The following is a 72,089-nucleotide window of genomic DNA, read 5'->3' as shown; positions in this document are numbered from 1 at the left end:
TAGGAATCAAATCGAACTACAATACGTATAGCAGGCTTCAGATCTGAAAGTACTGCACTTACCCCTTCGGATTTGTGCTCCCTTCATGGCCACCGCCGACGCCGCAACCACCGTCGACCTCCATCCACAGCGGTTGGCCTCCGAATCACAACACAGCTCACATAAAGAGTCAGGTCCACCGAATCTCCATCGTGCCCGCCATTGATCTGGAGTTTTCTATGGTGGGGATCGAAGCCGCTAGGGTTCGAGTGAGGGGGCGATTTGGGGGAGAGAGCTAGGGTTAGGGTCGAGGTTGAAGAAGAGCAGAGAGAGAGAGAGAGTGAAGCGAATAGGTAAGAGAGGGCCCACATGTAAGAAAGAGGGGCAAATATGTCAAACTGACGGCAAGTTAGCGGTCAAACAGCCTTGACTGGACGGAAACGGAGCGGAGGGGCATTTCTATAAGTGGCACTGACGGCAGAGGGGCAAAACTGAGCATACCCGAAAACTAGGGGCAAAACTGAGTAGTGGGTTCGAGTTAGGGGCACAGATGTAAATGTCCCTTTATTCTACCGTTCTCTCTGCTTGGAGCCTTGGATGGCAGCCCAACTGAAGGAAGAATTTAATCAGTTTGTACTAATAATTACTAGTAACGTGTACGTGCAACGCACGTCTAGATTAACATAAAATTATTCAAGGATGACGGTCATCTAAATATTGCATGTCGTGAATAACAAAAATCGTCTAAATTATTGCATGTCGTGAAATAACAAAAATCATTGTTGATTCAAATTGTAAGTCATGTACACGACATGTACATATGAACTAATGTAAACTTAGTTAAATCTATAACAAGCACAAACGATCGGATTGTGGCATGTCACGGAACAACAAAGTTTTTAATTGTAATACCACAAACTTTGTAATTTACTTTATACTAATAAGTACTATAAATACCCTTTCCCAGACAAGATGCATTACCAGCTACATATATGAAGGTGTGCGTATTCAAACTATTTTTGCCTCAGTAAAGGATAGACTGAGTGCTAAGTTTCCACACCAGGACCTCTTGAGACAAGTGGGGAGTATTTCACCCACTCGAATACATTCCCGAAAAGGTATCAAGCTGCTCACTCAAAAAACCTAAATTCATTCACAAAAGGCATCCGTAAGCACTTGGATACATGTAGTGCGGAAACAAGGTAGATAACAAAGTTAGTAGATCTTGGACTTCTTTGCACTTCATTTGCACATTGATATGATTACAGTAGTAACAAAGGGGAGAATATAGATATCAAGTAGATCTTGTTGCAGTTGATAGTACAATACTATTTATTCCCAGCAATTAAATCTCATTGTACATCAATTGCTCACCCATGGTAAAAAGGAAGCATCACTGATTTATGATCACTACAAAGTAGTCTAATTTAATTAGAAACCACATGCATTTAGCCAAAGTATCTCTGGTTAAATATTCAAACAATGAAATAAATCACTTGCAAGAAATAAATATGTGCTCTTAGAGATTCTAGAACTGTGTTCCTGGAGCTCTTTGAGGTAATCAGTCTTTTTGTAATCTAAAACATGAACATGTGGATGGTAAAAAAACTTTGCATTAAATATGTGCATGATCATAAATACAAGTGTTTCCGGTTGTAACCTGAAGGCATCCAGCTCAATTGTAAATGTTAATCCTGAAACCGAATCTAGTCGTTTGCCCTTGATAACCTGCACATTCTCTTGTTAAGTTGTTAGCACTAAAGATGACATGAACCTGAACATATATGAGCTGCTAAAAGACATATTCACATGGCCATCGACCAACAGTAATGCAGTATACATGGTGCATGTATAGGGTATTACTATCCTTCCTCTACCATGTGGCATCTGCGGACCAGGAGGCGACTTTGACACCACCAGATGCTCAGCACTGTGATTCGATGGAAGAGTGTCGATTGGATGCCCACCGTCCCGTTTCTCACCATGGTAATGCATGGCCCCAGCCACAACCTCTTCCCCCATGTCCTCGGCCTCTCCATTGCATCATTCCAGCTTTGTCATAGAAACCATCCTCACCCTATATAAGAGACACACCATTAGATAGATACCTACCGCATCTTCTTCTTCATATTCTTCAAGATCAACTTCATCCGCAACCTCCTCATCTCCACCTTTTCTTCCTTGACCAATCCCATGTTTCTAGTGGCCAGTAACAAATTAAATGTGAAAAAAAGGATCCCCTACAATGAAGCATGCGATATAATGGTGATATTAAAAAAGTCTTGTGGGAACAGTCTGTCCTCTAAATGTAATCTTCACTAAGCACTTAAGCAGGCTTGTACTCGTCAATAAAAAATGACAAATAGATGTAGCCAAAATAGTAAGATGGAGAAGGAATACATAGGAGAATTTTGTGTGCATTATGCTCAGAATCAATCTATGATTACTTCAAATTTTGCATAAAACATGGCATGACCAATAAAAAAAGATATTGAATTGGCCAGGATTCATTAAGGTGCCAGGAGCGAACAAACTCTCCATGTCACTGATCACGTGTTGATCGATCCAAAATTTCAGAAAATTCAATACAAGAGGTAATTGAGCATACACAGAAGGTCCATTTACATATTTCATCAAATGGTATGTACTTATATCTTTACTGATTCGTAATTGAGCATACACAGAGGGTGTCACCGGCAAGCTCATGTGACCTCGATTTAGATCCTCTACTCAAACATACTGAACAGAGAGGTTAGAAAGACAGATTGGGTGCAGAGGGTGCAGTTGGTCCTGCCGCCGCCCACGCCCTTATGCCGGCACCGCCGCAACGCCTTGCTGCAGCTTGAGAGGGACAGGAGAGTAGAGAGGGAAGAAGGAACATAGAGAGGGAGAGGGAGAGAAGTACCCTCGTCTGAAGAGCCTTCTCGTCACTACGCTCGTCGGCGTCAAACGGCCCCACCCCGTCATCGTTCTTCCACGTCTCCACCGCAGAACCCTTGCGCACGCAGCAACACCGCGTGGGCATCAAGCGTCTGGTGGAGCAAGCGGCGGAGGCTGCGGGGAGGGAGCGCGGCGACCCGTGCAAGATGGAGCGGCTGCGGCGGCGGCATGCGGGAGGCTAGGAGGGCCAACGCGAAGGGCGCCCGTGAGGCTGTCCCGGGGGCAGTTCGGGAGAAGATTGGCTGTTACGTGATTGTAGGGATTTGTTTCCTTTTTTAAAGTTTTGTTTCCTTTCTTTTTGGATATTTGGAATCGCTAGAGATGGTGGCAGAGTTTTCGTCCGACGCCTAAAATTGCTAAACGCACACTCAAGGAGGATAAGTTGTTAATCCTGACGGTTAGATTTAGATTGATATGAGTGGGCCTGATCTAAGGCTCTAATTGTTTCGGTTTGTTTTGTGCGCATTAGATGGGGTGCACTTAGCGATGAATATGTTTGCTTGTTTAATAGTAGTATAGAAGAGATGGTACTACGATTCAATTTTAACTAATAAGTAGTAAGTGTCAAATCAACTATTACCACGACACAATATTTTTCTTCCTATACAGCGATCAACACGGCTCGGTACATATTATTTCTATAGAATCGAAAAGGTGTAATAATTTTCAAGGATGTCATTTGTTACTCCCTCTGTCTCTTAAGGACGAAGGGAGTATTTATAGCACTGGTTTGATTTTCTTTACACCTAACACGAATTGTCAAGAAAATCAAATTGTATTTCTTCCTCCCTTTTCTTCGAGGTAATGCATGATGATGGTTGACCAAGTCAAAATGGATATTTAAATTCTCCTGGCCGAAGAGAAGAGTTGACAAGTCTGGCCATATTTTCTTTTGAGAGAGTGATGACCCACAAATATAGGGGGTCTGTCGTAGTCCTTTCGATAAGTAAGAGCGTCGAACCCAACAAGGAGCAGAAGGAAATGATAAGCGGTTTTCAGCAAGGTATTCTCTGCAAGCACTAAAATTATAGGTAACAGATAGTTTTGTGATAAAATAATTGGTAACGAGCAACAAGTAACAAAAGTAAATAAAGTGCAGCAAGCTGGCCCAATCCTTTTTGTAGCGAAGGACAATCCTGAAAAACTCGTATATGATGTAAAGCGCTCCCGAGGACACATGGGAATATCGTCAAGCTAGTTTTCATCACGTTCATATGATTCGCGTTCGGTACTTTGATAATTTAGTATGTAGGTGGACCGGTGCTTGGGTGCTGTCCTTACTTGGACAAGCATTCCACTTATGATTAACCTATATTACAAACATCCGCAACTACAACAAAAGTATTAAGGTAAACCTAACCATAACATGAAAAATATAGATCCAAATCAGCCCCTTTCGAAGCAACGCATAAAATAGGGTTTAAGCTTCTGTCACTCTAGCAACTCATCATCTACTTATTATTTTCCAATGCCTTCCTCTAGGCCCAAATAATGGTGAAGTGTCATGTAGTCGACGTTCACATAACATCACTAGAGGAGAGACAACATACATCTCATCAAAATATCGAACGAATACCAAATTCACATGACTACTAATAGCAAGACTTCTCTCATGTCCTCAGGAACAAACGTAACTACTCACAAAGCATATTCATGTTCATAATCAGAGGGATATTAATATGCATATAGGATCTGAACATATGATCTTTCACCAAATAAACCAACTAGCATCAACTACAAGGAGTAATTAACACTATTAGCAACCCACAGGTACCAATCCCAGACTTGGAGACAAGAATTGAATACAAGAGATGAACTAGGGTTTTGAGATGAGATGGTGCTGGTGAAGATGTTGATGGAGATTGACCCCCTCCCGATGAGAGCATCGTTGGTGATGACGATGGCGATGATTTCCCCTTCCCGGAGGGAAGTTTCTCCGGCAGAACAGCTCCGCCAGAGCCCTAGATTGGTTCCGCCAAGGTTCCGCCTCGTGGCGGTGGAGTCTCGTCCGGAAATATGGCTTATGATTTTTTCCTCATCGAAAGACTCCATATAGTAGAAGATGGTCATCGGAGGGCCACCAGGGGGCCCATGAGGTAAGGGGCGCGCTCAGGGGGTAGGGCGCGCCCCCACCCTCGTGGGCAGGGTGTGGCCCCCTGGTGAACTTCTTGCGCTCAGTATTTTTTATATATTCTGAAAATGACTTCCGTGAAGTTTCAGGACTTTTGGAGCTGTGCAGAATAGGTCTCTAATATTTGCTCCTTTTCCAGCCCAAATCCCAACTGTCGACATTCTCCCTCTTTATGTAAACCTTGTAAAATAAGAGAGAATAGGCATAAGTATTGTGACATAATGTGTAATAACAACCCATAATGCAATAAATATCGATATAAAAGCATGATGCAAAAATGGACGTATCAGGGAGACAAGCCCAACCATGTAAAAAAGCACAAGATAAAACAAAAATCTAACTTGAGATATTACTTTGGTAAGCTGAAATTACCTGGATTTGGTACTCAAAAGTAAAAGGTAACTATGTTTAACTTCTACATTGGTTTCAAAAGGAAAAATAAATGAAAACTAAACAAGAACCTCACTCCACCCTTAGGCTTTTTAAGGATGTATGTGTAGTTAGTGAGTAATTAAAATATTTATTTTTTAGTTATTTATAATGAGAATCGGGTTATAAAGAATAAAAAAATAAGCTAAAAACCGGAGTGGATTTTAGAATGTTATAATGCAAAGGCCGTGTGTTGCTCATGATGCTTTGTATCTACTTGATGATATATTTTAAGTTAAGTTAATAAAAGTGCCCTTTATCGGGAAAAAAAGAATGTCATTATATGCAAGAATTTTGTGGCTTGCTGTCAGGTTCCAAAACACATAAAGAGGATGACAGGTTTCAACATCAACAAAGTTTTAATGCTTTGGTCGAGTTTGAAGATGAGTTTCAATAACTTTCAGAAATTTATTAGTATTCCATGAGTCTTAAAAGGCGGAGGTAAAGACGGCCATCTTCCCGACAAGTTTCGGCATTTTGTATTTCAAACTTAATTGGCACAACTTTAAAAACAAGGCTAATCAATAGAACTTATTGGCAAATGAACAAAATTGTACAAGTTCCCAAGTTTCCTAAGCTCTCCCATCATTTTTTTTCATAGAAACTCTTTCTCAAACAACTCTAGCCTTCTTATCCATCTGTAGGCTCATGTCATCGCAACACCGGCAATAACACAAGATATGTAACATGCTATAGAGCAGGATTCAGAAAATGTCACAATAGAAAGATTTGTATGTTTTTCTCTGCAGAATCTGCCTACGTGATGATAAAAGATAATTACCCATAGTTGTGTCGGTGGCTGAACCATGCGAATATCTTGAAAGAACCATCGTTCAGTATAATTCTAGCATCATCATCAAAGAAGTACGGGATGCGTTTGTCGAGGCCATGATGCAAGTTATCGAGTAAATGCCCCAAAACCATGCTAGCAAATGATGATACATGGTGATTACATGATGCAATCACCTATAGTCTCCTAAATAGGATTTCAGGCCGCCTTCGTTCGAATTCTGGCTTGGGTCCCTTCAAGAAAGTCATCAACGATGATATCATGGAGTCGGTCCCGCCTGGCACGGCCGATGGTATGAGCGATCATAGTCATACACACATCATCTTCTCTTATGTGACATTCTGTGTGTGCCCAGTTAAACGGGATTGATCTTCACGACCATATACATGGCTTGGTTTCCCACCTAAATACGTCCATTTCTACAAAGAACAAAAAAAACAAGGAGATTAGCTATACTATGCATTTAATTAGTCATTAGTGGGCAAATCAAAGTGATAATCTCCAATATCTGAGAATATTCGGTCCAAACATAGGTAAAAATGAGAGAAAAATGCACTCATCAACTATACAAAACCAAATTGAGGTGGAGAGCTAGCAGCTAAACCGAGGATGCAAATAGTAACCCTTGCGAGCAAAGATAGAAAATATGCAATTGAAATAATGTCAATGTCTGGTGTGTATGTACCATACACAAATGTGGGGGCCTCACTGATCAAAGCACAGATGATAACGTTCTTAGGGCCACCCTAGTCCCCAAGACACCAAACAAGCTCAGTAAACATGTGTGTTTCTTTGATTTGAGATACATGCATTGAAAATGTAAATCATTGAATTTCAAGCATATTTAGACCCATTAAACACCCGAGGAAAGGAAAAGAACCCCTACCATCCTAGTCTACAGTTTCAATCATACGGGCGGCTAACTACAGAGCTTTGAGTTAACAGAAAAACAATGGGATATACCATTAAATGAGCGCTCTCCACGATGTAGTTCATGCCAAGGTTGTCCCATGGTATTTTCCGAGGCTCACCTGGATTGAAAATGACGTGTTATGTCTAAATATTTGAAATGATGGCTTGTACATGTAACTGGATTCAGTACCCAATTCTTTGAAAGACGGTAGTACTAACAATCTTTCAGTCCAAAAAACCATGTCTCATAATGCTCCTCGCTGCAGCAGATGCAGGAACTGAAAGAAAAAATGGACGAGCCATCGAGTGAATGGGGGCCCAACACCACTTTGACTGTCGAGGCCCACTGCTACCAGTACGACTACGAGTGAACTGAACCCGCTGCTACCACTACGAGTGTTTCCTCTGGCTGGCTGGCTGGCTAGGTTTCCTCGCCGCAGACTAGTCGGGGGCCAAGCAGCGAGAGAGTTTTTTTCCCCTAGGTCTCGCGACTAGGGTTTGCTTGTCCTCCGGGGGCGCCGCCACCGAGAGTAGCCATTGTCGTCGGGTGTAATCCGGCGAGTCCGTTCCTGCTAACCTGCTGCCTGCTTCCCCCTGTCCCTAGTTGGGTGCACGCAGTTAGGGCTTCAAGGTTGGAGAGTCCCAGCCATGGCGGAGATTGGTTCTGGGAGTGGATCGGGAGATCGTATCCCTGAAGAAGCGGCAACACTGTTGGAGAGATTGAACCTCCAGGATGAGGAGGTGGATGATCTAGTCTGGGAAGATGAAGCTGACGTTGAGGAAATTAAGCCAAAGTGGCTAGCCCTAGGGCGGCTGTTGACAACCAAAAGCTTCAGTCAGAGCGCGTTGATTGCGGACATGAAGGCGGCCTGGAACGCAGCGCATCAGGTGGTTTGGAGGAGAATCAATACAAATCTGTTTTCAATTCAATTCAACTGCCTGGGGACTGGAACAAAGAGATGCATCAAGGGCCATGGGATTTTAAGGGCTCGACCCTGCTTTTGACGGAGTATGATGGGTTTGATAATCTGAAGAAGGTGAAACTAGATAAGCTGGAGACGTGGTGTCAGATCCATAAACTGCCCGATGGTGTCCTGAGGAGCCCATCGGCGTTGAGAAGCTTGGCCAGCAGAATTGGTGAAGTTCAGGAGGTACAAGTGACACTGCCCAATGGATTCGTAGGTGAGTTTATTCGTGCCAGGGTGAAACTGGATGTTAACAAAAAGCTTACCAGGGCGGTAGGAATAACTAGAGCAGGGAAGACTGATAAATATCTTGTTAAGTTTGAAAAGCTTCCAACCTTCTGTCATGCATGTGGGTTCATGGGGCACTGGTATGAGGAATGTGGTACAGGAGAGCATGACATAACAAAATTTGAATGGGGCCCTTTTATTTTAGCCTCAAGGAGGGGAAGAGGAGGAGGCCGCGGAGGCCGAGGAGGCACATGTAGAAGAACGGATAGGGGTGATGATGAGACGGAGGAAGGAGGAAGAGGGTCCGGGAGAGGATTTGGCAGAGGCAGAGGCCGCAACATGGAGGTGGATCCGAATCCCACATACCAGGGGAGTTGGAGATTTAATGCAGTGGGCCATACGGCAATGAGGGGTGCAAGGGAGGAGGATGAGAATATGATAAACCTAAGCACCACCACCCTGAGTCAGGATGTGAGAGGGATGAAGGTTGGAGAAACAGATCAGTCGTTGGCAACACACCAGGCAAGTAATGCCAAAGGGATGGAACATGCTGAGAACATAGTAGGGGTGGGAATCTGTTTGGGAAAAAGAACAGCGGAGGATTCGACGGCGGCAGGGGCAGAAAATTTAGCCATGGTACCGGTGGGCAATACTACGAAATCGGTAGTATCAAACTTAGTACATCGCTATGAAGGAGAGGATAAAGAACCTTGTAACTCGGAGAATCAAGCAACTACCCCCCAGAAGAGTGCCAACAGGAAGAAGCTCAAAGGAGTGAATGGAGAAGTGATGAGTCACATAGAGGAGATGGAGCAGGAAACAGATAAGAGATCGGCGGCCCCTTTCGAAGGGGACCGCCGGGAGCAATGAAACTGTTAAGTTGGAACTGTTGGGGGCTTGGGAACGCCCCGACAGTTCGTGCTTTGCTGGACGTCCAGCGAAGTTGTAGCCCAGATGTGATGTTTTTGTCGGAGACACACCTAGAAAGCTATCCGGCTGAATGTTTGAGGAGAAGACTGAAAATGGATCATGAAATAGTTTGTCCAGGTGATAGTAGAAAGAGAGGCCTGTTGATGCTATGGAAAAAGGAAATAAAGATACTCCCACTAAAGTTAGACCCGATGTTCATTGACATACAAGTGGAAGATGAAAGTCATTCAGTGTGGAGGTGTACGGGGATGTACGGTGAATTCAGATGGGCGCACAAACATGAAACATGGGAGAGAATGCGCCGGCTGCACCAGGACAACAATTTGCCGTGGCTACTGATTGGGGACCTGAATGAAATACAGTTCTTGTCTGAAAAGGAAGGAGGAAAACCGAGACCGCCGCAATACATGCAGGCCTTCCAGTCGGCGATTGACGATTGTGAATTGCGGGACATGGGTTTTAAAGGCGATCGGTTCACGTGGCAGAGGGGAGGAATCAGAGATAGGTTGGACAGAGGGCTAATCAACGCCAGATGGGAAGCTTTGTACCCATCGGCGGCACTGCAAAACCTGCTATATAATCATTCAGACCACCGTCCAATTTTGGTTGATACAGAATACTATGCTCTTGCGTACGGTGGTGGAGAACGGACAAAGCGTTTTGAAGCAAGATGGTTAAGGGAAAGAGATTTTCCGGAGCTAGTACAAGAGGCATGGCATGCAGCAAATTTGAATCCGAACCTTACAACCATCCAGGAGAAACTAAACAATATGCATACCTCGTTTCATGATTGGGATCAAAGGGTGCTGAAGAAACCAAAGAAGAGACTCCGGAAAGTGCAAAGAGAGCTTGAGGAAGTCATGACTGGGCCAATGGATGCTGCTAGTGAGGAGAAAAGGAAGGAGATCTTAGAGCTCATTGAATTCTTGCTTGAGTTAGAAGAAATTCATTACATGCAATGATCAAGAGCGGGATGGCTGAAACATGGAGACCGCAACACGGGGTTTTTCCAAGCCTATGCAAGTGCTAGGCATAAAAAGAATATGATTAAGAAGCTCAAGGATGAAAATGGTAATATTCTGGAAGGTATGGACGTCCTGAAGCCACATATTAAAGGCTATTTTAACAACCTGTTTACATCCGAGGTTAATTTTGTAGACCCTGCTGTTATAAATAAAGTGCAAAATAAAGTGACAGATCAAATGAATGATATGTTAATGCCCCTTATACTGCTAACGATGTGCGAAAAGCTGTTTTCAGTATTGGGGATCTTAAAGCCCCCAGGCCGGATGGCCTCCATGCCATTTTCTTCAAAAATATTGGGGCATTCTGGGAGATGAGATAACCCAAGAAGTTCTGTTTGCTATTAACAGAAGGCAGATTCCAGAGGAATGGAATGATACGTCTATTGTGCTGATTCCCAAAGTTGATTCTCCTGAATTAATCACGCAATATAGACCTATAAGCTTATGCAATGTGCTTTATAAAATCATTTCCAAGATGTTGGCTGGTAGACTGAAGGGTATCCTACCTGAGATCATATCACCTTCTCAGAGTGCTTTTGTCCCTGGGAGACTTATCACGGATAATGTCTTGATTGCCTATGAATGTGTCCAGAAAATCAAGAATAAGAGGGCAGGGGCGGCTGGTCTGTGTGCAGTCAAATTAGATATGCATAAAGCCTATGATCGAGTGGAATAGATCTTCCTTAGGAGAATGATGGAGAAACTGGGGTTTAACACACAATGGATAGATATGATCATGGCGTGTGTCTCTTCGGTAAGATACAAGGTGAGGGTAAATTCTCAAGAAACTGAAATATTTATACCCTCAAGGGGGGTTAGACAAGGGGATCCCCTTTCTCCCTATTTGTTCCTTCTATGTGCAGAAGGATTATCCAGCATGTTGCAGTACGAAGAAGAAGTTGGTGGCATGGATGGGATTAGTGTGTGTAGAAATGCACCATCAGTATCACACCTATTATTTGCTGATGATTCACTAATTCTCATGAGAGCAGATGTGTTAAATGCAACTTCCTTTCAACAAGTTCTGGATGCCTATTGTGCAAGTTCCGGACAGATGGTGAGCCTGGCTAAATCAAGCATATATTTCAGCCCTAATACCAGTGAGGTAACAAAAGCAGAAATTGGTCAAATACTTCATATTGATACAGAAACTTTGTCAGACAAATACCTGGGACTTCCAGCTATTGTGGGGGCAGATAAGAGTGATTGCTTCAGGCATTTTGTTGAAAGGATAAAGAAAAGAATATTAGGGTAGATGGAAAAACAACTCTCTGTTGGGGGCAAAGAGATTTTACTGAAGGCTGTTGCACAAGCAATACCAGTATTTGCTATGTCAGTTTTCTGTATTCCAAAGGGGATTTGTAAAGAGATTACGGACATCATAGCTCAGTTTTGGTGGGGAGACGATGAGGATCACAAAAGGATGCATTGGATGGCATGGTGGAAACTTTGCATCCCGAAAAGTGAAGGTGGTATGGGATTTCGAGATCTATACTCATTTAACTTAGCAATGCTTGCAAAGCAATGCTGGAGGATTATGACAGAGCCGGAGTCCCTAATGGCCCGCATGCTGAAAGCTAAATACTTCCCTAATGGGAGTATCCTAGAAGCTACCCCGAAAAACAGGTATTCCTTCACATGGCAGAGTATACTGAAAGGGTTAGAAACTTTCAGAAGAGGATATATTTGGAGAATTGGTATGGGGGAACATGTGAATATCTGGAACGATCCATGGATCCCTACCAGCGCAGACAGGAAAGTGATCACCCCTCGTAACCAAACACTCCTTACAAGAGTTTGTGACTCGATGGATCCGGTGAATGGAACTTGGGATGAGGAATTACTAAGAGATATATTTTGGGCAGTGGATGTACGAAGGATTATGCAAACCCCATTATACCCACAAGCCTTCGAAGATTTCATTGCTTGGCAACCTAACCGAACAGGGATTTTCTCTGTCAAAACGGCTTACCATCTTTAGTGGAATCATACTTTCAGGGCGCATGCAAACAGGGTAGAGAGCCCAACTGGATCCGCACCCTTAGATACTTGGAATACACTATGGAAACTTCATGTGCCACGTAAAGTTCAAATCTTTGGTTGGAGAATATTGCGAGGGATCATCCCACTAAAATCAACCCTAATGAACCGGCATGTAGGCTCAGATGGGGCCTGCCCGATTTGCCATCAGGGTGCGGAGGATATTAAACACCTGTTGTTCTTATGCACTAATGCAAAGGAGCTGTGGAGACGACTGGGTATGATGGATGTTATCGAACACTCAGCTGTGGTTGATCGGTCGGGGTCTGTTATTGTTGAACATATTCTATCTCTACCGGAGAATCAACTATCCATACACCCTAATGTCGAGCTTAAGCAAGGTCTGATGGTGGGGGCATGGTATTTGTGGTGGATAAGGAGGCAGATTACTCATAATGAACAGGTTCCGCCAACATGGAGATGGCCGGTTTCAGTCCTTTCTATAATACGCAATTTTGCAACAATACATGCAGGTCCCTTGAGCATGCCTGAAGTGAAATGGACAAAACCAAGCCCAGGTTCCGTTAAAATGAATGTTGATGCGGCTTTCTTCCCAGATGAAGGGATGGGAGCTACCTCGGTAGTCCTACGAGATGTAAGGGGAACTTTTATTGTGGCCCAATGCAAGTTCCTCCCAGTGGCAGTAGATGCGATTACATCAGAAGCCATGGCCATGAGGGACGGATTGGCATTTGCTAATTCATTGGGATTTAGCTGTCTGGAGGCGGAATCTGACTCTTTACAAGTTATCAATTTCTGTTCGGGTCAAACAAGATGGTGGGATGAAGCAGCAGCGCTCTTTGCAGAATGTGTGGATTTAAGTACTTCGATCGGGAAGGTCATCTACAAGCACTGTTTACGTTCTTGTAACCGTGTAGCTCATGTGCTAGCAATTTTCAGTTATTGTAATAAGGTTTCTTCTGTTTGGTTGCATGAGCCTCCTGATTTTTTGATTAGGGAGCTAGTAAACGATGTAAACATTATCCATGATTAATAAAGCTAGCCATGATGGCCTTTCCTAAAAAAAAGGTTTCCTCGCCGCCGAAATGAACACGACGAGCGAGGACGCCACCCGCCGCCGCTGCTGCTCCCAAACCCACGCGAGTGACGAGGCCGATGGAGTGACCCGCCGCCGCAGCCCGCGCCTCCACCCCCAGGTTCACCCGAGCGAGGAAGCAGTCGGAGTGGCTCGCCGCCGCAGCACGCGCCCCCGTTCCCAGATCCGCGCGACTGGCGAGGGCGCCGGAGTGATCCGCCGCAGCTTCCTGGCTGCGCTGGCCTCGCCGATTGAAGACGAAGACCTCCCGAGGGAGATCCTCCTTCGTCTCCCGCCGCAGCCCTCCTCGCTCGTCCGGGCCTCCGCGGTCTGCAAGCAGTAGCGATGCGCCGCCATCGACCCCAAGTTTCTCCGCCGCTTCCGCCTCCACCACCGGAAGCCGCCCCTCCTCGGGCTCTTCCACCGACGCAAGGATGATATCGTCTTCACCCCCATCATGGACCGCCCCGACCGAATCCCTCCAAAGCGTTTTGACCTGCATCAGCATCTCGGCAGCCACGACATGGGGGCGGTCGAACTTCTCGATTGCCGCCATGGCCGCATCCTTCTCACAGACAAACGGCGGGATGAGCTCATCCTATGCGACCCTATCATCGGTGAGCAGCGCCTCATGGCTGTTCCGCCAGAGTTCGTAAGAAAATGCTTCAACGGGACTGTGCTATGCGCTGCCATCGACCATGACCACATGCATGAAAGCTGCCACTCGAGCCCCTTCAAGGTGGTGTTGACCTCCTATCTCGGATCAGATAATCAACTTATCGTGTCTGTTTACTCCTCTGAGACTGGCGTCTGGGGTGATATCATTTCAACAACCGCTTCATATCATCTTTTTGATTATGATACCCCTGGGTAGTTTGTTGATAATGCACTTTACTGGTCGCGGGATACTATAGGTGATGGCATGCTTAAGTTTGATTTGGATGAGCAGAGCCTAGCTGTGATCAAGGGGCCTCTTGTTACAAATGATTTTAACCATGGTAGTCGTTGCATCATCCAGGCAGAGGATGGCGCGCTTGGCTTCGCCATATTGTCTTACCCTCACTTACAAATGTGGCAGAGGAATATCATTTGCCATGGTGTTGCCACATGGGTGCTATGGAAGACCATTGACATGCGGACAATTCTTGGGCTCCCTAAACAGATTCAAGGAAAGAGGGCACTTATAAGACATATACTGGGATGCTTCAAGGATTGCGATGAAATACTTGTATCTGTGGATCGTGGTGCCTATATGGTTCAACTCAAGTTGATGAAGTCCAGGAAACTTTGTGAAAACAGTTATTTACATTAGTAGAAAACGGAGCTTTAAAACCGGTTCGTAAGGGCCTTTAGCGCCGGTTCCATAACCGGCACTAATTGGTGGGCACTAAAGGCCCCACCCCTTTAGTACCGGTTCGGCACGAACCGGTGCTAAAGTGCCACCACGTGGCGTGAGCTCGCGCCCTGGTATGGGGGACCTTTAGTACCGGTTGGTAACACCAACCGGTACTAAAGGTTTTTTTTTGAATTTTTTTTGAAAATTTTGGAATTTTTTTTGATTTTTAATTTTTTTTGAATTATTTGGTGATTTAGTCTCTAATCACCTCTCTTAACTGCTCAAGTGTGGATCACTCATTCCAAATCATCTAACTTCCCGACCGATCACCCATCCCTCTCACTATTCCAGCCCGAGCACGCTTAACTTTCGGGTTCTATTCTCCTTCATTTCCAAGTCTGCACTTGTTGTTTTCCTGACAGTAGTAAGATGCCAATCCTATTAACCCTCAGGAGTTTAGCTTGAGCATGAAGTCACACATTTCACTGTTTGAGTTTGAAACTATTATTCTAAAAAACAGTAATTATTTAGTAACACTAATATTTCTTGAATAAGTTTGACCATAGTTTGACCACAGTTTGACCATAGTTTGACCATAGTTTGACCAGATTTGACCAAACTTCAAAAAATTGAAATAATTATTTAGTAACAGTAATATTCTTGAATAATTATGTAGTAACATTAATACTTCTTGAATAAGTAGTTTGACCAGATTTAACAAATTTTTTTTTAAAAAAACTTAAATTTGACCATATCTTTTTTTCCTTTTGGAATTTGAGGATTCTAAAAAATTGCAAACAGGCCATAGGCGGTCTCCATCGGATGCGGATTTTCGTGCTGAATTTTTTGATATATTATACGTTTTTTCCGACATCATATGCAAAAGTTATAGCCATTTTACATTTTCCCTACACTTTTTGCAAAACATGTCCAAATTTAAGTTTTCAAATTTTCCTAACTAGTAGATGTAGTAATATAACTACCTCTCGAAGGATTTTATTTTTTGAAGTTTTTATCATTTTCTTTTGATTTTTTCAGAACTGAAATGGCGACACACGGGGGGGGGGGGGGGGGTAGAGTTTGAAAATTGCCCTATACTGCCGGTTTGTGTCACAAACCGGTACTATAGGTCAGACCCCTTTAGTACCGGTTCGTGGCACAAACCGGTACTAAAGGTTAGCCCTTTAGTACCGGTTTGTGACATGAACCGGTACTAAAGGTGATCGTGGGGCCCCGGCCTGACGCCAACCTGCCATCACCCCTTTAGTACCGGTTCGTGGCACAAACCGGTACTAAAGGTTCAACACGAACCGGCATTAATGCATAGCCGTTCGAACCGGCACTAATGGTACCATTAGTGCCGGCTCAAATTCGAACCGGCACTAATGTGCTTCACGTTTGACCCTTTTTCTACTAGCGTTAACTCGCTATCATTCTTTCAAGAGTTTCTATCCTCCAGGTGATTTTTCATCCTTAGTCCTCATATTGTAGGAGTAACTTAATACCTTCGTTGCGATTCTCAAGTGTAACAACTTAAACTTAGTTATTGTGCCTTTGCTAGATAGACAAACTTATAGCTATATTGCCTAATTTATGTTATCATTCAATATATTTGTCGTCATGCTTCACTATTAATTTCCTAGATAGACAAGCTTATGGCCGTCTTTTGTGTTATCATTAAATGTAGTTGTCTTCCTCCGTGCACTAGTAGAAAACATGGCTTTGGTCCAGGCCGGGTCAGCCCATTAGTCCCGGTTCAGTCCAGAACCGGGACCAATGTGGGCATTGGTCCCGGTTCGTGAGCCCAGGGGGCCGGCCGGGCCACGTGGGCCATTGGTCCCGGTTCATTTGGACCTTTTGGTCCCGGTTGGTGGGATGAACCGGGACCAATGGGCCTCGCTCCTGGCCCACCACCATTGGTCCCGGTTGGTGGCTTGAACCGGGACCAAAGGCTCCCCTTTAGTCCCGGCTCATGCCACCAACCGGGACCAATGAGGTGCCTATATATACCCCTCGCTCGCGAGCAGAGCACCCAGTGCTCTGTTTTTCTCTGGCCGAGGGGGAGAGGGCTTGGTGGTGCTCTAGCTCACCTCCTATGCACACAAGGTGTTCGATGGAATGCCCGAGCCACACTACTTAATTTTTCTCCTCTCCAAGCTCGACCTCCAAGCTCCATTTTCCATAATATTTGTCTAGGTTTAGCGGTCCATCACGCCCCGTCCCCGTCTTCACCGCCGTCGATAACCCGCGCCGAGCTCATCGCCGGCACCACCGTGGTGAGCCTCTTGTTCTTATCTTCTTTCTGAAAGGAAAAATATTCTTACTTGTATGTTTACATAGATACTTGTATTATTTTCCTACTTTTATTATTGCATCTTATATAGTGCGATGGTTTTGGTATCCGCCCCCGTCGGCCCTCGTCCTGTCTATGATTCGGATGTGGTATATATATTATCTTTATAACTATTGGTTCATTTATTGTTTATGAAAATTATGCCGACCAATGTGACATAGATTTTATTATGTAGGATGTATGTGAATCGGAAATGCCAACCGACCCTATTGTCGAGAGGTTAAATTTAGTTGAAGAAGAAAACAATTTGTTGAAGGAAAAAATAAAAAAATGAGGAGGAGAAGATGATATTGGAGTTGCATGTTGCGGATGTCGTCGATGATCACAAGATCAAGATGGATGCAATGCGCTTGAAGATTAGAAAGATTAGAAAACATGCCATTCATAACGAGGCTTGGTATCATTATGCCGTTGGATCAATTGTTACCTTGGTTGCGATTATGATCGCATTTGTTTTCGCATTGAAATGTTTTACATAGTTTCAATGTATGGTTTAATTAATTAGATGCTCTGGAGAGCTATATGTTGTTAGATGAGAACTATGTATGCACTTTGGTTTTAATGTGATGATGAACTTCTATTAATTTGGACACTTAATTATATATAATGCACGCAGATGAACCAGCAATGGATGTACGGTGACAGACACACCCGCGAGTACATTAAGGGCGTGCATGAGTTTCTCGATGCGGCTGAGGCAAACAAGCAGAATGGTTTTATGTGTTGTCCATGCACTGAATGTGGGAATACGAGGTCTTACTCTAACCGGAAAATCCTTCACTCCCACCTACTTTACAAGGGTTTCATGCCACACTATAATGTTTGGACGAGGCATGGAGAAATAGGGGTTATGATGGAAGATGGCGAAGAAGAAGAGTACGATGACAACTATGTGCCCCCTGAATACGGTGATGCTGCAACGGGGGAGCTGGTGAAGATCAAGAGGAACCAGACGATGTGCCCAATGATGCTGCAACGGGTGAAGCTGCTGAAGATCAAGAGGAACCAGATGATGTGCCCGATGATGATGATCTCTGCTGGGTCATTGTCGATGCAAGGACGCAATGCGAAAGTCAAAAGGAGAAGCTGAAGTTCGATCGCATGTTAGAGGATCACAAAAAAGGGTTATACCCCAATTGCGAAGATGGCAACACAAAGCTCGGTACCGTACTGGAATTGCTGCAGTGGAAGGCAGAGAATGCTGTGGCTGACAAAGGATTTGAGAAGCTACTGAAAATATTTAAGAAGAAGCTTCCAAAGGATAACGAATTGCCCGACAATACATACGCAGCAAAGAAGGTCGTATGCCCTCTAGGATTGGAGGTGGAGAAGATACATGCATGCCCTAATGACTGCATCCTCTACCGCAGTGCATACAAGGATCTGAACGCATGCCCGGTATGCGGTGCATTGCGGTATAAGATCAGACGAGATGACCCTGGTGATGTTGACGGCGAGCCCCCCAGGAAGAGGGTTCCTGCGAAGGTGATGTGGTATGCTCCTATAATACCACGGTTGAAACGTCTGTTCAGAAACGAAGAGCATGCCAAGTTGATGCGATGGCACAGTGAGAACCGAAAGAAAGATGGGAAGTTGAGAGCACCCGCTGACGGGTCGCAGTGGAGAAAAATCGAGAGAAAGTACTGGGATGAGTTTGCAAAGGACCCAAGGAATGTATGGTTTGCTTTAAGCGCGGATGGCATTAATCCTTTCGGGGAGCAGAGCAGCAATCACATCACCTGGCCCGTGACTATGTATGTATAACCTTCCTCCTTGGATGTGCATGAAGCGGAAGTTCATTATGATGCCAGTTCTCATCCAAGGCCCTAAGCAACCCGGCAACGAAAATGATGTGTACCTAAGGCCATTAGTTGAAGAACTTTTACAGCTGTGGAATGGAAACGGTGTACGTACGTGGGATGAGCACAGACAGGAGGAATTTAACCTTAAGGCGTTGCTGTTCGTGACCATCAACGATTGGCCCGCTCTCAGTAACCTTTCAGGACAGACAAACAAAGGATACCACGCATGCACGCACTGTTTAGATGACACTGAAAGTATATACCTGGACAAATGCAGGAAGAATGTGTACCTGGGCCATCGTCGATTTCTTCCGACCAACCATCAATGTCGAAAGAAAGGCAAGCATTTCAAAGGCGAGGCAGATCACCGGAAGAAGCCCGCCATGCGCACCGGTGATCACGTGCTTGCTATGGTCAATGATTTACACTACGTAATCTTTGGAAAGGGTCCCGGTGGACTAGCTGTTCCGAATGACGCTGAGGGACACGCACCCATGTGGAAGAAGAAATCTATATTTTGGGACCTACCCTACTGGAAAGACCTAGAGGTCCGCTCCTCAATCGACGTGATGCACGTGACGAAGAACCTTTGCGTGAACCTGCTAGGCTTCTTGGGCGTGTATGGGAAGACAAAAGATACACCCGAGGCACGGGAGGACCTGCAACGTTTGCACGAAAAAGACGGCATGCCTCCGAAGCAGTATAAAGGTCCTGCCAGCTACGCTCTTACGAAAGAAGAGAAAGAAATCTTCTATGAATGCCTGCTCAGTATGAAGGTCACGACTAGCTTCTCGTCGAATATAAAGGGAATAATAAATATGCCAGAGAAAAAGTTTCAGAACCTAAAGTCTCATGACTGCCACGTGATTATGACGCAACTGGTTCCGGTTGCATTGAGGGGGCTTCTACCGGAAAACGTCCGATTAGCCATTGTGAAGCTATGTGCATTCCTCAATGCAATCTCTCAGAAGGTGATCGATCCAGAAATCATACCAAGGCTAAGGAGTGATGTGGCGCAATGTCTTGTCAGTTTCGAGCTGGTGTTCCCACCATCCTTATTCAATATCATGACGCACGTCCTAGTTCATCTAGTCGACGAGATTGTCATCCTGGGGCCCGTATTTCTACACAATATGTTCCCCTTTGAGAGGTTCATGGGAGTCCTAAAGAAATATGTCCGTAACCGCGCTAGGCCAGAAGGAAGCATCTCCATGGGCCATCAAACAGAGGATATTATCGGGTTTTGTGTTGACTTCATTCCTGGCCTTAAGAAGATAGGTCTCCCTAAATCGCGGTATGAGGGGAGACTGACTAGAAAAGGCACTCTTGGAAGAGACTCAATAATATGCAGGGACAGATGTTCTTGGTCTCAAGCACACTACACAGTTCTACAGAACTCTACCTTGGTGACCCCGTATGTCGATGAACACAAGAACAGTCTGCGCTCCAAACACCCGGAGCAGTGCGACGACTGGATTACATGTGAACACATCAGGACTTTCAGCAGTTGGTTGGAAACACGTATCAGAGGTGACAACACTGTTTGTGATGAGTTGTACTTGTTGTCCAGGGGACCATCTTTGACTGTATTGACTTACAAAGGATACGAGATAAATGGGAATACATTTTACACGATCGCCCAAGATCAAAAGAGCACCAACCAAAACAGCGGTGTCCGCTTTGATGCAGCAACCAAGAGCGGAAAGGACACATATTATGGTTACATAGTGGACATATGGGAACTTGACTACGGACCTGATTTTAAGGTCCCTTTGTTTAAGTGCAAATGGGTCAATCTGTTAGGCGGCGGGGTACAGGTAGACCAACAGTACGGAATGACAACAGTGGATCTGAAAAATCTTGGGTACACTGACGAACCGTTCGTCCTAGCCAATGATGTGGCACAGGTTATCTATGTGAAGGACATGTCTACCAAACTGAGAAAAAAAGATAAGGAAGCGAATACATCATACGATGAGCCAAAGAGCCACATAGTTCTTTCAGGAAAAAGGGACATCCTGGGAGTGGACGGCAAGACAGACATGTCTGAAGATTATGAAAAGTTTCATGAAATTCCTCCCTTCAATGTCAAGGCTGACCCAAGCATCCTGATAAACAATGAAGATTATCCATGGTTACGGCGCAATAAGCAAATGACACAAGCGAAGAAAAAGTGAAGACTTTCTCCCGCAACTATTATGATGATACCATGACAACTTTGTAACACACGAACATGCTACCATTGTCCGTTTTGTACATGCACATGCTATGTGGGTGAAATTATGATACCATCCCAACTTTCAACTTTTTCAGAGTTCATTTGAAATGCTTTCATGTCTTATGGTTCGCCCCTGGCCCATGACCATTAGTCCCGGTTTGTGCCACATACCGGGACTAAAGGGTTGGTCCTCGTTGCGGGCAGAGTTTAGTCCCACCTCGCCAACCGAAGGGGACTCACACCGGTTTATAAGCCCTTCCCTCTCTGCCTTGTTGAGCTCCTCTCGAAGTGAAAATAGATGCCCTAATAGATAAAAGTTTAACCTAAATTCATAGTGAATTTCTCTGAAATTCATAGAAATTTACTAGGAATTTAGGTTGAATTTTCTCTATAAGCGCATCTATTCTCATTTTTTTAGTAAGTTAATCACAAACTAGTGATTCAAACAATTTTCAAAGAATTCAAATTTTAACTATTCAAATTTGAAAACTAATGGCACTAACAGAAAGTTTATAATTTTTCTAAAACTAATGGCACTAACAGAAAGTTTATAATTTTGCTAACCTAAAAGCAAACAGAATTAAAAATTAAAGCAAAAAACAAAAGAAAATAAATAATGCAAAAAACAAATCAGAAAAACAGGAAAAAACTATTTTTATAGTAAAGTTAATCACAAAATAAAATAAATAAAGCAACAAAGAAAAAAAAAACTAAAAAGTGTTTTCAAATTTGAAAACTAATGGCACTAACAGAAAGTTTATAATTTTTCTACAACTAATGGCACTAATAGAAAGTTTATAATTTTGCTAACCTAAAAGCAAACAGAATTAAAAATGAAAGCAAAAAACAAAAGAAAATAAATAATGCAAAAAACAAATCAAAAAAACAGGAAAAAACTATTTTTATAGTAAAGATAATCACAAAATAAAATAAATAAAGCAACAAAGAAAACTAAAAAACTAAAAAAGTGTTTTCAAATTTGAAAACTAATGGCATTAACAAAAAGTTTATAATTTTTCTAAAACTAAGAGCATAAAGAATAAAAAAATAAAGCAAAAAACAAAAGAAAATAAATAAAGCAACAAAAAAACAAAAAAAAATGCCACCTACTGGGCCACCACGGCCTGAATACGACTAGAAACCCTACCATGGGCCAGGATTCAGGCCCGCAGTAGGCCCAGTAGGCCCACAAGCATTGAAGTGACAGATTAGGCCCGAAAGCCTGCAGTTGAGAGGAGCTCGGGAGGGTGGGCGCAGCAGCGCTTATAAACCACTCCCGAGCCCTCTCAACTAGCGAGGTGGGACTAAACTTTTGGGCGCGGGGCAGCACAAGGCCATTGGTCCCGGTTGGTGCCACCAACCGGGACTAAAGGGGTGCATTGGTCACGGTTTGTGGCTCCAACCGGGACCAATGCCCCCCTATTGTCCCAGTTCGTGCCACCAACCGGGACCATAGGCCTCTGCTTCCCGCCCTTTCGGCTGCTGAAAAGAGACCTATGGTCCCGGTTGGTGGCACGAACCGGGACCATAGGGGGGCATTGGTACCGGTTCGTGCCACGAACCGGGACCATTGCTCTGGGTATATAAGGTGGCACTTGTGAAAATTTCGCCAACCGCTCCCATTCCCCCCCGATGCTGCCAGGCCGTTCGTCGTCGTCGTCGCCGCCCCGAGCCCGTCGTCGCCCGCTCCCCGTCGCCGTCGCCCCGCGCCGCCATAGGCCTTCTCCCCGTCGCTGCGTGCGCCGTCGCCGGCCTCCTCCACGTCGCTGCGTGCGCCATCTCCGGCCCCCTCCCCGTCGCCCCGCGCCACGTCGCCGGCCTCCCCCGCGCCGTCGCCGGCCTCCTTCCCCGTCCCCGGCCTCCTCCCCGTCGCGCCCCCAGTGACCTCCCCCCTTCCCATCGATCCCTGTCGCTCTGACCATCGCCGCCGCCGCCGCCGCTCTCTGTGTGTGATAAATTTTTTCATATGTGTATGTATATGCTCATATGTATTTGGATTTGGCTATGTATGTATGTATATGCTCATATGTATGTATGTATGTATGTATATGCTCTCTGTATATGGATTTGGCTATGTATATGCTCTCTGTATATGCTCATATGTATGTATGTTCATATAGCATTTTTTCTATATATGAATTATTTTTTTGTTCATGGATATATGCTAAAGAAAACGAGGGGGGTGATAGATGATGATGAGGGGTCGAGAGGGGGACGAGAGGTCGAGAGGGGTCGAGGGGAGAAAAAAAATGTTATCAGGGATGAGGGTCGTCGAGGGGTCGAGAGAGGGATGAGGGGTCGAGAGGGGTACGAACCGGGATCAATACTCTGTGTATATAAGCAGGACTTAGAAATAAGAAGAGGAGAGGAAGAAGAGGAGAAATAAATAAGAAGAAGAAAAAAGAAGAAAAAGAAGAGGAGAAGAAGAAAGGAATAGTGGAGAAGAAGAGAAAATAGAATATATTCTATTTTTTCTTCTTCTCCACTATTCCTTTCTTCTTCTCCTCTTTTTCTTCTTCTTTTTTTCTTCGATCTTCTCCTCTAGCTATTCCTTTCTTCTTCTCCTCTTTCTTCTTCTTCTTCTTCTTCTTCTTCTTCTTCTTCTTCTTCTTCTTCTTCTTCTTCTTCTTCTTCTTCTTCTTCTTAATTTTTATCAGGAACGAGGGTGTCGAGGATCGCCGAGGGGTCGAGGGTCGGGAACTAGGGTCGAGGGTCGTTAAGGGGTCAAGGGTCGAGGGTTTCAGGGTCGAGGGTTCGAGGGTTCTATAGGGTCGAGGGATCGAGGGTCGAGGGTTCCAGGGTCGTCTAGGGGTCGAGGGTTCCAGGGTCGTCGAGGGTTCGAGGGGTCGAGGATCGCCGAGGGGTTGAGAGAGGTTTCCTAGTGTCAAAGTATTGAAGAAATCCATGGCTTCATCATTAGCCGGAAGTAACCAGGGCATGGCGAAGTCCTCCAAAGTTATTTTGGAATGGTGTCCCGGATAGGATAATTTGCCTTTTTGTATGAATTTCAGCAAAGGCCTTCCAAATAACGATATTTGGAAGGTTCTTGCTGAACTTTGTACCAAAAAGCGAATTATCCTATCTAGGACTCCGTTCCAAAATAACTTTGGAGAGCTTCGTACCATCATGCACCTGTTACTTTCGCCTAATGATGAAGACATGGTTTTGTTGAATCCTTTGACACTAGGCAACCTCCCGACCCCTCGGCGATCCTCTCGAACATGAGAGGAAGAAGAGGATCGCCGAGGGGTCGAGGGTTCCAGGGTCGTCGAGGGTTCGAGGGGTCGAGGATCTCCGAGGGGTCGAGAGAGAGATTTCCTAGTGTCAAAGTATTGAAGAAATCAATGGCTTCATCATTAGCCAGAAGTAACCAGGGCATGACGAAGTCCTCCAAAGTTATTTTGGAATGGTGTCCAGGATAGGATAATTTGCCTTTTTGTATGAATTTCAGCAAAGGCCTTCCAAATAACGATATTTGGAAGGTTCTTGCTGAACTTTGTACCAAAAAGCGAATTATCCTATCTAGGACTCTGTTCCAAAATAACTTTGGAGAGCTTCGTACCATCATGCACCTGTTACTTTCGCCTAATGATGAAGACATGGTTTTGTTGAATCCTTTGACACTAGGCAACCTCCCGACCCCTCGGCGATCCTCTCGAACATGAGAGAAAGAAGAGGATAAAAAAAGAAGAGGAAGAAGAAAAAAAAGAGGAGAAGAGGAGAAGAAAGAATAGAGGAGTTCTTCTCCTCTATTCTTTCTTCTCCTCTTTTTTTTCTTCTTCTTCCTCTTTTTTTTATCGGGAACGAGGGTCGTCGAGGGACATAGATGTAGTGTCGTCGTTGTCGATATATACCCCCTCCCGATAGCTTCAACACGTGGGGCGGGGGTCGATATTACCCCCTCCTTGAAGCGTTGTCGAGGCCACCCCAAACCCTAGAGAAGCAGCGTCGAGGCCACTAATTAATATATATGATTCCTTACTATGATTAGGTAGCTAGTTCTACGTTTGCCACTAATATATCCATCTGTCATGTTTGAATAATAATTGCCATGTTGTAAATATTTGTAGAAACTATGGACACCGCCTGAGACGAAGCAAAAGAAGCATTGTTGAGGGACATAATCGCAGAAGGAAGTGATGCCGTCTCGCTGTTTCTCAACAACACCGATGGTCTGGAAGGAAAGGGTGAAGAAGCTGGCTACGGTGACCTAATGCCGGTGCAAGAAGAAGAACATGAGGACGGCTCCGGTGACCCAATGCCGGTGCAAGAAGGAGACCGTGATGACGGCTCCGGTGACCGAACCGAGTCCGGCCAGGTATATATATTAGTTAAGCCTGTGCTGACAAGCTGATTAATGCATTCATTGTTTTGGTATGTACACATATTAATTAAGTCTTTGTTCTTTTTTCTAGCCCTCCGGATCAAGCACAACTTCGGTAAAGAGACGAGGCCCGAAGAAAAAGTTGAGCTTGGATGAAAAGTTTGAGATCATAGCAATCGCGCCCGACGGCCAACCGATTGAACCCATCCGAACAAAGAACGCACTTGTTGCTTAGTGCGGGGTTCTGGTTAGGGACAAGATCCCGATAAGCATCCAACAATGGTTTAAGCCGGCTACAGAAGACCTTGAGGTGTCTTATGTCAATGATATGCAGAAAAATGATCTTTGGACTGAGCTGAAGTCAAATTTCACCCTACCGCCAGAGGATAATCCAGAGAACCCAGTTAAAGAGCAATTAATCAAGTCTTTTGCTCTTAAGAGGATGGCAGAACTATTCAGGAGGTGGAAGAAAGAGCTGAATAAGTTTGTCGAAAATAATGAGACACCAGAATTCAAGGGCAGATATGAGAAGATCAGAGATCACTGGCCCGCATTTGTGGCCCACAAGACATTGGAAAAGAGTAAGAAGATGTCGGCGACAAACAAGAAAAATGCTGCGAAGAAGAAGCTTCACCGTCGCACGGGGTCAGGTGGCTACCTCGTAGCCCGGCCTAAGTGGGCCAAGACTGAGAATGATCTGGTTGATAAAGGGATCGAACTAGAGACAATTAACTGGCCAGACCGTTGCCGAATATGGTTCTTTGGGGCTGGCGGAACCTTGGACCCTGTAACAGGGAAGTGCATTTGGACGAACGATCAAATGGACATACCAGTCAGGAAGCTTAAGCAGTATATCGAAGCAGCGCAGCAAGGGACATTCTTTCCAGACAGAGAGAATGACAAGCTCACAATGGCCCTCGGGAATCCTGAGCACCCTGGACGGACACGAGGCACGCCAGGCTCCATTCCGTGGAAGGTTGGGTTTCCGGACGCATGCGGTTACAAATCCCATGAGAGGAGGAAAAAAGTGCAGCAGACCCGAATGCAGGCGCTGCAAGCGAGGGTAGACGCGATAGAGGAACGAGAAGCAAATCGCAGCAAACGTACTGCCGAAGCTTCCCCCGAAGCTACCCCGCCATCTCAGCGCAGAAGCAGCGTGGCTTCCACCGAGCTGCTTCAGCTAGAGCATGCCTTGACGGCTCCTGCCAGCTATCCCGTGGATGCTATCACGGAGTCTCAAAATTGCCACCTTATGACGCAATGGATGAATTTGAAGGTCAAGGCGGCTGTTGGCTCTGTTTATCCTACTGAACCCGGCGCAACTTTTCACTGCCGGCCGATTTCAGAAGGATATGCTAGGGTGATGGTGGATGAAATAACGGAGGGATTTGAGGACCTCCAGCTTGACCACCCTACCGGTGAAGGGGAGACTCGGCTGGGGTCTGCTTTGAAGACTCCATGCCTATGGCGGAAGGAGCTCATCAACCTTCCGAATTGGACGCCTCCGCCTCCTCCTCCTCCTCCGGCGAGTCAGGGCACTCCGCCTCCTCCACCGCCTCCTCCTCCGGCGAGTGACGATCAGGGCCCTCGGCCGGCTCCTTCTCCGGCGCGTGGCGGCACTCCGCCTCCTTCTCCGCCTGCGCCGGCGCGCCCGAGCAGCCAGCCTCCTCCTTCTCCGCCTTGTCGGCAAGGGCGGAAGAGACACGCCGCCGCTCCGGCAGCTGCTCCGGTGCGTCGTAGTCCTTCTCCTCCGCCTCGTAAGCAAGTAAAGAAGACAACCGCTCCGTCTGCTTGGCCGGCGTTTAGCAGTACAACCAGAGGCGGGAGGACATACAGATTCGGTCCTTCTCTGAAGAGTCCACAGAAGTTACCATACGAGAGGACCCCGGAGGAGAACGCGAAGATCGCGTGAACCGAAGTGGATGACTGGTTTCAATGGTTGAAAGCAAAGAGACATCCACCTCCGGAGGAGAAGGTAGATCCGGTGAAAGTGAAGCGCACTCTGGCTGCCCTGGCAAAACCACCCAAGTCTCCGCCGAAAAGCAACTATGAGCGCATTATTGCAAAGACATGGGCCGAAGCGGAGCGGTCGGGAAGTACAGTCAGTGATCAAAGGCTGAAAGAACGACGAGCAGCTGGGAAACAAATTGCCCAGCTCGGCGAACAAGCGAAGCAATCGTGCCCCCCGCTCAAGGTGCCTAGCGACATCGTCGATCCGAGGATGGTGCCCGGTTATTGCAATGTTGATGATTACCTTCCCGACGATGTACATTATGATCCCATGGAGGTGCAGATACACAGATACGAGTACGGGAAGCCTCTCGTCAAAGATGAAAAATCTTTAACAACGATGATGCGAAGATTACATGATTGGTACTTGAAAATCTGCAGAGAGTCTGGGGGGAGGAGTACTTTGTATGCGAGAGTTAAACCGGAGTATGACCTCGTTGGAATTGAACTGTTGCCTATTCCATTTGAGGAGTTCTATCAGTTTTTCAATCAATTGGCCCTCGATAAAACAACGATCACCTGCTACTGTCTGTAAGTACTACTACTTCTGTCATTAAGTCTCTCTATATAGCTCATCTCTTTCATTGCATGTATTTATAATTATCCTCACTATATTATGCAGATTGAAGATCGCCGAATTGAAGAAAAGACAAATCGGTGATATTGGGTTCGTTAACACATATCTCATAGATGCAACTGAGGTTGAACATCGTCCCGAAGATACCGAGGCCAACTTGCTACGATCATTCAAAAAAAATGAAAACAAAGATATAATACTCTTTCCTTACAACTTCAAGTGAGTGTTACTGTCTTGTGCATATTCGGTTTCCCTTATATATTAGTCTAGGTTATAGTAATGTAATTGATGAGTTATGCATGCGTGCGCAGGTACCATTATATTCTTCTAGAGATTAGGCTTGAGCAGGGAGTAGTAACTGTCTTGGACTCTAAACGAAAAGATCCCCAGGAGTATGCGGACATGACTGAAATCCTCGAGAAGTTAAATCGATCATTATCCACCATATCAGCAACTTTGTTCATTTCCTGATATCAAGTAATTGTTTTCTTTGTCCGGCAGGGTTTGAAGAAAATTCACCAGAAAAGTTCCGGTACTGCCGAAGGAGCTGGGATTTAGACACCCGAAAGTAAGTACTATAGTAGCATGTTCCGCGCATCTCCTAGTGATTCAAGCGCTAGTTTCATCAATACCATTTAGCATTCTTATTTATCAGTTTGATTGACCTCTATTTTTTGTAAAGTGGTTGTGGCAGGAACAAGGGAATGATTTCTGTGGATACTACGTCTGCGAGTCCATCCGCCACACGACCTGTGAGCGGGGCGGGTACTCTGACGAACAATATGAAGTACGTAAATAACAACATTCACAATTTTATTTTATTACCATCATTTGTGTTGAGTTTCATTCATTCATATATATATGTATTGACCCCCTTCTTCAAATTAGATGTTTCGGAAGCGGGATGAACTCCTAGCACTAGCTCGCATGCGAGCAATTCAAGAGGAATTGGCGGCATTTTTTCTTGACCACGTGATCGCTGAAGACGGAGAATACTATGTGGACCATGAGTCCGTATGATTATATTTGTAAGAGATAATTATTGTATATATGTAGCCGGTAGTGTCGGATAGATATACGAGAACTTGTTGTTCGACCAATCTTTCGGAGAAGGAGAGGTGGTCGATATCACTTCTCTCTATATGCATATATGTTCATGACAATCTTCTGTTTCCTTCGTTTGCTTACTAGCTAGCTAGCGTCTCTAGTCCTCTCTATACGTATGTATAGTACGTAGCGTCGACCAAGCACGGACATAAGAGAGGACACTTCTCTCTATTAATTATAGCTAGCTAACACAATATATGAAACACCTAAATTAATCCCCCAAAACCCCCAAACACCCCCCCTTTCAAAAAAAACCCCAACCACAGAAATGCTGACGCGTGAATGCCTATTGGTCCCGGTTGGTGCCACCAACCGGGACCAAAGGGTCTCCTGCCTGGGCTCCGTGCACAGGTCACGTGGAGGCCCATCTGTCCCGGTTCTGGATTGAACCGGGACTAAAGGGACAGGGCATTAGTACCGACCCTTTAGTCCCGGTTCCAGAACCGGGACAAAAGGCCCTTTTTCTACCAGTGGTGGGAGATAACAAATCAAATATCAAGTGGGTAATAATGTGAAATCAAATGTCAAATGGTTTAACTCATTTGCTAGCTATATTCGTCGATACTATGTTTTTAATCTTGCTTTTTTTTTTCTTAACTCCATAAAAGAACTTCCTCTCAATCAGCACCTTCCAAAACAATAGTTTCAGTTTTTACTTATTCAAGAGCATCCTACATGTGACTACTGCAACACACATTTTTTCCATATTTGTTGTCTCTAATCGGGCTTTCTTTACTAAATTTGAATACCCAGGATCACTTTTGCCTGTAGTGTTTATGAGTTTTCGCATGTTTCTATTGTCTTCTTCAAATGAGGAGTGATGAGTTAGATGAGATTAATTCTTGACCATGTTTTCCTTTCTTATAAGCTAAATTCTTCATTATGAGGTAGCTATATATATGTATATTGTTTAAATGAATGTTCCTTGCAAAAAGCAAAATATGTGATTTTATTTCTTACGAGTATCAGTAGTGAGTAGTAAAACGTAAATACAAGAGCGTGTTTTTCCTACATTTGTTGCCTTCTCATTTCCATTTGTATTTTTGTTGGAACTTTATTAAATACCTGCTTTATGCTTCTAGGAACGTCCATTGCTGGCGGATGTGATGGAAATGATGCATGCTACACAAGGTGATTGTCCGGTTTGATGTTCTAATGTGCTAAAATGGTGACAGGTAAGAAAATCTTCTGAATATAGTTCGTGAGATTTGAACTGTTTGATTTTCACTTTGGGAAATATTTGGCAGCCCATGTGGGCAGCATGTACCCTCAAACTACTGTCCATTGGACTACTGGGATTTGCTCATGCTAATAACACAGACAATCAATTTAAATGGTGGTGATGCTAAGTAAAAAATGGCTCTTTTGGAATCATAAATGATATGTAGATTATATAGCTCTTCCTTTTTTAGGGGGGGGGGGGGGGGGGGGCGCTCTCGTTTATGTTGCTGCGCTGATCATGAGTTTGTACACATGGCTCATTCATACACTGTTGCATACTCCTAGATTTTACCGTTAGATTTTGTCTGTATATGTATCAAGTTTGTAACAGATTAGCGCTTTTGTTTTCCCCAGGTGAAGAAGGGCTGCTGCATATGTTAGTTGTCACTGATTTTGTCGCATTCCATCAATGTTATCGGCAGTGTTTATATGTTATCTAAAACAACTTACCGTGTCTTAGTCTAGCCAAGTCTCTAATGCAGCAAGATGCTTTTGAATACCTGATCCAGGGAATTCAGCTTACTAGTATTACTTCAAGTCGGATTTCATCGTCTCTTGTTCTTGTTAGGTGTTTGTGCTTGTCTGGCAGGTCTTCTGTTGAGCCATGATAGTTTCAGTGTCATGTATCACTGAAACTTGTTTGTTTGAGTGTGCTTGTCAGCTGCGATTTGCAAAACATGTCTACTTTCTTGTCTTGGAAGCGAGTCAGCGCCATGTAATGGTTCATATGAGCCAGCGTACTCAGCTATTTGGTGCTGAAGATACCCGAAATCGTAGGAACTGGACAACTGAAACTGCTGTGAGTAGCTTCCTTGTTGGCAAGTGGAATTAAACCTGTAGACATGTAGTTGTGGGCTTTTACAGTTTGATTGACAAGCTCCCATTAATTTCCTGTAGATTCAGATGGATATCGGTTTCCTGCTATTCTCCCGTCCATGTATGTGCATGGGAGTTTTGACTGGCTGAACTTTCTACAGCAGTCTAGTGTGCGTTTCAGTAGTACTAATGTGTTATTGTTTCAAAACTGTTCAGATCCGAAGGTGTTGCCATTTTATGCTGTGCGGCTTGCTTGCACTGGTAGCTCCTCAACCTGAACTCTTAACACATTTTCTTTCTTGAGTGTGTAATGGAGGAAGGACATCAGTGTAGTGTACTTTTTATATTTGCGTGCTGAAAATGCCCAACCATCTATGCTTGACTACATCGGTTCAAAAGAAAGATAAAAGGAAAACCAACCGCTCGACTACATCGACTACATCGGTTGAAAAGGAAGGTATGCATAAGCAGAAGCCTGGCTGCCTGGCGTTGAAGAAACCGTGTGTGCTGCAACGATCAACCTGCCTGCCTGACTGACGCCTCATCTGAGTTACTCGCCGTTTCCAACACAAGCACACCATCGCCGTAACCATCTGACTTGGAGTATGATATTGTTCCAAAGTTAAGAGAGCAGAGTTCTGGACCTTCCGGTGCAATGCAGGCATGCAGCCAACTGTTCCTCCAGCTGCAGTCAGTGTGACTGATGATGCTTTCATCCCTTGCACACAGCTTGCAAACGAAAAAATCCTAAATATTCTGATTGGAATTATAGCAAAATCCTCTAGCTGTCAAATGGAACAAAAAATGGCTTCATTTGTTTAGCGTTTTATATTTAGGTGCCAACAGGAAAAAAATCATATTTATTTAGCTTTTAAATTTGTCATAACATTTTGAAAGCCATATTGTTCCCTCTTTTGGTGACACTATCGTACAACAGTTCTCTCATTGTGCAGGAAAAAATGTTCAAAAAACTCTGGATTTGAGCAGTCTGCACAAAATGAGTCATCCTGCTGAAACATAAGCTGCATTATTGCAGAAACGTGTCCATAGTACATTCTTGCCCTCTTATATAAAAATGAAATTCAGTTAGATCTGCATGATGGTCACTTCAAAAGGCATGACTTACAACTTATTAATGGACGACTAGATCAACCACTCCAAAAGACATCCAGCCCTGGAGCTGCTACTGCTTCGGCGCAGCTGCCGCATAAGTCTCATTCCAAACTGATCGCTGATATTCACTCCAGAGTATGGCCTCCAGAGAAGGACGATGTTTATAGCTTTGGCATTGTGATCATGGAAATTGGCAGTGGAAAAAAGAAACTCGACACTTCCCGGTCTGAAGAGGGCATCCATCTTATTACCCTATTGGATGAAAAAGTTAAGGCTGATCAGTTGGTAAATTTGATTGACAAGAACATTAACGACATGCAACGACATGAGCAAGAAGTAGTTCATATGATAAAGCTTGCAATGTGGTATCTACAGATTGATTGCAAGATAAGGCCTCAAATGTCTGAGATTATCAAAGTCCTAGAAGATACTAAGAATGCAGTGATCAACATAGAGCACAACTTTGTTCTTACAAATCTAGGAATTTTTGTTATTGATGCAAATGTAAACATCAAAGGATTGCTTTGGCTTGTAAAGCAATGAAACGGGCCAGCCCAGTTATGATGAGGGAACAAAACCCTTCAAGCGAGACGGAAGGTACACTCGCCCTAAGCGAGATATAGTCTTCGTGGTTGGCCGGGGACGTCCTCCCGTTGACTACAGTCATACATAGCGTGGTTGGTCGAGTTTTTTTTAATTCCGGTCGGTTTATTCAAATTTTAAAATGTCCATGAGTTTAAAAATATTTTTGACTTTAAAAATCTTCATATTTTTTAATGAATTCAAAATGATCATAAATTTGGAAAATTTAATGAATTTGGAACATGTTCACAATTTTTTAAAATATTCATGAACTTTAAAAATTAAAAATAGAAAAAAGGAGAATGGAAATATGAGGCCGCTTATCTAGAGTAAAATATTTGTCTGTTGTATCATGTGCCAAATGAAATGAGTAAAACACTTGTATGTTGTATCTTTCCAAATTAGTACAATCTGCAGCCGCTTCTCTTGAGTTAATTTTACATGAAAAAAGTTTTAATATTACAAGATACAACAGAAGAACAAAATTTATTCTATAGGATCTTAATGACAGCCACATTAAAAGTTCATAAATGACAGGCTGGGTCTGAAGCTTTTTATTTTCTTTTGTTGAAAGATGCAAAAGCCTTGCCCCTGTCTGTTGATAAAGAAGAATAACTGGTTCATATTTACTTTAAACGTTCTTGGCATAACAGAAAACAAATACTATGAACAGTAACAACCAAAGCAAAATATTACGTGATGCTCTTAGATTTCTTTATGAAGGGAGTATGTCTCAAAATGGTCTTTAGCTAGCTGCGCTACCTCAAGCAACCTCTCGCGACCCCCACGCGATGCCTCCCCAGGGCGCGCTGGGGGTGATCTCAAGCACGCCAACAGCCAACCACAACCACGGCCTCCCCTCTGCCGCTGCTACTGGCATAGGCCGCGGTGGCGGCGGGCCCGACACCGGGGTTGGGGTGTTGGATGCGGTGGCGCCCCTCATGGATCTACTCGGGCGAGTCCAACGAGGAGCACGCGCGCAGCGGCCAGGGCGGCGCCCTGGTCATGCGACGACGGTGCTAGCCCCCATGGCCGCCTGGAACCGACGAGTTCTCTAGCGATGGTGGGCATGGCGGCGGCCATGGATGTGGATCCCACCCAGATTCGTTGTGAGTTCTTCATGTGGATGGTCGGCGACGCGATGAGGGGTTCGGTGAGGGGATGGAGGATCTCTGCCGGAGTACTGGCGGTGACATACGTCTTCATGGCGAGGCTCCGCGTGGTTCTAGCCAACCGCGAGATCGGGACGACGCGGCTTGCGGTGAAAATCGCGCCTGACTACAGTCTTGGCGGACAATGGCAGCATCTCTGACGTCGTTTCCTTCTCGAGGCATCGTTCGTTGCAGGTCACGTCAACTTGATCGGGATGTTCTAGGGGAAACCCTAGATCTGAGTCCACCGGATTGGACGAGGATGGCGCATTCGGTGACGTTCTCCCTCTTGGGGGCATCGTTTTGGAGCAAGTGCTGGCTAGAGGGGACAAGAGGAGGAGCGGTGTTACATCTACCGAACGACCGAAGGCGGATCTCGGCGACATGGTGTAGCCAAGTTGCAGCGACGGGCGCATGTGGATGGATACGTGCAGGATGGTGGTGTCGTCTGGCATCGCGGTGACGTTGACAATAGTATGGCCTGACGAGGTGGATACGTTGATCATTCCTGTAGGTGGGACAATGGAAGATGGCGGCAACCGATCGTAGATTGTGCACCTACGGTGTGCAGAGGGTCTAACTAGAACTGTTGGTTCTCTCGGTCTGCGAGCGGGCGGCTTGTGGCCATCGGAATAAATGTAGTGCTGATATGTGGTCAGGGCATGTCATCAAAATTATAGATGTGGGGACAATAGTTGCCCGGAAGATGGCTTCAAATTGATCCATATGTTTGTTTTGTTAGGTTGTGCAATAATATAATAATAAAATGGCTATATTCCTTTTTGCTGCGCTACAACAAAGAGAAATGTTTGACAAAGCTGTAGAAAAAAATTTCTTGCGCATTTTGCAGATGCAGACGTCCGGTGAACACAACGGGGGCCCAACAGAACACAAAGTGCTAGTGTGCTACAACCGGTGAACTCACCACTCCGCTCCCCGTCCCTCCGTGTGTGGTTCCCGTGGCTAGCTAGGTCTTGCCGCCGCCGCCCAAATGAAAGAGAGCGAGGACGGCGGCCGCCGCCGCCGCCGCCGCAGGCCCCAAACCCACGCGAGTGACGAGGCCGTCGGAGTGACCCGCAGCCATCCCCAGCTTCACGCGGGCGAGGAGGGAGCCGGAGTGGCTCGCCGCCGCTCCCGTTCCCAGATCCGCGCGACTAGCGAGGGCGCTGAAGTGATCGGCCGCCGCGGAGTCTTCCCGGCGGCGCTGGCCTCGCCGATTGAAGACGACGACCTCCTGAGGGAGATCCTCCTCCGTCTTCCGCCGCAGCCCTCCTCGCTCGTCCGGGCCTCCGCGGTCTGTAAGCAGTGGCGATGCGCGGCCACCGACGCCAAGTTCCTCCGCCGCTTCCGCCTCCACCACCGGAAGCCGCCCCTCCTCGGCCTCTTCCACCGCCGCAAGGATGATATCGTCTTCACCCCCATCATGGACCGTCCCGACCGAATCCCTCCAAGTCGTTTCGACCTGCATCTCCTGGACACCGACAGCCATACCATGTGGATGGTCGAACTGCTTGATTGCCGCCACGGCCGCGTCCTTCTCATGGACACACTGTGGGACGAGGTCATCGTGTGCGAACCTATCACCGGGGAGCAGCACCGCTTGACCGTTCCGCCAGAGTTCGTAAGGAATCGCTTCACCGGGGCTGTGCTCTGTGCTGCCATCGACCATGACCACGTGCACGGAAGCTGCCACTCGAGCCCATTCAACGTGGTGTTGATCTCCGCTCTCGGAGGGAATAATCAACCTATCGCGTGTGTTTACTCCTCGGAGACTGGTGAATGGGGTGATATCATTCCATCAACCGTTTCATTTGAGCTTTTTTATGACCATACCCCTGGGTTGCTTGTTGGTAATGCCCTTTACTGGTTGTTGGATTCTATAAGCAATGATATACTTAAGTTTGATTTGGATGAGCAGAGCCTAGCTGTGATTAGGGGGCCTCCTCTTACAAATGATTTTCGCCATGGTAGTTGTTGTGAGGAGTTAGTTGCAAATAGTAAAGTGAGAAGGGTTAAAATGTAAATGTAGTTTGTATATACTGAGACAAAGAGGAATGAATCGGGAGAAAAGGTTCTTCCAGAAATCCCTAGCTTCCCCCCTTAGCTTCCTGGCTAGAGAAGAGAAATCCACAAAATCCAACAACATGGTGTCAGAGCAGGTGCTGTAGCCGCCGCCGGCGACCAAGGGAATGGTGGCGCTCCTTGCTGTTGTCGAAGAGAGAATAGGAGTGCTTCTGGTGGTGGACTGGAGCGAATAGAAGAAGGAGCTGCGGCCAGGGTGTGAGGCGGTTCAGCGGGTTGGAGTTGAAGCTGGTGGCTGTGCGACCTGGGAGTGGTGCTCCTGCTTGTAGCCTTGTGCAGGCTGCTCGAAATCGAAAGCCTCGGCAAGGGTGTCGCCGGCAGAGAGCCAGCGCACGGATTGTGTACGGTTGGGGCAGCAGTTGGTGGAGAGCCACTGATTTGGAGGCGAGCAGAACTGTAGGTGTGGAAGCAGGCTGGAGGTGCCAAGCAGAGGTGTAGGAGAGTGTTCCCTGGAGGTGGTTGCGTGGTGTTGCTGGGCAAGATTTGTGTCCAGAAGGAGGCAGGAGCTGCTGTTGTGTTGCAACAGAGAAAGAAGCACCAAAGGTCACAAGTGTGCTTGGTCCTGAAGCAAGAGGATTTCTGGGCTGCTGAAGACCAGGTCAGAGCAGCACATCAAGGAGAGGTTTGCAACGATGGGTGACAAGGATGCCGCTCCATCGGGAGTCACGGCAGGGGAGCTTGCAGCGGTGTTGCAAGCCATGGATGAGAAATACAGATTGTTGTTCGAGGCTATGAGCAAGCAAGGAGGGAGTTCAAAACCAGAAGCAGAGGTCAAGGAGGAGGTTCATCCATTGCAGATGCCCCTGGTGAAGTTAGATGGGTCTGAAACCTATGCAAGTTGGGCAGAGCACGCAGAGACAATTCTTGTCTCAAGAAGTCTAGAGGGCTATATACATGGGGCAATTGAAAAACCAGCTGACGAGAACTCCAAGGAAGGCCAGAAGTGGAAGATGACCAACGCATTGGTGAGAGCATGGCTGCTGAGTTCAGTCTCACCTCAAATTGCTAAGCAGGTGGAAAGGATTAAGGAGGCGTCAGAAATTTGGCGGCTACTGAAAGGTACATATTCTGGAGTCGGTAATGAGATGCTTGCTTGTAAAATTCAGAAGGAGCTGCAGGGGTTGAGTCAGGGTGACAAATCAGTTGTGGATTATGTGTCTGAGTTGAAGAGATTGTGGAGTGAGATTGATTACTTTGATCCAATTGATATGGAGTGTGGCAAGTGTATTGAGAAATTTAACAAGTGGACGGAAAAGAGACGTGTGAGGGACTTCCTAAATGGACTTCATTCTAAGTATGAAAACAGGAGGGCTGCACTGTATGGTAGCGGAAAGCTTCCTACACTGGAGCAGGCAATATCAGCTATCATTAGTGAGGAAACCAGGTTGAAATTAGAGGCAGCCGGGTCAGTGATGCAAGGTATCATGCAGCGGCGATCAGCACTCTATGCAGCAGAGGGTGGAAATTATCAAAGGTCGGGATCAAATACAACTGAGAAGAAATGCTTCGAGTGCGGTCAGCCAGGACATTTGAAGTTTTCATGCCCTGAGTTAATGGGAGGCGGCAGAGGAAGAGGGCAGGACTGGCGTGGAAGAGGCTGTGGCCGTGGGCTTGAAGGACGAGGCTACCGTGGGCGAGGTACACGCCCTGCTGCTAAAGCAAACACGTCGGTGATCACTGAAAATACCACCCAAACTATGAGTGTTGAGATGACTGCTGAGGATTGGGAGAAGTGGTGTCAATTCAAGGGGCTTTCTCTAGGTGACAAGCCAACTGTTGAAGCGCCTACCTCTGCAGCCTTAGCAAATTTTGATGGTAACAACTCTCACACTGTGATAGATAAGTCCATTGATGCACCATGGTTATTAGATTCAGGTGCATCTAGACATATGGCTGGTTCCTACAGAAATTTTATTGACTATACTCCTGATTTAAATAAGCAAACCGTTAAATTAGCTGATGGCTCCTCCCAAACCATTATGGGATCAGGGACAATTATGTGTAGCACTGATATGTCTTTGTCATCTGTTTTGCATGTTCCCTCGTTCCCAATAAATCTGCTATCCATCAGTTGCATCACAAATGAACTTAATTGTGTTGCTATCTTCTTTCCATCATGGTGCTTGTTTCAGGAACTTGGGACTGGAAGAAGACTTGGGACGGGGATCATGCATGATGGACTGTATTATCTGGATAATAATGTGCCACCTGTGGTTGCAGCTGTTGCGTCCCTTACACCACTTGACGAATTCCTTCTTCACCACCGCAGGCTAGGACATATGTCTTTTGTCACCCTTGGTAGGCTTTATCCTGCTCTTTATAGTAAAGTTAACCAGGGGAGTCTAGTATGTGACGCTTGTCAATATGGTAAACAAACACGTAGCTCCTATACATCGTCTGATAATAGAAGTGACACACCACTTCAAGTTATACATTCTGATGTGTGGGGTCCTAGTGGAGTTCCATCTTTAAATGGATATCGCTCGTTTGTTACCTTTATTGACTGTTGTACTAGAGTGACTTGGGTTTATGTGTTGAAGAACAAGAACGATGTGTTTGAATGCTTTGTTGATTTTCATAATATGATCAGAACACAATATAATGCTTGTGTGAAAACATTTCGCACTGATAATGGCACGGAGTATGTGAACAAGGAATTTGATGAGTACTTATCCAGTTTTGGGATTATTCATCACACAACTTGTCCAGGTACTTCAGAGCAGAATGGTTTGGCAGAAAGGAAGAATAGACATCTTCTGGAAATCACTCGTTGCATAATGATATCTATGAATGTTCCTAAGTTTTTGTGGGGTGAAGCTGTAATGACAGCTGCTTACTTGATGAATAGAATGCCATCCAGGGTACTTGGTTATAAAACACCGTTAGAGTGTCTAACGGGTGAAACAAAATATGTGGTTCCACCTAAGGTCTTTGGGTGTGTTTGTTTTGTGAAGGATTATAGACCATCTGTTGGCAAGCTAGATCCAAAGGCGTTAAAGTGTGTATTCGTGGGGTACTCTGGTAAGCAGAAGGGATATAAATGTTGGTGTCCATCTGAAAGGAGAATGTTTGTGAGTATGGATGTGGTATTTAGGGAGCAGGAACCATTCTATGGTGAACCGACGGATTTAACCGATGTCTTCCCTGATTTGTTTGCTAATGAAAATGAAAATTTAGATGCAGATTGTGAGACAGGGGGAGATAAGGAAGACGAAGATGATGCAACATCAAGAAAGATGATAATTGGGGTAATTCCAATGGAAACAGAGCAAGAACGAAGACATGAGCAGCAGTATGATACATCAAGTGAAGCATTCCGGTGGCCAAAACCAAATGAGGAAAGGGAGATTTAGGTGTATACACGAAGACGTCGTATTGAGGAGGAAAGGATGCAAGTGTTGGAACCTGAGCCTGAGGCTTATGGGCAACATGGTGAGCAAGAGAAGGAGGCTGACCAACAAGATAATACTCAAGTTCAAACTAGTGATACTGGACCTTCCTTGGACAGTGGTAACATCTCTTCTCAATATGACGACCTTGATGTCCCAATAGCTTATAGAAAGCAACCACGAGCTAGTGCCAGAAAATTGCCCTCTAAATTGGATCCTTATAATGTCTCCAACTATGTCTCTTATGACATTGTTGGTCCTTCTTACAAGTCCTTTATTGCAGCGCTGGATTCTGCAGAACCCTTACCACGGGACTGGCAGGAGGCAAAATTAAACCCAAAATGGAGGGCAGCAATGCTTGAGGAGATGTCTGCTCTTGACAAGAATAATACATGGGTAATTACTCCACTTCCTTGTAACAAGAAAGTGGTAGGTTGCAAATGGGTGTTTACCATAAAACATACACCCGAAGGGAAAGTAGATAGATATAAGGCGAGACTTGTGGCGAAAGGTTATAGCCAGACATATGGGGTGGACTATGATGAAACCTTCGCCCCAGTTGCAAAGATGAACACCATCAGAGCTTTAATCTCGGTGGCAGCAAATAACAATTGGAAGTTGTTTCAGCTAGATGTGAAGAATGCATTTCTTCATGGAGATTTGAAAGAAGAAGTTTATATGGAGATTCCACCAGGGTTCAGTGGGCCTGAGACAATGGGTAAAGTGTGTAGATTGAAGAAATCACTTTATGGACTTAAACAGTCACCAAGGGCTTGGTTTGGGAGATTTCGCAAGGAAGTCTGCACTTTGGGTTTTCGACAAAGCAATGCTAACCATACCCTTTTCTTTAAGCACCACGAAAATAAAACTGTCGTATTGGTCGTATATGTTGATGACATTGTGATCACAGGGAATGATGATGTGGAGATAAAGAACTTGAAGAAAATGTTGGCGAAGTCATTTGAAGTCAAAGACCTTGGCTTCCTCCACTTCTTCCTGGGAATAGAAGTAGCTTATGGAGCTCAAGGTATCTATATCTCTCAAAGGAAATATGTGCTTGATCTTCTCGCTGAAACTAGGATGCTTGAAAGTAAACCAGCTGCCACACCAATTGAGCCAAACCTTCGTATTACAGCCAATTCAGGAGAACCTGTTGATAGGGGGAGATACCAGAGACTTGTGATCTGTTTAATCTATCTATCCCATACTAGACCAGACATTGCATATGCTGTAAGCCTCGTGAGTAAATATATGCATGATCCTCGATCAGGTCATCTAGATGCAGTAAATAGAATTCTGCGGTATCTCAAAGGTTGTCCTGGAAAAGGAATTCTCCTTTCCAACCATGGGCATCTAGAAGTTGAGGGATACACAGACGCTGATTGGGCTGGGTGCTTGGATGACAGGAGATCCACTTCAGGTTATTGCATCTTCTTGGGAGGAAATTTAGTCAGTTGGAGGAGTAAGAAGCAAAGTGTTGTCGCCAGATCCACGGCAGAAGCAGAGCTGCGATCCATGGCTTCAGGGCTATGTGAGTTGTTATGGCTTCGATTATTATTAACTGAACTTCGGTTGTTTAAAGGAGGACCACTCAGGCTCCATTGTGATAATCAAGCCGCAATCAACATTGTCAACAATCCGGTTCAGCATGATAGAACAAAACATATCGAAATTGATAGACATTTTATTAAGGAGAAACTTGATGAGGGAGTACTTCAAGTAGGTTTTGTTAAAACTGGAGACCAACTTGCGGATGTATTAACAAAGGGCGTGAGTGTTGTATCCTTCTTTAAGTTGTGTGGCAAGATGGGGCTCTTAGACATTTTCACCCCATCTTGAGGGGGAGTGTTGTGAGGAGTTAGTTGCAAATAGTAAAGTGAGAAGGGTTAAAATGTAAATGTAGTTTGTATATACTGAGACAAAGAGGAATGAATCGGGAGAAAAGGTTCTTCCAGAAATCCCTAGCTTCCCCCCTTAGCTTCCTGGCTAGAGAAGAGAAATCCACAAAATCCAACAACAGTAGTCATTGCATCATCCAGGCTGGGGATGGCGCGATTGGGTTCGCCATATTGTCTTACCCTCACTTACAAATGTGGCAGAGGAATATCAACTTTCACGGTGTTGCCACATGGGTGCTATGGAAAACAATTGACATGCCTATGATTATTGGGCTCCCTAAACATATTCAAGGAAAGAGGACACTTATAAGACGCATATTGGGATCCCTTGAGGATAGTGATGAAATACTTCTATCTGTGGGCCGTGGTGCATATAAGGTTCAACTTAAGTCGATGAAGTCTAAAAAACTTTGTGAAAACAGCTATTTAACTCGATATCATTCTTTCAACAGTTTCTATCCTCCAGGTGATTTTTCATCCTTAGTCCTCATAATGTAGGAGTAACTTAATCTCGGTGTGTTCTATACATGCATGTTCGAATACCTCCTGTCATGATTCTCAAGTGTAACTGCTTAAACTTAGTTACCGTCCATTTGCTACATAGACAAACTTATAGCTAATATATGTTATCATTCAATATATTTGTCTTCATGCTTCATATTCATTTCCTAGACAGACAAGCTTATGGCCTTCTTCTGTGTTATCATTCAACGTAGTTGTATCCATCCTGCAAGTGACTTATGTAAGACACCTTTTTTCCGCATTTGTTGTCTCTAAGCAGGCTCTGTTTACTTAATTTGAATACCCAAGATCACTTTTGCCGGTAGTGTTTATGAGTTTTCGCATGTTTCTCTTTTGTCTTCTTGAAATGAGGAGTGATGAGTTAAATGAGATCAATGCTAGGCCATGTCTTCCTTTCTTATAAGCTAAACTTTATTATGAGATAGCTATGTATATGTATATTGTTTAAATGAATATTCCTTGCAAAAAGCAACATATATAGTTTTATTTCTTACTATGTAAAACGTAAATACAAGAGTGCATCTTTTTCTTATATTTGTCAATTCATATATGTAACTCACTGTTGCCTTCTCATATCCATTTGTATTTTTGTTGAAACTTTATTAAATGATTGCCTTATGCTTCTAGGCACATCCGTTACTGGTGGATTTGATGGAGCTGACATGATGCATGGTACACAAGGTGATTGTTTGGTTTGATGTTCTAATGTGCTGAAATGGTAACAGGTAAGAATCTTCTGAATATAGTTTGTGAGATTTGAAATGTTTGATTTTCACTTTGTGAAATATTTGATGGCTAGTGTGGGTAGCATGTACCCTCAAACTACTGTCCATTCGACTATAGGGATTCACACATGCTAATAACGCAGAAAAAAATTTAAAATGGTAGTGATGCTAAGTAAAAAATTGCTCTCTTTTGGATCAAAATGATATGCAGACGTTGTATCCTCAGAGTTCCCCTTTGGTTTAGCTGTTTCATAATCTATAAGTTGCAATCAATATATATTAGTTGCCAATTTCGTTACTACAAGCATCAGCTGCATCATTCAACTCCATCACCTCACAAATTCATGTTATAAGGTTGGAAGATTTACTTTGTTGCCATCTGTATTTCGAGGAGATATAGTCAGCAATATGATATAGCTCTTCCTTTTTAGGGGGTGGGGGTAGGGGTATTGTATAGCTCTTCTTTATGTTTCTGTGCTGATCATGAGTTTGTACACATGTCTTGTTCATACACTGTTACATACTCCTATATGTTACTGTTAGAATTTATCTGTATCTGTATCAAGTTAGTAACAGATTAGTGCTTTTTTTTCCCCAGGTGAGGAAGGGCTGTTGCAGATGTTAGTTGTCACTGAATTTGTCGCATTCCATAAATGTTGTCGGCAATGTTTATATGTTACCTAAAACAACTTACAGTGTCTTATTCTAGCCAAGTCTCTATAATGTAGCGAGATGCTTTTGAATACCTGATCCAGGGAATTTCAGCTTACTAGCATTGTATCAAATCAGATTTCGTGGTCTTGTTAGCTGTTTGTGCTCCGCAGCTCTTCTGTTGAGCCATGATAGTTTCAGTGCCATGCATCACCGAAACGTGTTTGTTTGAGTGTGCTTGTCAGCTGCGGTTTGAAAAGCATGCCTACTTTCTTGTCTTGAAAGCGAGTTTTGCTTTGCTGCCGCTTGTCCAATACTTACCTTGCAATGGTTCATATGAGCCAGAGTACTCATCATTGACTCAGCTATTTGGTGCTGAAGATACTTGAAATCGCAGGAACTGGACAGCTGAAACTGCTGCGAGTAGAGCAGCTTCCTTGTTGGCAAGTGGAATTAAACCTGTAGGTGTGTGCTTTTACAGTTTGATTGTGAAGCTCATATTTTCCTGTAGATTGAGAAGGATGTCGAGTACCTCCTGGTGGCAAAGCTTTCTGCAGCAGTTTAGTATTGTTCCCAAATTGTTCAGATCCGAAGGTGTTGCCATTTATGTTGTGCGGCTTGCTTGCATTGGTTTCTCCTCAACCTGAACTGAACACATTTTCTTTCTTCAGTGTGTAATGGAGGAAGGAAAAATGGTTGATAACACCAAGAGGCACGGACAGAGATGTGCCACATCAGAGTACTTCTCTGTAGATTCGTGTGCTGGAAATGTTCAATGATCTATGATTGACTGCATTGATCAAAAAGAAGAGAAAAAACCAGTTTTGAGCATAAGCAGAAGCCTGTCTGCCTGTCGTTGAAGAAACCATGTGTACTGCAACGATCAACCTGCCTTTTGTTTGAAGTACAGTGCTGCATGCATTAGTCTGTTTCTAACACAAGCATGCCATAGCTGTAACCATCTGACTAGTGTGATATTGTTCCAAAGTTCAGAGAACATAGTGCTGGATCTTCGGCTGCAATGCAATGCAGCCCACCCTTCCTGTAGCTGCACTCAGTGATTATGATGATGCTTTCATCCCTTGCACACAGCTTTGCAAGCGCAAATTCCTAAATATGCTGATTGGAAGAATTATAGCAAAGCCCTCTAGCTTTCAAATGGAACAAAAAAAGGCTTCATTTGTTTACCATTATACATTTGGCTGTCAACAGAAAAAAATTCATATTTATTAAGCTTTTAAAATTTTCATAACAGTTTGAAAGCCATATTGTTCCATCTTTTGAGGGAACCGATCCATCTTTCTACACTTGAGAACTTGATTCATTTGACACTACCCCCTCTGCCCTCTGGACACTATTGTACAACAGATCTCTCTCATTGTGCAGGAAAAAAATGTTTAAAAAACTAATTTGAGCACTCTGCACAAAATGAGTCATTCTGCTGAAACATAAGCTGTATTATTGCATAAAATGTGTTCATAGTCCATTTTTGCCCTCTTCTACCGAAAAGGAAATTCAGTTAGATCTGCATGATGGCCACTCCAGATAAAGTTGAAGTATTATGTAGGAAATGTGAAGCAACAAAGGATGTTCATGCCTTTTTTAACCTAGTGGATTATTGATAGTAAAAACCGCACTTGTTGATACTAAACATTTGGTGTTTAGTAGATTGCACTTGTTGCTACTAAGCACTTGTTTTGCTTTCATATGGCGCATTTCTCTGCTTTCTTCACATGATTTGGTGTTTAGTAGAAACATGCTATTAATTTCAACTATGATAGCTACAAACAGATTTGTGTTGAAGGGAGAAATAAAATTGAGTTATTCATCTGTTGTAGGGGCTCAGCAGCTGCTTGGAATCTACTCAAGACCTGGAAATTTTACCGACGAAAATGCGTTATTCACCATGGTTCTGTGGTTCCCGTGCAACAGAGAAGGATGGCCAGAGCCTCGTTAATATCTCTGGAGTACTGAAGCAGCAGCATTGAGTCTACAATTGACTCTGGATATCGACATGCACTGAACTACTCCACTGGCGTCACCATTAACTCCGGTTAGCAGTCAAAGGCCAAAACGACCAGTTCATGGCTAGGGACAAGGAAAGAATTTATGATTTCTATGACCAGTCTCTTGACTAGCCTGTCATGCCGTGATCTGTAGGGCACCAATGTCTCATTCACTGTAACCTAACCTTGTGTTCCACATGCAGCCAACAAAGGTGGCGAAAGCCTCGTTGTCCCGGTGCCGTGGCCAATGTGGAAAGAATATAATCCACACATCTTAGTTTCTCTAGAGTACTTCTGGAAGCAGCAACTTGTATTGGTCATGATCTAGACCTGTAGAATCGAGGCCACTTTGGAAGAACTTGTAACCGAATTGGCCAGGCTCGTGGCTCGGATGATTGACTGACCAATTACACCGCAAGGAGCTGGTATGACTGCTCCTACACGATGATATGTCACTCTGCTTCTGCTATATATTCTTGGCTAGCAGCAATAATATTGTGATTTCAAATTACAGTGGTTTACTGAACTATGTGGTAGAAATTTTGAAATGGTTGCGATAGCCCTGGCTTGCATGTCCACTAACACATGCTCATACAGACATGCAGTATATCTCGGTATCTCATATGGCAGTAGGTAGGAGTACAATGAATATAGATTGGGAGATTGTTGTGTGAGGCAATAATTGTGTTTTTGCTGTTTTGCAGGTCATTAAACCGGATACTAGTCTACAGCTCCAGTAAGGACGATCGATCGTCGTCAGTGGACAGTAGGACTCATTCAAACTGACATCGACATGTACTGAAACTAGCGGCGAAGACTACAGACCATTGACCCCGGTTGGCAGTTCATGGCCATGAGTAGTAGTAATAGTTGCCTTACTCCTCCCACCATACCCACACAACCAAAGGGGCAGAGAAAGAAGCTCCACTCAGAAATCCAGCAAATCACCCATGCCAGGTCTGATCTGGTTGTGTGTGCTCTTGATCGTCTCTTTCCATGATGATGGTGTTGCTGTTGCTGGCGTCGGGGAGTTCATCTACAATGGGTTCACCGGCAGCAACCTCCGCCTCGACGGTGCGGCTTCCATTGCGCAAGATGGAGTCCTCACTCTAACGACGAGCAGCCATGACATCCAGGGCCATGGCTTCCATCATGAAGCTCTTCCATTCGTCCGTTCCCATGGCGTTGCCATGTATTTCTCATCCACTTTCGTGTTCACCATCACACCAAACAACTCTGGTCATTCCGGGGAAGGGATGGCGTTCGTCATCTCCTTGGCCCCGCCTCTTGCTGCCTTGCCAGGGCGATACTTGGGCCTTTCCGATCCTTATTATGATGACACAAACCGTTTCTTTGCCATAGAGCTCGACACTGTCACCGACCCGGAGTTCAAAGATATAGACGACAACCATGTCGGGATTGATCTCAACAACCTGACGTCCACCTTCTTTTCAACAGCAGGCTACTATAGTGGCGACGTTGAGGACTATGAGGACTCTGAGGTGCAAACGTTTGATCCATTGAGGCTTTCTAGCGGAAATCCGATGCAGGTTTGGGTGGACTATGACGGCGCGTCAATGCAGCTCGACATCAGGCTTGCTCTTGTCCCCATGTATAAGCCCTATTCGCCGCTGCTGTCTTACACCGTTGACCTCGCCACGTTGCTGAGGGATGATTCCAAGTCGAAGGCAGGGGTTCCCACCATGGCATATGTCGGCTTCTCTGCTGCCACGGGCGATAAGCGTTGCGGGACTCATCAAATTCTTGGGTGGAGCTTCAACATGCTTGGGCCGGCCAAACCACTTAATTACTCGGCGTTGCCATTAAAGCAGCTCCGAGTTAATGCTACACAAGAAGCCAGTTACTACAAGGGAAAGGTCGTCAAATGGTTGCCTGCAGCAGCATCTTCGCTTGCTGTTCTTGCAGGCTTAACAGCTTGCCTTCTCCTTCGATGGTGGTGCAAGATCAGGAACTCACGGTGGGATGAAGACTGGGAGGCCGAGCTCGGTCCCCGCCGCTTCGCTTACAAGGACCTCTGTAGAGCAACCAATGGCTTCCGTGACATGCAACTCCTTGGGAAAGGTGGCTTTGGGCGGGTCTACGGAGGGGTCCTCGCCTGCTCCAGCGTGCGGGTGGCGGTGAAACGGATCTCCTCGGAGTCAAGGCAGGGGCTGACCCAATTCACAGCGGAGATCATGATCCTTGGCCGCCTACGACACCGGAACCTCGTTCGCTTGATCGGCTATTGCCGGCACAAAGACGAGCTTCTCCTGGTCTACGAGTACATGCCCAATGGCAGCCTGGACAGGTACCTACACACCCACAATAGGCACACGGTGCTCTCCTGGCCTCAGAGGCTTCACATCATCAAAGGTGTTGCATCCGGGCTTCTGTACCTCCACGAGGACTGGGAGCAGGTCATCTTACACCGTGACGTCAAGGCCAGCAACGTCCTTCTCGACGGGGAGATGAATGGCCGGCTGGGTGACTTCGGCCTTGCGAGGCTGCACGACCACGGCGCCGATGCGCATACCACGCATGTGGCCGGCACGAGGGGCTACCTCGCCCCCGAGTTGATGAGGTTCGGTAAAGCGACAAAGGCCACAGATGTGTTCGCCTTTGGCGCTTTCATTCTGGAGGTGGCCTGCGGGAGGTGGCCGATGGGGCTCAACGCCCGTGGCGAGCTCTTGGTGCTCGTCCAGTGGGTGCACGACGTGTGGGCGAGCGGCTCCGGCGCTGGTTTGATCGTCGACAGCTTGGATCCAAGACTGGTCGACTATGTCGCTAACGAGGCGGAGCTGGTGCTCAAACTTGGGTTGTTGTGCTCACACCCTTTACCCGCGGCGAGACCTGGAATGCGCCTCGTCATGCGGTACCTCGACGGGGACTTACCTTTGCCTGAGTTCTCTCCTGGGTATCTCAGCATTATTGATGTCGACCAGGTTCTTGATGAAGTGACTCCCTGACTCCCTCCGTGGCGAACAGCATTACAGGTCTGTCTGGAGGTAGATGATACATTGAGGATGGTTGATTTATTATTTCTGATTGGTGTTAAGTTTACAAGGACAATATATATGGGAGAAAAACCCTGGGCATGTGGACTTTGAGTGATGAAAATGTGTGCGCGCCTACTGAAAAAAACTGGGCAATTTGCAGTCAGATCCTAGTCGAAATTGGTAGCATGCATGTTCAAAAACGCTCCTAGCTCCAACAAAAGCAGATAAATGGACATAATGACAGAAATTGTTGGGCCACTCATGTATGTATAGATCTCCAGCAAAGCAGATAACATGGATCAATTACAAGTCAAGTGCTTTCAAGTCACTCATGTACATGTCTGCTACTGTGACCATGTAAATATGTAAAATGATTTTTGCTGCTCATGTTTTGTCTGCTACCGTGATCGACCAGGCTATATGTATATGACATCAGATTTCACGACAATCTGAAAATTATTGTATAAGAAGTTGCTGCAGATACCTTGTTGCACGACCGATTGGTACGAGGAGCCCCAGACCTGTACTCAAGCACAGACCCCAAAAGATGCGGTGAATGAATCGTAGCGATGCAAATAGAAGAAGAAATGAAAAGGAGAAGGCCCAGCTTTCTGGGTGCTGCGGGGCGGCGGCGGAGGAGGAGGTCGATGGGTGCCGTAGTAGGGCCGCTGTGGCGGAGGGGATGTGTAGCTAGGGACGAGTAGCGGCCTGTCACGGGAAGCGCAAGGGTACCCCCTAACATCGGAACTCGAGAGATGGACCAATCGCCGCCGCCGACAGAGCCTGGGGCGGCGGAGTGAGGAATTAACGGACTTTGGGCCCTGTGGTTGGGCTTGTTCAGGTTTTGGTTTTCATTTATTTACCAGACTTTTTTTTTGAGGGATGAAGAACTTTGTTCATTCATCGAAAACCACAGTTTGTGGGATACAAAACCTGTTGTAGCATTTGATGAATATAAACTTGGTTTCACCCCTCAAACAAAAAATTTAGTATGCGTCTAAACTGAAATCCAATCTGGCTCTGAGAGCACATGCTCTTGCATGCCTAAAATGCTTTTTCGAATGTAAAAAAAGTCCAAAAACATTTAGATGTGTTTAAAGTCACATCCAAATGCTAACTTGGAATTTATAGATGGAAAACTGTTGCATTTTTACTTGTGCAAAAAAATAAGAATTTGAACATCAACTGTTACCTATGAATGTTATATTTAATTTTGTTTTATTTTTCACCGATGAAGCACTGTTATCCCATTTTCGCATGAAAATTGTCAAACACGTTTGTTACGCTTTGAAGTTACTCACGTATAGATCTTTGAAGTCACTCATGTACAGATTTTTGAACATGAGTATTTTTTCCAAATTCATGAACCTTCTTTCGAAAATCATGAATATTTTTTTGAATCGGTGAACATTTTTGAAATGGTGAATTTTTCTCAAAATTTGGGAACAACTTTTAGAAATTTGGGATTTTTTTCACTTTTTAAAATCATTTTTTAAAAAATCAAGAACATTTTTTTCCAGATTCACGAACATTTTTTGAGTACACGGGCACTTTTTCTCAACATTTTTTTATTAAACGTGATCAGTTTTTGAATATGCAAACATTTAAAAAATTAGTGAATAATTTTCGAAGTCGCAAACATTTTTTAAACTTTTGAACTATTTTAAATATGTGAACATTTCAAAAAAATTGAATTGATGATTTTTTCAAAATTCACATTTTTGGAATTTTGAAACCTTTTCTAATCCTGAATTATTCTAATGAAGAATAAAAAAAATACAAAATAAAAAATGAAAACAAAAAGGGAAAAGGGAAAAAAAGAGGCCATCAAGCCCCACAAATGGGCCGGCCCAATTAGCGCCCCTGGGAAAGGGAAGGTGCGCGTTGGCTTGTTCGCCAGCGCGCTAAAGAGGAGGTCCCGGGTTTCTTCAAAATCACTAATAACGAGTAGTTCGGGTCTAAAGTTGGGAATCGTGAAATTATGAATTCATGAAATTTTCTTTAGAGTGCTTTGAAAGTTTGAAATCCAGGAAGCTATCACATATTTTTCTGAATGTCTACAAATATATTTCCGAAGTTTACCAAAAAAAGAAAAGAGCTAAAAACTATAAACTCAGCCAAAAGCAATTGTCAAAATTCGACTGCACTACACCTCCCTAGTGGTCGTCTGACCCGCCTCAGGGCATGTTCAATTGTGCTATCTTATGAGTGTCAGATAGGATAAACGTTGTAATGAAGGAGATAGAAATCATATAAAAAAATGTTTGTCTTCTCTTATTTAAGAGATGATCTATTAACACAATATGTCTCATCCATTATAGACATACTTTTATTATCATCTCTAAACTACATGCAAGACTTAAGATAAACCGTATTATCAACCAATGTACATGCCTCATAGAGCCGGCAAGCCGTTGACACTCTTGGATGGTCCTATTCGTTTGCATAATCGGTTCAGTATAGCACGAAACATTGGTAGCAGTCAGATGAAACACCAAATCCAAGTGAATCGTAAAGTGCACAATGAAGTTTATGTCTGATTTTTTTTCCTTCTTTGGGAATCATTGTGAGTTTTATGCATACTCTTTTTGTTTTATTTTGATCCAATTTCGGTTCACGTGGTCTGTTTATCTAGTCAAAGTAGGAAAAAAAAAGAAAATAATAGGATATTGATAAATTTCTAACGTTGTTTTTTTTAACTTTTAACTCGAATGCTTTAGCTGTCGTCAGGTGCTCTGCACTAATCTTAGAGCATGAGCCACTGCCAAGTCAGCTGATAAAATCATTCGAGATTTTACTAGACCGACCGAACGACCACATCTATTCCCTACTTTCCTCTTCACCCACCCATGCCCTTCCACCAACTCTATCCACTCAGTCACACACCCCACTTCCTTTTTCGTTTCCTCCCCCGTCGAAATCCTCCACTCCCGATGATCCCGACGGTGATGCCATGGGTGTGAGCTGGCGGATCCTAGCGAGCTCCCCCAGAATGCGTAGTGTGCGGCTCAACTCTGCCTCGTCAGAGATCGAGGGGCCACAGCAGCGTGCGGCGGTCGCGTACGGCTCTGTGCCTCGTCGGAGATGGTGGGAGTCACAGCGGCTTGCGGCGAGTGCTCACAATGGAAGGCGATGCTCCCCCTCGTCGTCGTGTGAGGAGAGGAGGAGCTCATACAACACATCGCCGACTCCATCGGTGATCCCCTTCGGCGCCGTTTGAGAGTAGTCCCTTCAGTGCCGGCGGCGATTTAACAGGTGACGACCATGGCAGGGTAGCAGCGGTGAGCGACGCCTGCTCATGACGGCCGGTGACAGCCCAACTTCCCTCCTGCACCTCCTTACGCGGTGTTTTTGTCGTACACGTGCGTGACACCGGTGGGCCTAGCATCGCCTCGCGCATTCTCAGTTGACATTGTCGATGGGCCGGTGCCCTCCACCTCCGCACCATAGGAGGAGCTGGTGGTGCTCACGAAGGCGGCGCGCTAGAGGACTAGCTGGTGATACGAGAATCGATGGCATTCACACGTCATTATGGCAAATTATGGAAATCTTGCGACTAGTTGGACGACAAATACATGAAAAATACGAGAAACAAAGCCTACAATCATTGCTCGAGCATACCATGGGCCACTGTTCAAGATATCTTCCGATATTCCGATAAATCGGTCGATTTATCGCTTACCGTTGTCTGACCGATAAGATAAATCGGCCGATAAATCAGCCGATATGTCGATAAACTGACCGATTTACCCCTTATCATAGGTCGACCGATAAATTCCCGATAAGCGATATCCCCAACATTGCCATGGGCAAACAATTTTTATTGCCATGGCAATTTAAATTTTTATTTGCCATGGCAAATTTACTTTTATTGCAAGACAAAGGCAAATTTTGGCAAATAACCATGGCAAATTTAGTTCACGAATAATGGAAAATTTCTTTATTTTACTATGACAACTCTATTTAATATCATGGTAAATTTAGTAATCGACCATGGCAGATTTGGTTCATAGATCATCACAAGTTTCAATTTCTCATTAATTAACCATGGCACCTTTTATTTTTCATTTGATCTTGGTAAAGTTTAGAAATTGATCATGGCTATTTTACTTTGTGGGTCATGGTAATTTTTAGTTTCATGTATTTGCATGGCAACATTTTTTTTGCCAGGATGATGGCAATTTTTAGTAAATGACCATGGAAAATTAAATTTACGATGCATGGCAAATTTTATTAATTAAACATGGCAGGAAATCTTTATTAAATGATAGTGGCAAATTTTATTAAATGACCATGGCAATTTAAGTTTCGATAAATCTATCTTGAAAAAAGGGGCACTACTAGTAATCGAACACACAACCTGAGGGTTGAGGCCACAACTCGCTACCAGTTGAGCTAAGTTTCTGTTTTGCATTTTTAAATAGATTAGGTGTCTTTTATAACTTGCTAAATGAGTGGAAAAGAAGAACAACAATGCCTATTTTGACGAGTGGACAAAACCATCTGATTGATAACCCACAAGTATACGGGATCGCAACAGTTTTCGAGAGTAGAGTATTCAATCCAAATTTATTGATTCGACACAAAGGGAGCCAAAGAATATTCTCAAGTATTAACAGTTGAGTTGTTAATTCAACCGCACCTGAAAGATTTAATATCTGCAGCAAAGTATTCAGTAGCAAAGTAATATGGAAGTAGTGGTAATGGTGGCAAAAGTAACAGTAGTAGTTTTTGTAGTGATTGTAACAATGACAATGGAAAAGTAACTAAGCAAAGATCAATATGTGAAAAGCTCATAGACAATGGATCAGTGATGGATAATTATGTCGGATGCGATTCCGCATATAACAGTTATAACATAGGGTGACACAGAACTAGCTTCAGTTCATCAATGTAATGTAGGCATGTATTCTGAATATAATCATATATGCTTATGGAAAAGAACTTGCATGCCATCGTCCTACCCTCCCGTGGCAACGGGGTCCTATTGGAAACTAAGGGATATTAATGCCTCCTTTTAATAGAGTACCAGAACAAATCATTAACACTTAGTGAATACATGAACTCCTCAAACTATGGTCATCACCGAGAGTGGTCCCGATTATTGTCACTTCGGGGTTACCGGATCATAACACATAGTAGGTGACTATTGACTTGCAAAATAGGATCAAGAACTCACATATATTCATGAAAACATAATAGGTTCAGATCTGAAATCATGGCACTCGGGCCTTAGTGACAAGCGTTAAGCATGGCAAAGTCATAGCAACATCAATATCAGAATATAATGGATACTAGGGATCAAACCCTAACAAAACTAACTTGATTACATGATAAATCTCATCCAAGCCATCATCGTCCAACAAGCCTACGATGGAATTACTCACGCACGGTGGTGAGCATCATGAAATTGGTGATGAAGGAAGGTTGATGATGACGATGGCGACGGATTCCCCTCTTCGGAGCCCCGAACAGACTCCAGATCAGCCCTCCCGAGAGAGATTAGGGCTTTGCGGCGGCTCCGTATAATAAAACGCGATAAATCCTTCTCTCTGATTTTTTTTTCTTTCCGAACGTGAATATATAGAGTTGGAGTTGACGTCGGTGGAGCCTCAGGAGGCCCACGAGGCAGGGAGGCACGCCCCGGGGGGCGCCCTGCACCCTCGTGGACAGGGTGTGGGCCCCCTGGTGTTGATTCTTTCGCCAGTATTTTTTATTTATTCCAAAACGTGTCTCCGTTGATTTTCAGGTCATTCCGAGAACTTTTATTTCTGCGTAAAAATAACACCATGGCAATTCTGCTGAAAACATCGTCAGTCCGGGTTAGTTCCATTCAAATCATGCAAGTTAGAGTCCAAAACAAGGTCAAAAGTGTTTGGAAAAGTAGATACGATGGATATGTATCAACTCCCCCATGCTTAAACCTTTGCTTGTCCTCAAGCAATTCAGTTGACAAACTGAAAGTGATAATTTTTTTTTACAAACTCTGATTGATCTTGTTGTTGTAAATATGTAAAGCCAACATTCAAGTTCTCAAGAAAGATTATGAACTAACCATATTCACAATACCATTTAAGTCTCATGTTTACTCATATCAATGGCATAATCAACTAGCGAGTAATAATAATAAATCTCGGATGACAACACTTTCTCAAAACAATCATAATATGATATAACAAGATGGTATCTCGCTAGCCCTTTTTGAGACCGCAAAATATAAATGGAGAGCACCTCTGAAGCTCAAGGACTGACTAAACATTGTAATTCATGGTAAAAGAGTTCCAGTCATAGTCATACTCAATGTAAATTAATAGTAATGCATGCACATGACAGCGGTGCTTCTAACTGGTGCTTTTTAATAAAAGAATGATGACTCAACATAAAAGTACATAAATAGGCCCTTCTCAGAGGGAAGAAGAGATTTTTAGAGGTTCCTGTCGGATGTGGGGTTCCGGCAAACACTTAAGGTTCGAACACTGGGGTGCGCACGAAGTCTTTCCCTCCCACGAATCTACGCCCTGACTCGCTAAGATCTCACGGACAAACTCGACGAACTCGCAACACGGAAATACACGAGATTTATACTGGTTTGGGCCACCGTTGTGGTGTAATACTCTACTCCAGTGTGGTGGTGGTGGATTGCCTCTTAGGCTGATGGTGAACAGTATAGGGGGAAGAACAGCCTCCTGAGGTTGAGGTGTTCTTGTGCTTGGCTAACTTGTGCGGGTGAGAGTGATCTCTCTCTCTTCTGCGGTGGTGGCTAGCTCTACTTATATAGGCCCTGATCCTCTTCTCAAATATTGAGCTGGAAGGGAGCCAACAACGGCGGGCAAATTTGAAGGGGGACAACTAGTACAAGCTATCCTGACAAAAGTGGTCTTCGCCTGCGAAAGGCTCTGGTGGTGATGCCGTATTGGGCTCCACGATGACCTCCATCTTGCCGTCCTTCTGGTCTTGGTCTCGTTGCAACAATATGGCAACCTATGCCTAATGCCTCGATACTCTTCGCCTGCGCCTTCTTCCTTAGCACCAAAGAGGAAACAAGGACGCTGCACGCGCTGGCGCCCGCCTGGTGTCGATCGTCATGGCTCACGTCATGAGAGCCTCATGAGGTTTGCCCCGCCTTGATATCTCCACTCCTCGTGAGCTTGCCTGACTAGGCCACTCCCGAGGAGGTCTTGCGTCGTCCGCCTTGCGAGGTTTGGCCCCTCGCGAGGGTCTTGGATGCCTTGTTGGTGAAGATGGGTCGTACAGCCTGCTGGCCTAGCCACGCCGTGAGCCACAGGCAGGCAAGTCTGGGGACCCCCGTTCCCAGAACGCCGACAGTAGCCCCCGGGCCCAAGGTGCGCTCGGGCTTGGCTTCGCGGCGAAGCCAAGAGTCAAGTACGGAGCATCGCGGGCCCCAAAAGCCTGCGGCCTCGGTTGACGCGTGGCGGTTGATTGGACGTGGGCGTCTCCGCTTCCCCATGTTGCCTCGACAACTGCTTGAACTGACAAAAGGCTGGCGCGGGCAGCACTTGCCTTCATTTCTTCTTTCTTGCCTTGCTCCAGATCCCCTTTCTTGCTCTTCGCCGCCGCTACCTCCAGATCCGCTCCAATCTCATCCTGCATCTGCGATCCATGGCACCACACAAGGTCAAGACTTCCTCAGCACCGGCTTGGTATGAGCCAGCCCTCGAGGCGCCCACCGTCACGGAGAAGAGCCTCGCCTCCGTGCGCCTGCTGACGGCAGGCGAGAGCAATGAGTGGGGGGAGACCGAGTGTAACGCCCCGAGACCGATGTGCCAGGTGTCCTCCAGTTATTCGCTGTTGTTGCCTTGTCATTGTTTGCGTGTCATGCATCTCATATCATGTCATCATGTGCATTGCATTTGCATACATGTTCGCCTCATGCATCCGAGCATTTTCCCCGTTGTCCGTTTTGCAATCCGGCGCTCCTATGTCATCCGGTGTCCCTTTCTACCTCTTTTCGTGTGCGGGCGTTAAATATTTTCGGATTGGACCGAGACTTATCATGCGGCCTTGGTTTACTACCGGTAGACCGCCTGTCACGTTTTGTGCCATTTGGACTTCGTTTGATACTCCAACGGTTAACCGAGGGAGCGAAAAGGCCTCGTGTGTGTTGCAGCCCAACACCCTTCCAATTTGGCCCCAAACCCACCTAAACCCTCTCCATCACCTAGAGCGTTCGATCACGATCGCGTGCCGCAAACCGCACTTCATTTGGAGCCTCCCAGCTCCTTCTATGTATAAATAGGCCTTCCCCGTGCAAATCTCAGATCAAATCCACCCCTAACCCTAGTCTTCCCCTTCCTCCGCGCGCCGGGCACGTCCGCCCGGCGCAGGACGCGTCCGACCGCTCCCCGCCGCCATGTGTCATCTTGTGGTTCGCGCGCCGCCCACGCCCACTTCGCCGGCCCGCAGGGCCCGCGGGAGTCCCTCCCGGCCCGAATCAACCCCGCTGCCCAGTTCGTCTCCTTCGCCGCCCGAGCGCCGCCGGCCGCTCCCCGCCGAAGCTTCGCCGCCCCGCCGCCGTAGTTCGCCGAGCGCCGCGCCGCGCCTCCTCGCCGCCACGCCGGTCGCCGCCACCGCCCGACGCCGGCCACCTCGCCGCCTCGTCATCTCCTCCTCCGGTCGGGTCTCCAAGTTCCATGACGAACTCCGGCCAACTCCGGCGCCAAGTACCACTCCAGCCGCCGTCGTCCACTGTTCCGGCGAAGTTTTCTGTCGATCCTCGAAATCCGCGCCAGATCTGGATCTGGGACGAAGGGTTGACTTTTGCCCCGAAACCCTAATTTTCTTGCAAACTTTGGCATGCTATAACTCTGTATCCGTAGCTCCGTTTTGCGTGTGTAGTATATTAAAATGTTCGTCTCGACGAGTACATCATTTCTTCTCATTGCATAATTTCCATTTGAGCTCATCTTGATGCTCGAAATGCTGTTGGAAGAGGGCTATGTGGTAGATTTGTCATATCTGTTTCATCAAATAGATATTTGTCATTTTTGCCATGATTAATGTGTGCATTCTATGATCCTGAGTTCTACACGTGTTTTGTTATATGCCATGCCATCTTTACATAGGTGCTTACCATGAATTTTTTGTGATATGTGTGGTGACTAGCACAAGCTTGCAAAGTAGCATAATCGGTATTGCTGATTTCAGGGACTTAGAATTTCACTAAGTCCTTGTCCTGATTTTGTTGTTATGCCATATGTTCATGTTGTTTCCTAGTGATCCGTGCCTCTTTTGAGGATGATCAGTAAGGATGATTTGTTAACATTGTGGTGCTATATCCATCCATGTCTTTGTTTGCATTTATGGAGCACCCTAGCTTGAGTCAATCGAGCTCTAGTTTTGCTATATCGTGAATCCTGGCAGATTGTTGACTTGTTAGCGATTTTGCCGAGGATGTTGCTATTGATCCGTGCATGCTATGATGTTGTTCTTGCCATGTCTAGCTTCTATGTCATGTATTCTTAATGGGTGTATTCTTAGTTTGTCATGCCATGCTCTGTAGTGAATGCATCGAGCTCGTAAATATGCCTACTCGTTAACTGTTTTGCATGCTCCAGTTTTTCACCAAGTCTGAGATCTGTTTATGTTTTGCCATGTTCACATGCTTGCAATTGTATTTTCTGATCCCTTTTGGCTCAAGGTCACTAAGGGACTTTTGTTAAGTGCTTTGAGTAGCTTCATGCCATGCCTTGCTTTGCCATTATATGTTCCTGTAGCATGTAGTTTTCATGCTCTAAAGTTTGCTTCCTGATGATAAATTCTAGACTTGTGTTAATTTTACTAAGTCTAAAACCTGTTATCATTTGCACTTTTGCCATGCTTGTTTGAGCTTGCTATTGAGTGAATTAGCCGTAGCTCAGTGTTCATCTTTTTCAAGCATCATGAGTGGATCCCTGCTATGTATTTTGTTGCCATGTTTGAGTGCTGTAGCATATATAACTTGTTGCATTTAGATGGCTACTTGCTGATTATCGCAGACCGGTGCCATATTTGTTTTGCTTGCCATTTCCAAACCGTGCATCTGATTCCGGTGATCTTTATATCGATTTCAACCGACATCACCTCACCTTTCCAGTGGCACTTTTGGATTTCCAAGTTGAGGCCAGGTTCAATCATTCCCTGTCAAATCATGCATATGCATCACATACCGCATCCCGCATATCATACCATGTTCGTGTGTTGGTTGTTTACTATGTTGTGTGCTTCTTTCCGGTGTAGCTTCTTCGGATTGGTTCCGATAACGTCGCGTTTGTGAGGACCCGTTCGACTACGTCCGTTTGTCTTCTTCATAGACTCATTCTTCTTCCTTGCGGGATTTCAGGCAAGATGACCATACCCTCGAAATCACTTCTATCTTTGCTTGCTAGTTGCTCGCTCTTTTGCTGTGCCTATGCTGTGATACCTACCACTTGCTTATCATGCCTCCCATATTGTTGAACCAAGCCTCTAACCCACCTTGTCCTAGCAAACTGTTGTTTGGCTATGTTACCGCTTTGCTCAGCCCCTCTTATAGCGTTGTTAGTTGCAGGCGAAGATTGAAGTTTGTTCCTTGTTGGAACATGGAGATATTGTTACTTGTTGGAACAGGTTTACTTGTTGGGATATCACAATATATCTTATTTAATTAATGCATCTATATACTTGGTAAAGGGTGGAAGGCTCGGCCTTATGCCTGGTGTTTTGTTCCACTCGTGCCGCCCTAGTTTCCGTCATACCGGTGTTATGTTCCCGGATTTTGCGTTCCTTACGCGGTTGGGTTATAATGGGAACCCCTTGACAGTTCGCCTTGAATAAAACTCCTCCAGCAATGCCCAACATTGGTTTTACCATTCGCCACCTAGCCTCTTTTTCCCTTGGGTTCTGCAGACTCAAGGGTCATCATTATTTTAACCCCACAGGGCCAGTGCTCCTCTGAGTGTTGGTCCGACCGAGTAGACTGCGGGGCCACCTCGAGGCAACTTGAGGGTTGGTTTTACTCGTATGATGTTTCTTCTGAGTGTGCCCTGAGAACGAGATATGTGCAGCTCCTATCGGGATTTGTCGGCACATTCGGGCGGTGTTGCTGGACTTGTTTTTACCATTGTCGAGGATGTCTTGTAACCGGGATTCCGAGCCTGATCGGGTCTTCCCGCTATAAGGAATATCCTTCGTTGACCGTGAGAGCTTGTGATGGGCTAAGTTGGGACACCCCTACAGGGTTTTGAACTTTCGAAAGCCGTGCCCGCGGGTATGGGAAGATGTGAATTTGTTAATGTCCGGTTGTAGAAAACCTGAAGTTGACCTTAATTAAAATACATCAACCGCGTGTGTTACCGTGATGGTGTCTTTCCGACGGAGTCCGGGAAGTGAACACGGTGTTGGAGTGATGCTTGACGTAGGTTGTTCTAGGATCACTTCTTGATCATAGTTGTTCGACCATGCTTTTGCCTTGTCTTCTCGCTCTCATTTGCGTATGTTAGCCACCATATATGCTAGTCGCTTGCTGCAGCTCCATCTCATACCTTTACCTTACCCATAAGCTTAAATAGTCTTGATCACGAGGGTGTGAGATTGCTGAGTCCCGTGACTCACAGATACTTCCAAAACCAGTTTGCATGTGCCGATGTTACCGAGCAGGTGACCCAACCAAGCTCAGGAGGAGCTCGATGAAGATCTTGTCCTTTGTGTTGTTTCGTTTCCAGTTGATCAGTAGTGGAGCCCAGTTGGGGTCGATCGGGGATCTGTGTAGCTTTTGGGGTAGTCTTCTTTTATTTTGGTACCGTAGTCGGACCATGAGTGTATTGGATGATTGTAATGTTATTCATGTATTTGTGTGACGTGGCGAGTGTAAGCCAACTATGTACCTTTTCCCCTCTTATCTATTTACATGAGTTGTGTGAAGATTACCTCGCTTGCGACATTGCTTTCAACTAGAAGAACGCCCGTGCGTTGCAACGGGGCCACATTAAATTTAAGAGTTCAATATTAATCATGTTAATAATACATTTAATATTCTCATACATATCAAGTGACACTGGTGACCTTTTTTGTCAATTTAGCAACGGGCTCAGTTGCAACGGGCTCTTTATACATATCAGACAACTCGCTACTACTTAAACTACAACTATGGCTACCAATATTTTTTTGTCAATTTAGCTCAGCAATAGTGCCTGGCTTAATAGACTGCTTTGCATTCACCCCCTCAGAAGACAGAGAGAACCAACTCAACATGTCAGAAGATTAACAGAAATTTCATTTGTATGGCATGAACATATAGCAGGAGCACCAACACATAAATCAGCAGAGAGCAGAGCACAGCATGCACACACTCGGGCCATCTATATCATACACACACAGCAACGCACACACGCATCACGCTGGCATACACATACAGAAAAGCAGGCACACACACATCATGCGCATTGGCCGGTGCGACGCACGCAGAGCAAGTACGTACGCACGGAGAGCAAGCTAGCAAGCACGCACGCGTCCAACCCCGCCGCTGCATGCGCTGGCAGAAGGTGAGGCAGCATGGGAGACTGCACATTGAAGCTGTCCATGCAAGGCTGGAGGTGCTGGGCCGGCGACGGCGGTGTTGGGACGGCGCTTGATTCATTCCCGGTGGCGTGGAGCTTGGGGCGGCAACGCGGCGATAGCTAGTGCTCGGGGATGGGGGTTTGGGGCGGGGGTAGTCGACCCGATGGCTGGCGAAGTTAACGGACTCGGGCGGCTGGAAATTCGGCGGGTGGCGGCGGCACAGCGCGAGGATGGGACAGGCGGAAAACCTAGCGGGCGTTCAACTACCAATACCCACACCTTTTTTTAGGGGAATTGCTTGTGAAAATAACGTGCGACGATGACTTAGCGAGCGGATCCCCTTAAAAAAGACATAGCGAGCAGATTCCCTTAAAACTGGTAGGAATGGATACGATTGATGACGTTGATAAATAGTGGTGAATGTTGGCCTAATTTACTATCATCATGCATGGAAACGAATCATCAAGAAAAAGAATACTTCCTATTACTACACTCATAGGAAGCTTCCTAATCTCTGCTACCAAACAGTTTCTGCCCATACAAGGAAGGAAAGTTATGGACGTGATTCGGAAGGAAACAAACGTTATGAAGATTAATTAATTTAGATTTGATCTTTAGAGATTGATTGTGATTGATTCTTTTACATAAAGACATTACTAAATAATTTGCGTCAGTATGGAAACGAATCATCAAGAAAAAGAATACTTCCTATTACTACACTCATAGGAAGGTTCCTAATCTCTGCTACCAAACAGTTTCTGCCCAAACAAGGAAGGAAAGTTATGGACGTGATTTGGAAGGAAACAAACATTATGAAGATTAATTAATTTAGATTTGATCTTTAGAGATTGATTGTGATTGATTCTTTTACATAAAGACATTACTAAATAATTTGCATCAGTATGGAAAGTTCTGATCCGTTCAGTTTTTTTCGTTGTGTAAGAGGGTGAAGTGAAAATAAACCGATGAAGTGGGGGAGGCGACGAAAAAAATCTACGACGGTTAACCTACGAAAAAAACCCAGACGAAAGTGGTGGGACGAAAAAAACCCTGGAAGCGAGACTACCAACTGCTCCATTAGGAGTAGAGACGCGGTTATGCCTCTAAGTCGTGCTTCGACACGTGGGAGATATAGCCGCATCGAGGGCGTTACAAGTTGGTAATCAGAGCCTTCCCCGACCTTAGGAGCCCCCTGCTTGATCGAATCGTTGGCGTTATTGAGTCTAGAAATGTTTTGAGTCTTTTAGGAATTATATATCGGAGAGTTAGCACTTCTTTTTACTCCCCAGTCCCTTCGTCGCTCTGGTGAGGCATCCTGACGTAGAGTTTTGACTCTTGTCTTCTCAAATTTCACTAATTTTTTTTTAGGATCACGCGGGTATCTTGGAATCATTCCGATGGTTTTGTGACGAGAACATTGTTCTTGGTGCCTCCTGACATTTAGGGGTTGTGGCAGTGTCCCGAGGAGTTGAGCTCCGAGGTGTTGTCGTCACAATTTTATCGGTGCAGTTCTGGAATACCTGAGTTTAGTTTTGCCGACATCGAAAATCTCTTTTATGCAGTTGTTGGTGAGATAACCTCGACGCCACCCAGTACTGGGGCGAGAGTTCGGGAGTATTTCCATAACTCGTATAACGGATGCTTTTCGAAGGTTGAGGTAGATAATTTCCGAAGGTTTCTTGGTTATGTGTTGAAGGATGGATACAGCTGGATGTAGGATTTGCTAGTTTTGGGTGAGATATTATGCTTCCCCTGTATCCCCAACACCTGATTGCATAACCAGAAAATTTCAGGAGTTTATAAGTGGGAATTCAAGTAGCTCTTAGGATATATTTCCGACAGATGTATGATATGAAATTGGGGTTCGACGTCTAGTGGTCCGCCTATTCACGGTTGGTTTTACAGTGGTCTCGTTGTGTCTTAAAGAGTCCTTGGCTATGCCGACTCGGGGACGCTTCATATGTCATGTGCACTGCCTTGTACATGATGGTGCTGTACGATCGAGCCCGTGTAGGCCCCACCACGAAAACTTCGGACGAAATCTCTATCATATGTTTGTTCTGGCTTATTCTGCAAGCCAATCTTTTGTTTTGTTTTTGAGTTGTGGTATTCGAGTTGCTTCGAAGTCAACTGTTGATTCCATCCCTTGTCTAAATGGTGTTCTCATACTTCGATGTGAATACTAATCCTTCTTGATCATCAAGATTGTTTTTGTCAATCCTTTTTAACCGGCATGCTTCTCTTCAAGTGGATCCGATCATTTCAACATCCGCAAGATCAAGTATCAGTTTCTTCTGAATGGTGTTTGTTTCATCCGTCTCCAAGTTGCCTTTGTTTTCCCTCCCTCCCACCCTTTTCTTCAAGGAACCAGATTTCTTATTCAAGTATCATTTTATTGTTGTGAAGCCTCTCCATTCCATTTCCGTCAATATTCTTATCCGATGATTCTCAGGAAGATACTAATGGAGCTTCAAGTTATCATTATTCGTTCTTTTTCTTCTTCGGTGGAACCAATTCAAGCCTTGTTGATCATATCATTTACTCGTTTCAAATACCTTCTCTTGCCGGTGCACCTCATAATAATTCACTTCTCGCTATCCATTTGTTTGGGAGTGCTGAAGATATCTCAGAAGGCTCGTCTTGTCTTTCAAGATCAGTTCAACCTATTTCGAGGTTGTTATCTCATTCTAGCCATTTAAAACTTACCGGTGCATTCTCTCTTTTGAATCGTTCTACGGTGTATCTTTTGAGTGGTCCCTAACCCACATGTCTTTTTCCAGGATCTTACCTGACTCTTCTAATTTTTCCGAAGTTATTCTCAAATTCTTTTCTAAAGTTTGACGTAAGAATGATTTATCATCAGTCAAATGTCTTTATCCATGATCGGTTAAATTCTTTTCATCGTTGGTTCAACCTTTCTAATTTTCATCCCGGAGTATCTCAACGATTCATGGTGTTGTTTCTCATCGTTATTCTCAGATTTTGAAGACCGAAGAAGAGTTTCCCTCCATATTTTATCCGCTCTCTCAGAGATTCGTGATTCTAGCTTAATGCCATCCTCTCAAAAATTGTTTTCGATTGTGAGATTTCTTTTCACCCATCCGGAGAAACTCAAGAGTCTTTTCAGTTTGATTCTCCGGAGGCCATCATCTCAGAAGTATTCATCTCAGCTTTCAGCTCTCATTCTCCAAATCTTACCGGTGCATCATTAAATTATTCTCTTATCAGTTTGTGATCTATTCATTCTCATATATCAAATTCCCTGAAGTATCTTCATTCATTCTCTAACTCTTCCCGGTGTTTCTTTATCTTTCCTTCGTTCATTTTCAATCCTTACGGTGGTTCTTCCAAGATTCTTCTTCCTTCATTTATCATATCAATGTATTCGTTGTTTTCTATCCTACTGGTGTCTTGTTGAAGACTTTCTCAAGTTGGCGCTATATCTCTCTTAATCTTCTTTACGAGAATAAGTAGTATGCCAAATCCGTTTGCTCGTCATCAATTTAAATTGGTGAAGGATAAGCATAATGCAATTCTTATTCTTGTTTCATCCAAATGATTAATTCCCTATTCCGGAGGTTCATCAAAATTCTTGATCTCAATTGTTCATCTTATCTTTTTCCCGGAGTTCCTACCTCTCGCAATTATATCACCACGGAGATCCATCTAAATCATTACAAGGTTTCACCTTGTGTTTCCAACTTCTCTTTCTTATCGTTATCCTTTTGTTACCGAAGTTCTTCATGGAGGTTCTACATGATGTTTCATCAAGGATTTAATTCCTTCTCGAAGTTTTTCATCGAGATTCTTTTCTAAGGAGCTCAAGCATTCTTCATCTTGCTATCCGGAGTGCAATTCTTTTTTCCATATCATCGTAGGTGGTATTATGTCATTCTTGATAATTTGAGTTCATCTTTCATGATTCACATGTTGTTAAGAATGAGATATTTTAAATCCATCAACCTCTTCGTTGGAGTTATCTTGGGTTATATTTCACCTAAAGCTTTCCCTAAGGATTGTTGCTATCTATGGTGCTTATAAATGATCCAAGTTCTTCATTTATCCTCCCGGTGAATTAAGTTTCTCGTCTCCTTGTTCTTATCAATCCAATTCTTTTTTCCGTGAGTGGCAGGTTGTCACCTCATAATTTGAGATGTATTCCATAAGACCATATCAAGCTTATTCTTTTCGTTGTTGGTTTTCCAACAACTCCGTTCTAGCTTTTGTTGTAAGCGTGCTCCCTCGAGATCTTGTTTCCCTTCGTTCATCCCATTCCATCCTATTCTTTGTTCCGGAGCCATTGTGATGTTGCTATCTTCAACCCTTCTTCTTGTTCTTGTCAGGACCTTGTTCTTTTCTTGATTATCCATTTAACCGGAGAGTTGTTCCCTCTGCTCAAGTTCTTTTCATCTTATCAAGTCTTGTATCACTTTTCAACCGGAGTGTTGAACGAAGTTGGTCTTCATTGTTCCTCTTTTCTAACGGAGTGTTTTCAACTTTGTTCATCTCCGTTGTATTCTTTTCTTGAGATGGCTTAACCTTTGCAAGGTTCTTTGGTTTCACTCATTGGTCAAAGAAGCAACTTAGTTTTACCTCTTCTCTTTCTCCTCCGCTTGTCCCTCCGGTGCCATTCTAGATCTCGGGACGAGATCCTCTCGTAGTGGTGGAGTGTTGTAACGCCCCGAGACTGATGTGCCAGGTGTCCTCCAGTTATTCGTTGTTGTTGCCTTGTCATTGCTTGTGTGTCATGCATCTCATATCATGTCATCATGTGCATTGCATTTGCATACATGTTCGTCTCATGCATCCGAGCATTTTCCCCGTTGTCCGTTTTGCAATCCGGCGCTCCTATGTCATCCGGTGTCCCTTTCTACCTCTTTTCATGTGCGGGCAATAAACATTTTCGGATTGGACCGAGACTTTTCATGCGGCCTTGGTTTACTACCGGTAGACCGCCTGTCAAGTTTTGTGCCATTTGGACTTCGTTTGATACTCCAATGGTTAACTGAGGGACCAAAAAGGCCTCGTGTGTGTTGCAGACCAACACCCTTCCAATTTGACCCAAAACCCACCTAAACCCTCTCCATCACCTAGAGCGTTCGATCACGATCGCGTGGCCGCAAACCGCACTTCATTTGGAGCATCCTAGCTCCTTCTATGTATAAATAGGCCTTCCCCGTGCAAATCTCGGATCAAACCCACCCCTAACCCTAGTCTTCCCCTTCCTCCGCGCGCCGGACATGTCCGCCCGGTGCAGGACGCGTCCGACCGCTCCCCGCCGCCACGTGTCGCCTTTTGGTTCACGCGCCGCCCTCCCGTCCCGAATCGACCCCGAAGCCCAGCTCGTCTCCTTCGCCGCCCGAGCGCGGCCGACCGCTCCCGGCGAAGCTTCGCCGCCCCGCCGTCGTAGTTCGCCGAGCGCCGCGCCATGCCTCCTCGCCGCCACCGCCCGACGCCGGCCACCTCGCCGCCTCATCATCTCCTCCTCCCGCCGGGTCTCCAAGTTCCACGACGAACTCCGTCCAACTCCGGCGCCAAGTACCACTCCGGCCGCCGTCGTCCACTGTTCTGGCGAAGTTTACCGTCGATCCTCGAAATCCGCACCAGATCTGGATCTGGGACGAAGGGTTGACTTTTGCCCCGAAACCCTAATTTTCTTGCAAACTTTGGCATGCTATAACTCTGCATCCGTAGCTCCGGTTTGGGCGTGTAGCATATTAAAATGTTCGTCTCGACGAGTACGTCATTTCATCTCATTGCATCATTTCCATTTGAGCTCATCTTGATGCTCGAAATGCTGTTGGAAGAGGGCTATGTGGTAGATTTGTCATATCTGATTCATCAAATAGATATTTGTCATTGTTGCCATGATTAATGTGTGCATGCTATGATCCTGAGTTCTACACGTGTTTTGTTATATGCCATGCAATCTTTACAGAGGTGCTTACCATGAATTTTTTGTGATATGTGTGGTGACTAGCACAAGCTTGCAAAGTAGCGTAATCGGTAATGCTGATTTCAGGGACTTAGAATTTCACCAAGTCCTTGTCCTGATTTTGTTGTTATGCCATATGTTCATGTTGTTTCCTAGTGATCCGTACCTCTTTTGAGGATGATCAGTAAGGATGATTTGTTAACATTGTGGTGCGCTATCCATACATGTCTTTGTTTGCATTTATGGAGCAGCCTAGCTTGAGTCAATCGAGCTCTAGTTTTGCTATATCGTGAATCCCGGCAGATTGTTGACTTGTTAGCGATTTTGCCGAGGATGTTGCTATCAATCCGTGCATGCTATGATGTTGTTCTTGCCATGTCTAGCTTCTATGTCATGTCTTCTTGATGGGTGTATTCCTAGTTTGTCATGCCATGCTATGTAGTGAGTGCATCGAGCTCGTAAACATGCCTACTCGTTAACTATTTTGCATGCTTCAATTTTTCACCAAGTCTGAGATCTGTTTATGTTTTTGCCATGTTCACATGCTTGCAATTGTATTTTCTGTTCCCTTTTGGCTCAAGATCACTAAGGGACTTTTGTTAAGTGCTTTGAGTAGCTTCATGCCATGCCTTGCTTTGCCATTATATGTTCCTGTAGCATGTAGTTTTCATGCTCTAAAGTTTGCTTCCTGATGATAAATTCCAGACTTGTGTTAATTTCACTAAGTCTGAAACCTATTATCATTTGCACTTTTGCCATGCTTGTTTGAGCTTGCTATTGAGTGAATTAGCCGTAGCTCAGTGTTCATCTCTTTTCAAGCATCATTAGTGGATCCCTGCCATGTATTTTGTTGCCATGTTTGAGTGCTGTAGCATATTTAACTTGTTGCATTTACATGGCTACTTGCTGATTATCGCAGACCGGTGCCATATTTGTTTTGCTTGCCATTTCCAAACCGTGCATCCGATTCCGGTGATCTTTATATCGATTTCAACCGAAATCACCTCACCTTTCCAGTGGAACTCTTAGATTTCCAAGTTGAGGCCAGGTTCAATCATTCCCTATCAAATCATGCATATGCATCACATACCGCATCCCGCATATCATACCATGTTCGTGTGTTGGTTGTTTACTATGTTGTGTGCTTCTTTCCGGTGTAGCTTCTTCGGATTGGTTCCGATAACATTGCGTTTGTGAGGACCCGTTCGACTACGTCCGTTTGTCTTCTTCATGGACTCGTTCTTCTTCCTTGCGGGATTTCAGGCAAGATGACCATACCCTCGAAATCACTTCTATCTTTGTTTGCTAGTTGCTCGCTCTTTTGCTATGCCTATGCTGCGATACCTACCACTTGCTTATCATGCCTCCCATATTTTTGAACCAAGCCTCTAACCCACCTTGCCCTAGCAAACTGTTGTTTGGCTATGTTACCGCTTTGCTCAGCCCCTCTTATAGCGTTGTTAGTTGGAGGTGAAGATTGAAGTTTGTTCCTTGTTGGAACATGGAGATATTGTTCCTTGTTGGAACAGGTATACTTGTTGGGATATCACAATATATCTTATTTAATCAATGCATCTATATACTTGGTAAAGGGTGGAAGGCTCGGCCTTATGCCTGGTGTTTTGTTCCACTCTTGCCGCCCTAGTTTCCGTCATACCGGTGTTATGTTCCCGGATTTTGTGTTCCTTACACGGTTGGGTTATAATGGGAACCCCTTGACAGTTCGCCTTGAATAAAACTCCTCCAGCAATGCCCAACATTGGTTTTACCATTCGCCACCTAGCCTCCTTTTCCCTTGGGTTCTGCAGACTCAAGGGTCATCATTATTTTAACCACCCCGAGCCAGTGCTCCTCTGAGTGTTGGTCCGCCCGAGTAGATTACGGGGCCACCTCAGGGCAACTTGAGGGTTGGTTTTACTCGTAGGATGTCTCATCTGAGTGTGCCCTGAGAACGATATATGTGCAGCTCCTATCGGGATTTTTCGGCACATTCGGGCGGTGTTGCTGGACTTGTTTTACCATTGTCGAGGATGTCTTGTAACCGGGATTCCGAGCCTGATCGGGTCTTCCTGCTAGAAGGAATATCCTTCGTTGACCGTGAGTGCTTGTGATGGGCTAAGTTGGGACACCCCTGCAGGGTTTTGAACTTTCGAAAGCCGTGCCCGCGGGTATGGGCAGATGGGAATTTGTTAATGTCCGGTTGTAGAAAACCTGAAGTTGACCTTAATTAAAATACATCAACCGCGTGTGTTACCGTGATGGTCTCTTTCCGACGGAGTCCGGGAAGTTAACACGGTGTTAGAGTGATGCTTGACGTAGGTTGTTCTAGGATCACTTCTTGATCATAGTTGTTCGACCGTGCTTTTGCCTTCTCTTCTCGCTCTCATTTGCGCATGTTAGCCACCATATATGCTAGTCGCTTGCTCCAGCTCCACCTCATACCTTTACCATACCCATAAGCTTAAATAGTCTTGATCGCGAGGGTGTGAGATTGCTGAGTCCCCGTGACTCACAGATACTTCCAAAACCAGTTTGTAGGTGCCGATGTTACCGAGCAGGTGACGCAACCAAGCTCAGGAGGAGCTCGATGAAGATCTTGTCCTTTGTGTTGTTTCGTTTCCAGTTGATCAGTAGTGGAGCCCAGTTGGGGTCGATCGGGGATCTGTGTAGCTTTTGGGGTAGTCTTCTTTTATTTTGGTACCGTAGTCGGACCATGAGTGTATTGGATGATTGTAATGTTATTCATGTATTTGTGTGACGTGGCGAGTGTAAGCCAACTATGTACCTTTTCCCCCTATTATCTATTTACATGGGTTGTGTGAAGATTACCTCACTTGCGACATTGTTTTCAATGCGGTTATGCCTCGAAGTCGTGCTTCGACACGTGGGAGATATAGCTGCATCGAGGGCGTTACAAGTTGGTAATCAGAGCCTTCCCCGACCTTAGGAGCCCCCTGCTTGATCGAATCGTTGGCGTTATTGAGTCTAGAAATGTTTTGAGTCTTTTAGGAATTATATATCGGAGAGTTAGGACTTCTTTTTACTCCCCAGTCCCTTCGCCGCTCTGGTGAGGCATCGTGACGTAGAGTTTTGACTCTTCTCTTCTCAAATTTCACTAAATTTTTTTTAGGATCATGCGGGTATCTTGGAATCGTTCCGATGGTTTTGTGACAAGAACATTGTTCTTGGTGCCTCCTGACATTTAGGGGTTGTGGCAGTGTCCCGGGGAGTTGAGCTCCGAGGTGTTGTCGTCACAATTTTATCGGTGCAGTTCTGGAATACCTGAGTTTAGTTTCGCCGACATCGAAAATCTCTTTTATGCAGTTGTTGGTGAGATAACCTCGACGCCACCCAGTACTTGGGCGGGAGTTCGGGAGTATTTCCATAACTCGTATAACGGATGCTTTTCGAAGGTTGAGGTAGACGATTTCCAAAGGTTTCTTGGTTATGTGTTGAAGGATGGATACAACTGGATGTAGGATTTGCTAGTTTTGGGTGAGATATTATGCTTCCCCTGTATCCCCAACACCTGATTGCATAACCAGAAAATTTCAGGAGTTTATAAGTGGGAATTCAAGTATCTCTTAGGATATCTTTCTGACAGATGTATGATATGAAATTGGGGTTCGACGTCTAGTGGTCTGCCTATTCATGGTTGGTTTTACAGTGGTCTCGTTGTGTCTTAAAGAGTCCTTGGCTATGCCGACTCAGGGACGCTTCATATGTCATGTGCACTGCCTTGTACATGATGGTGCTGTACGATCGAGCCCGTGTAGGCCCCACCACGAAAACTTCAGACGAAATCTCTATCATATGTTTGTTCTGGCTTATTCTGCAAGCCAATCTTTTGTTTTGTTTTTGAGTTGTGGTATTCGAGTTGCTTCGAAGTCAACTGTTGATTCCATCCCTTGTCTAAATGGTGTTCTCATACTCCGATGTGAATACTAATCCTTCTTGATCATCAAGATTGTTTTTGTCAATCCTTTTTAACCGGCATGCTTCTCTTCAAGTGGATCCGATCATTTCAACATCCGCAAGATCAAGTATCAGTTTCTTCTGAACGGTGTTTGTTTCATCCGTCTCCAAGTTGCCTTTGTTTTCCCTCCCTCCCACCCTTTTCTTCAAGGAACCAGATTTCTTATTCAAGTATCATTTTATTGTTGTGAAGCCTCTCCATTCCTTTTCCATCAATATTCTTATCCGGTGATTCTCAGGAAGATACTAACGGAGCTTTAAGTTATCATTATTCGTTCTTTTTCTTCTCCGGTGGAACCAATTCAAGCCTTGTTGATCATATCATTTTCTCGTTTCAAATACCTTCTCTTGCCGGTGCACATCATAATAATTCACTTCTCGCTATTCATTTGTTCGGGAGTGCTGAAGATATCTCAGAAGGCTCGTCTTGTCTTTCAAGATCAGTTCAACCTATAGGTTGTTATCTCACTCTAGCCATTTAAAACTTACCGGTGCATTCTCTCTTTTGAATCGTTCTACGGTGTATCTTTTGAGTGGGCCCTAACCCACAGGTCTTTTTCCAGGATCTTACCTGATTCTTCTAATTTTTCCGGAGTTATTCTCAAATTCTTTTCTAAAGTTTGGCGTAAGAATGATTTATCATCAGTCAAATGTCTTTCTCCAAGATCGGTTAAATTCTTTTCATCATTGGTTCAACCTTTCTAATTTTCATCCCGGAGTATCTCAACGATTCATGGTGTTGTTTCTCATCGTTATTCTCAGATTTTGAAGACCGAAGAAGAGTTTTCCCTCCATATTTTATCCGCTCTCTCAGAGATTCGTGATTCTAGCTTAATGCCATCCTCTCAAAAATTGTTTTTGATTGTGAGATTTCTTTTCACCCATCCAGAGAAACTCAAGAGTCTTTTCAGTTTGATTCTCCGGAGGCCATCATCTCAGAAGTATTCATCTCAGCTTTCAGCTCTCATTCTCCAAATCTTACCGGTGCATCATTAAAATATTCTCTTATGAGTTTGTGATCTATTCATTCTCATATATCAAATTCCCCGAAGTATCTTCATTCATTCTCTAACTCTTCCCGGTGTTTCTTTATCTTTCCTTCATTCATTTTCAATCCTTATGGTGGTTCTTCCAAGATTCTTCTTCCTTCATTTATCATATCAATGTATTCGTTGTTTTCTATCCTACCGGTGTCTTGTTGAAGACTTTCTCAAGTTGGCGCTATATCTCTCTTAATATTCTTTACGAGAATAAGTAGTATGCCAAATCCGTTTGCTCGTCATCAATTTAAATTGGTGAAGGATAAGCATAATGCAATTCTTATTCTTGTTCCATCCAAATGATTAATTCCCTATTCCGGA

General features: G+C 44.7%; 1 protein-coding gene and 2 pseudogenes across 2 annotated transcripts; all 3 read left to right on the top strand.

Moving 5' to 3' along the window:
* Positions 1–7,563: 7,563 nt before the first annotated feature.
* On the top strand, positions 7,564–14,717 carry LOC147978299 (uncharacterized; annotated as a pseudogene).
* Positions 14,718–34,882: 20,165 nt separating this feature from the next.
* Positions 34,883–44,799, top strand: LOC147978298 (uncharacterized). The gene is made up of 5 exons (XM_087546206.1): positions 34,883–35,982; positions 40,722–40,725; positions 41,510–41,850; positions 42,534–42,631; positions 43,230–44,799. Exons 1-4 carry the CDS (start codon positions 35,007–35,009, stop codon positions 42,602–42,604), a joined length of 1,392 nt encoding a protein of 463 aa, XP_087402332.1. The 5' UTR covers positions 34,883–35,006; the 3' UTR covers positions 42,605–42,631; positions 43,230–44,799.
* A 175-nt stretch (positions 44,800–44,974) lies between these two features.
* On the top strand, positions 44,975–48,671 carry LOC125529239 (L-type lectin-domain containing receptor kinase SIT2 pseudogene; annotated as a pseudogene). The gene is made up of 2 exons (XR_015618056.1): positions 44,975–45,713; positions 45,993–48,671. The product of XR_015618056.1 is annotated as an L-type lectin-domain containing receptor kinase SIT2 pseudogene (transcript).
* Positions 48,672–72,089: the final 23,418 nt, after the last annotated feature.

Source organism: Triticum urartu, chromosome 3A, assembly GCF_056163025.1.
Source record: "Triticum urartu cultivar PI428250 chromosome 3A, HENAU_Tu73, whole genome shotgun sequence".
Classification (NCBI taxonomy): Eukaryota; Viridiplantae; Streptophyta; class Magnoliopsida; order Poales; family Poaceae; genus Triticum; species Triticum urartu.
This window is presented reverse-complemented; position numbering and strand designations above follow the sequence as displayed.

Excerpts from the sequence above, each read along its gene's own strand:
- LOC147978298 (XM_087546206.1), top strand. The coding sequence starts at position 35,007 with ATGAAAGAGAGCGAGGACGGCGGCCGCCGCCGCCGCCGCCGCAGGCCC. Across the intron at positions 41,851-42,533 it reads CAACAGTTTCTATCCTCCAG|GCACATCCGTTACTGGTGGA; the intron begins GTGATTTTTCAT and ends TTATGCTTCTAG.